The following is a 66,557-nucleotide window of genomic DNA, read 5'->3' as shown; positions in this document are numbered from 1 at the left end:
TGATCTCACTGTTTGGTTGATGGAATCGAGCCCTGTGTCAGGCTCTGCACTGACAGCGTGGAACCTGCTTGGGATTCTCTCTCTCCCTCTCCCTGCCTCTCCCCTCTCTCAAATAAACTTAAAAAAAAAAAAAAGCAAAGAATTGAATGCTGTACAATTTCTTCTGATAAAAACATTTGGACTAAGTATTCTGATATATCATGTTTTGCTATCATTATTATTTTTGAATTCTCCAGTTTTACGTGGTATTCTTTTGTTCCAGGACTTGTTTAATCATGTGTTCTTAATTTCCCCCCTTTTCCCCCCTGTATCTCCACTTTTCTTTGTCCCAACTCTGCTGTCCTGTTCAGTATGCGTTTTATTCCTAGCTCCTTCTTCTCTGTACAGGTGTTTGTTCTGGCAAGGAGAGTTTGTTGATTATTTTCAGATATCATAGATCCCATGCCATCCCATCCTCATCAGACCTTCCTTTGGGCTCCTTATGCTTACTCAGTGATTGGTTTCTATCGATTGATCTTCCCCATTTTGGTTGCTAAAGTCTCAGATTAGTTGACTGAGCTTTCTAGTATGTATTTGAGATATCTGGATTCTCTGATTTTTAGCACCCAGTTTCTTCCTCCTATTTCCTAGATAATAACACCATCTGATGATTTTAGTTATCAGTGTTTCCCAATCCATAGGTTTTGGGTACATTTGGGTTGCAAGTAAGTGCTTTTGTTTTGGCTTAGGCACCTGTGGGTTTTTGGCTTTGCAATTTTAATTGCTATGCCTGTTTGTAAGGAAGATTCAGGAAGACTCAAAAACTACCGTAGCGCTGCCATCTTCCCAGAATCCAACATATATTTATTGAACATCTAATTGTGGCAGGCACTCTTCTAGGTATGGTGTTTGGAATGCATCAGTGAACAAACAGCTCTGTGTTTGCACCACTTAAATTCCAGTTTTTGCATCTTGAATATTTTTTAAAGGCTTCTTTATTCTGCCTACATTATCCTACTTCAGGCAGTCATCGTCTCTAATTGGAACAGTTACAAGATCTTCTTTATAAGTTTTTCTACTTCCCATCGTTCTCCCTCTGCATTCCACACTCCCAAATTCCTGCCAGAGTGGTCTCTCTCAAATCCAAATTACTCTCCTGCCTACAATCACTTAATAGCTATTCATTGTCTCTACACCCCCAGCAAAACATACAAAATTTACCAGCCTTCTATGTTAGTCCCTACCTTTGTAATTTTCCACTATACTCTTTCTGGAATGCTCTGTCCCCATACTCTGCTGGCAAACTCCTATTTCCTAGGCAAATTTAGTCCTTCCTTATCTTCCTGTTCCACAATATTTACCATAGTTAGCATATTGTTTGTTTATATGTCCGTTTCTGTCTTAGGCTTTAAGTTTTTTTTCTTTTATTTTTTTTCTATTATTTTAACTTTTTATATATATATATAATTTACATCCAAATAAGTTAGCATATAGTGCAACTATTTCAGGAGTAGATTCCTTAGTGCCCCTTACCCATTTAGCCCATCCCCCCTTCCACAACCCCTCCAGTAACCCTCAGTTTGTTCTCCATATTTATGAGTCTCTTCTGTTTTGTCCCCCTCCCTGTTTTTATATTATTTTTGTTACCCTTCCCTTATGTTCATCTGTTTTCTCTCTTAAAGTCCTCATCTGAGTGAAGTCATATGATATTTGTCTTTCTCTGACTGACTAATTCCACTTAGCATAATACCCTCCAATTCCATCTGCATAGTTGCAAATGGCAAGATTTCATTCTTTTCGATTGTCGAGTAATGCTCCATTGTATATATATACCACCCATTCATCCATCTATGGACATTTGGCTCTTTCCATACTTTGGCTATTATTGATAATCCTGCTATAAACATTGGGGTGCATGAGTCCCTTCAAAACAGCACACCTGTATCCCGTTGATAAATACCTAGTAGTGCGATTGCTGGGTTGTAGGGTAGTTCTATTTTTGGTTTTCTGAGGAAACTCGGTACTGGTTTCCAGAGTGGCTGCACCAGCTTGCATCCCCACCAACAATGCAAAAGAGATCCTCTTTCTCCGCATCCTCGCCAACATCTGTTGTTGCCTGAGTTGTTCATGTTAGCCATTCTGACGGGTGTAAGGTGGTATCTCATTGTAGTTTTGACTTGTATTTCCCTGATGATGAGTGATGTTGAGCATTTTTTTGTGTTGGTTGGCCATCTGGATGTCTTTGGAGAAGTGTTTATTCATGTCTTTTGCCCATTTCTTCACTGGATTGTTTGTTTTTTGGGTGTTGAGTTTGAGAAGTTCTTTATAGATTTTGGACACTATCCCTTTATCTGATATATCATTTGCAAATATCTTCTCCCATTCTGTCGGTTGCCTTTTAGTTTTGCAGATGGTTTCCTTCACTGTGCAGAAGCTTTTTATTTTGATGGGGTCCCAGTAGTTTATTTTTGCTTTTGTTTCCCTTGCCTCTGGAGACGTGTTAAGAAGTTGCTGCAGCTAAGATCAAAGAGGTTTTTGCCTGCTTTCTCCTCGAGGATTTTGATGGCTTCCTATCTTACATTGAGGTCTTTCATCCATTTTGAGTTTATTTTTGTGTATGGTGTAAGAAAGTGGTCCAGGTTCATTCTTCTGCATGTCGCTGTTCAGTTTTTCCAGCACCACTTGCTGAAGAGACTGTCTTTATTCCATTGGATATTCTTTCCTGCTTTGTCAAAGATTAGTTGGCCATACGTTTGTGGGTCCATTTCTGGGTTCTCTATTCTGTTCCATTGATCTGAGTGTCTGTTCTTGTGCCATTACCATACCATCTGGATGATTACAGCTTTGTAGGATAGCTTGAAGTCTGGGATTGTGATGCCTAATGCTTTGGTTTTCTTTTTCAAGATTGCTTTGGCTATTTGGGGCCTTTTCTCCTTCCATATAAATTTTAGGATTATTTGTTCTAGCTCTTTGAAGAATGCTGGTGTTGCTTTAATAGGGATTGCATTGACTATGTAGATTGCCTTGGGTAGTATCGACATTTTAACAATATTTGTTCTTCCTATACAGGAGCGGGGAATTTTTTTCCATTTTTTTGCGTCTTCTTCAATTTATTTCATAAGCTTTCTATAGTTTTCAGTGTATAGATTTTTCACCTCTTTGGTTAGATTTATTCCTAGGTATTTTATGGTTTTTTTGTGCAACTGTAAATGGGGTCAATTCCTTGATTTCTCTTTCTGTTGCTTCATTGTTGGTGTATAGGAATGCAACCGATTTCTGTGTGTTGATTTTATATCCTGCAACTTTGCTGAATTCATGAATCAATTCTAGCAGTTTTTTGGTGGAATCTTTTGGGTTTTCCATATAGAATATCATGTCAACTGCGAAGAGTGAAAGTTTGACCTCCTCCTGGCCGATTTGGATGCCTTTTTATTTCTTTGTGTTGTCTGATTGCAGAGGCTAAGACTTCCAATACTATGTTGAATAACAGTGGTGAGAATGGATATCCCTGTCTTGTTCCTGATCTTAGGGGGAAAGCTGTCAGTTTTTCCCCATTAAGGGTGATATTAGCATTGGGTCGTTCATATATGGCGTTTGTGATCTTGAGGTATGCTCCTTCTATCCCTACTTTCTTGAGGGTTTTTATCAAGAAAGGATGCTGTATTTTTGTCAAATGCTTTCTCTGCATCTATTGAGAGGATCATATGGTTCTTGTCCTTTCTTTTATTGATGTGATGAATCACGTTAATTGTTTTTGCGGATATTGAACCAGCCCTGCATCCCAGGTATAAATCCCGCTTGGTTGTGGTGAATAAATTTTTTTAATGTATTTTTGGATCCGGTTGGCTAATATCTTGTTGAGGATTTTTGCATCCATGTTTATCAGGGAAATTGGTCTATAGTTCTGCTTTTTAGTGGGGTCTCTGTCTGGTTTTGTAATCAAGGTAATGCCGGCTTCATAGAAAGGCTTTGGAAGATTTCCTTCCATTTCTATTTTTTGGAACAGCTTCAAGAGAATAGGTGTTAACTCTTCCTTAAATGTTTGGAAGATTTCCCCTGGAAAGCCATCTGGCTCTGGACTCTTGTTTTTTGGGAAACTTTTGATTACTAATTCTATTTCTTTACTGGTTATGGGCCTGTTCAAATTTTCTATTTCTTCTTGTTCAGTTTTGATAGTTTATGTTTCTAGGAATTTGTCCATTTCTTCCAGATTGCCCATTTTATTGGCATATAATTGCTCATAATATTCTCTTATTATTGTTTTTATTTCTTCTGTGTTGGTTGTGATCTCTCCTCTTTCATTCTTGATTTTATGTATCTGGGTCCTTTCCTTTTTCTTTTTGATCAAATTGGCTAGTGATTTATCAATTTTGTTAATTCTTTCAAAGAACCATCTTTTGGTTTCATTGATCTACAGTTTTTTGGTTTCGATAGCATTAATTTCTGCTCTAATCTTTATTATTTCCTGTCTTCTGCTCGTTTTGGGTTTTATTTGCTGTTCTTTTTCCAGCTCTTTAAGGCATGAGGTTAGGATGTGTATCTGAGATCTTTCTTCCTTCTGTAGGAAGGCCTGGATTGCTATATACGTTCCTCTTATGACCTCCTTTGTTGTATCCCAGAGGTTTTGGGTTATGGTGTGATCATTTTCATTGGCTTTCATATACTTTTTAATTTCCTCTTTAACTTCTTGGTTAGCCCATTCATTCTTTAGTAGGATGTTCTTCAGTCTCCAAGTATTTGTTACCTTTCCAATTTTTTTCTTGTGGTTGATTTTGAGTTTCATAGCGTTGTGGTCTGAAAATATGCACGGTATGATCTCAATCTTTTTGTACTTACTTAGGGCTGATTTGTGTCCCAGTATAGGGTCTATTTTGGAGAACGTTCCATGTGCACTGGAGAAGAATGTATATTCTGCTGCTTTAGGAAGAAATGTTCTGAATATATCTCTGTTAAGTACATCTGGCCCAGTGTGTCATTCAAAGCCGTTGTTTCCTTGTTGTTTTTTTGATGAGATGATTTTTCTATTGCTGTGAGTGGGGTGTTGAAGTCCCCTACGATTATGGTATTACGACTGATGAGTTTCTTTATGTTTGTGATTCATTGATTTATATATTTGTGTCCTTTCACATTTGGCATATAAATGGTTACAACTGTTAGGTCTTCTTGGTGGATAGACCCCTTGATTATGATATAATGCCCTTCTGCATCTCTTGATACAGTCTTTATTTTAACGTCTAGATTGTCTGATATAAGTATGGCTACTCCAGCTTTCTTTTGTTGACCATTAGCATGATAGATGGTTCTCCATCCCCTTACTTTCAATCTGAAGGTGTCTTTAGGTGTAAAGTGGGTCTCTTGTAAACAGCATATAGATGGATCTTGTTTTCTTATCCATTCTGTTACCCCATGTCTTTTAAAAAAATTTTTTTTTCTTGACGTTTTATTTATCTTTGAGACAGGGAGAGACAGAGCATGAACAGGGGAGGGTCAGAGAGAGGGAGACACAGAATCTGAAACAGGCTCCAGGCTCTGAGCTGTCAGCACAGAGTCCAATGCAGGGCTCGAGCTCACGGACTGCAAGATCATGACCTGAGCTGAAGTCAGCCGCTCAACTGACTGAGCCACCCAGGCGCCCCGCCCCATGTCTTTTAATTGGAGCATTGAGCCCATTGACATTTAGAGTGAGTACTGAAAAATATGAATTTATTGCCATTATGATGCCTGTAGAGTTGGAGTTTCTGGTTGTGTTCTCTGGTCCTTTCTAATCTTTGTTGCTTTTGTTATGTGTGTATGTACGTATGTATGTATTTATTTATATTTTCATCTTTTCTCCCCTCAGAGAGACCCCCTTAAAATTTCTTGCAGGGCTGGTTTAGTGGTCACAAACTCCTTTAATTTTTGTTTGTCTGGGAAACTTTTTATCTCTCCTTCTATTTTGAATGACAGCCTTGCTGGATAAAGAATTCTTGGCTGCATATTTTTCTGATTTGGCACATTAAATATATCCTGCCACTCCTTTCTGGCCTGCCAAGTTTCTGTGAATAGGTCTGCTGCATACCTGATCTGTCTTCTTTTGTAGGTTAAGGACTTTTTTTTCCTTGCTGCTTTCATGATTCTCTCCTTGCCTGAGTATTTTGTGAGTTTGACTATGATATGCCTTGTTCATGGTCGGTTTTTGTTGAATCTAATGGGAGTCCTTCTATGCTTCCTGAATTTTGATGTCCGTGTCTTTCCCCAGATTAGGAAAATTTTCTGCTATGATTTGCTCACATAACCCTTCCCTATTTCTCTCTCTTCCTCTTCTGGGACCCCCTGTGATTCTGACGTTATTCCTTTTTAATGAGTCACTGATTTCTCTAATTCTTAAATCATGCTCTTTTGTCTTAATCTCCCTCTTTTTTTCTGCTTCATTATTCTCCATAAGTTTGTCCTCTGTATCGCTGATTGTCTGTTCTGCCTCATCTATCCTTGTTGCTGTGGCATCCATCCATGATTGCAGCTCAGTTATAGCATTTTTAATTTCATCCTGACTAGTTTTTACTTCTTTTATCTCCACAGAAAGGGATTCTAGTCTATTTTTGACTCCAGCTAGTATTCTTATTGTCATGATTCTAAATTCTGGTTCAGACATCTTGCTTGTATCTGTGTTGGTTAAATCCCTGGCTGTCGTTTCTTCGTGCTCTTTCTTTTGGGGTGAATTCCTTCGTTTCATCATTTTGAAGGGAGAAAAGGAATTAATGGGGTAGAAAAATTAAAATTATAAAACTTAAAATTAAAAACATTTGAAAATTAAAAAATTTAAAACACACACACAAAAAATTGAATAAATGATGCTGGTTCCTAGGTGTGTTTTGGTTCTGGGTGTTGAAAGTGGTTTGATTGATTAGAGGAAAAAGGGGAAAAAAAAGAAAAGGAAATCGTTTGAGAATTTGAAAAAAATGAATACACTGATGTAGACTAAAATGAAATGATGGAAGTAAAATAGAATTTGAAGAAAATTACACAAAAGTAAAGAATATAGTAAAAAAATTAAAGAAAATATTTTTAATAAAAATTAAAAATAAAAATGAATTTTTCTCTTTCTGTATTTAAGAAAAAGAAAAGAAACAAAAAAAGAAAAACAAAAAAGAAACAAAAAAGAGACAAAATAGGGAAAATCATTTGAAATTTTGAAAAAGTGAATACACTGTAGTAGACTAAAATAAAATGATGGAAGTAAAATAGAATTTGAAAAAATATACGTAAAAGTAAAAAATATAGTAAAAAAAATGAAGGAAATTTTTTTAATAAAAATTGAAATAAAACTGAAATCTTTCCTTTTCTGTATTCAAGAAAAAGAAGTGAAAAAGAGATAAAAAAGAAAATTGAATAGATGGACCTGCTAACTGATTGAAATATGGCTGAAATTACTTCATTTTCCCCTGGAAGTCTGAGTATGAAACGCTTTATAGTCCATAAACAAAGCAGGTGGTGAGACCTGTGTGCTTCAAGAGCAAGGTTGGCCCAGTTGGGCAGGGCTCGTGTAATGGCTCCGTTCTCCACTAGATGGCGCTGCTAGCCTACTGGGTTGGATTGTTGCAGAGCCTGTAGGTGCGTATGCGCATGCGCGGGAGAGGTTTCCATGGAGTCACCCAGCTACCCAATCTCTAGTATGGGAACTGTTCTCTATGATCAGCAATCATGCACCCGTCCTCTGTCTTCAGCTTTTGTTCACTCCCGCTTCTTCACTGTCCATGACCAAGCCCCAGGCAGTACCTCTCTCTCGAACTTTGTCTCAGATGTGGCTATTTTCCCGGCCCCTTACTTCTGAAGGACTGCGGCTTTGGCCCGCTCCGCCCCTCTGCGGGAGGGTCTCACCGAGCAATGGCCAAATGAGCAATGGCTGAATGTCGGCTGCACCCAGGAACGCTTGCCGGACCCTGCTTCTGCCAGTGCCCCGAGACTGCGGCCAGTTGCCAGCCCGCCCCAGAAAAAGTTCGCGGGATAGTATAGCGGCAGCTTTTCACGGATTACGGAAAATCACAACACACATCTAACACCGAGCCTCACCCTTAACGACCCTGTTCCAGCACCAGCGGATGTGGCCATTTTCTGGGGTCTGCTGGGACCAGGTGGCTTCAACAGTCTCTACCAAATGTCCTTAGAGCAGTGGAACCGCTTTTCCCTGTGTGGCCTGAGAACCTCCCGGACCCCACTCTGCTCCTGGGGATTCGCCCTTCCCACCAGAGCATCGCCAGGTATCGAGCTGCATAGTTGCAGACTTTGCGCTCCCCTTGTTTACAGTCTTAATGGAATTTAAGCCCTCTCCTTTCTCCTTTCTCCTTTCTCCCTTTTTAGTTTAGTCCCTGCGGCTGTTTCCAATTTTCCACTTTCTCTGCAGCTGCTTTTGGCGGGGGGGTGCTTTTCCCATCTTCTCCCCCTCCAGTCCTCTCTCTGCTCGCAAAAACACCTCCCTTACCGCTCCCCAAGTTCAGCTTTCTGCACCGCATACCTGCTGAATTCTGTGGTTCAGGTTGTGCAGATTGTTGTGTTAATCCTCCAGTCAGTTTTCTAGGTGTGTCAAATGGTTTAGTGTTGGTCTGGCTGTATTTCATGGACGCGAGACACACAGAAAACTTCCATCCTGTTCCGCCATCTTGGCTCCCCCTGGCTTTGTTTTTTAAGGCTAAAATGAATAGTTCCTCCTTTCCTAGATTTGTCCCTTGAGCCCAACACCAAATGGGCACTTACTGTATGTTGGGTGAAGGAGAGGAGGGAGCAGTCTCTTCCAGTGGTGGGGCCACAAACGAGAATCAAAGAGAATGATAAATGGAGACTGGACAAAAAGGGAAGCACAAAAGGACTTTAAAAAGTGGCATTGCATAATTTGTGTTTGGAGGAGACCATACTGTCACTGAGGTAGGGGCTGATTTAGAGAGAGAAGAACCAGGGTCGAGGGTGGAACTGGGGGGGCCTCTGATAGTTTGTGTACCACTTTATTGTGGTGGCAGGACAGAAGGTTTGCTGAAGACAGATCAAAGTTCAGTGAAGCAATCCTACTGAAAACCATCCAAAAAAATTAGAGCCAAATGTTATGAAAATGTTATGTCAGTTTGAATTGACGATAGAAGTACACATTTTAAAACTTTTACAGTCGAACACCAATTTATATACACACACAAAAATATCTTGCAGAAAGAATTCATTATTTTATTTGCTTTAAATAAATATAGGGGTAAGTCACCAAATGACATATTCTGTTTTCTGTGTTATTAAAGTTTGTGACATTGTAATAAGAAATATCTATTTCATCTTTATCTCCTCCCTGTTTCTAAACACAGGACTCCTTGGGATGGCTGGGTGGCTCAGTTGGTTAAGCTTCTGACTCTTGATTTCGGCTTAGGTCATGGTCTTGCTGTTCGTGAGATCAAGCCCCATGTCGGGCTCTGTGCTCTCAGCATGGAGCCTGTTTGGGATTCTCTCTCTCCATCTCTCTCCGCCCCTCCTCCACCTGTGCTTACAGGCTCGCTCTCTCTCTCTCTCTCTCTCTCAGAATAGATAAATAAACATTTAAAAAAAAAGAACTAAAACTCTTGGAATTTCCTGAGTGATGAGAGGACAAAGGTGTCTTTTTTACTTTAATGAGGTGACTTTTATTTATTTATTTTATTTATTTATTTTTTAATTTTTTAACGTTTATTCATTTTTGAGAGACAGAGAGAGAAAGCATGAGTGGGGAAGGGGCAGAGGGAGGGAGACACAGAATCCGAAGAAGGCTTCAGGCTCTGAGCTGTCAGCACAGGGCTCCGACGTGGGGCTTGAACTCACGAATTGTGAGATCATGCCCTGAGCCGAAGTCAGATGCTCAACTGATTGAGACACCCAGGCGCCCCTATGAGGTGACTTTTAAATCACACCTAAGGAGGGAGGCTGGTGCCAGTGGAGCCAACCATTGATTGGAGGGTTGGAACTTTCAGTCCCACATCTGAGCTCCAAACTCCAGGGAGGGTAAAAGGACAGGAAGCTGAAAAGAATTGCCAAATGGCCAATGATTTAATCAATCATGCCTATGTAATGAAACCTCCATAAAAGCTCAAAAGGACAGGGTTGGTGAACATGAGGACATAAAGGGCGAGTGACGCCATGGGAGAGGACTTGGGGGCTCCATCCTTCACCTTCACCCACCTTGCTCTATTCCATTTGACTGTTCCTGAGTTATACCTTTTATAATAAACTGGTAATTTAGTAAGGAAAATATTTCTCTGAGTTTGCATGCTGTTCTAGGAAATCAATAAAACCCAAATAGGAGATTGTAGGAAACTTGGATCTATAGCCAGTTGGTCATAAACACAGGTGACAATCTAGACTTGCAATTATCCTCTAAAGTGGGGGACAGTCTTGTAGGACTGAGCCCTTAACCTGTGGAATTTGATGCTGTCTCCTAGTAGATAGTGGCGGAGATGAGTTGAATTTTAAGACACCCAGCTGGTTTCATGAGAACTGCTTGGCGGTGTGCAAAAAAAAAAAATAAAATAAAATACAAACAAAAACCCACATTGTAAATGGGCGCAGAATTCTTAAAGGGGAAAAGTCACTTACCTGCTTACCCCTAAGTAAGTTTCTCTTTTTGCTGTCCTCACTAATGACTCTTAAAAGCTCTAGAGGGCAGCAGAGAATGCTATTTAGAATCTAAGTCTGATAAAGAATTGGGAGGGACACTGTACGGTACCTCTTGGAAGTACAGTTCACCACCTTGGCTCCCGACTGTCACTTCTTATGTGCAACCTTGAATGCCTCCCTTCCACTCATCCATCCTCCCCTAGGTTCAAAGGAATGTCATCAAAATAACTATTTCTATCTCATTATAACCGTTTGTGTAGCATGAAACGTATTCACACACATCTTGTTTCAAAATTTCACCCATGTATTTCCTACCAATTCTGTAGGAAGCTGTTTAAATTTATTAAAACAGGCAATTGTGACAGAAGCTATAATTTTGTACAGAAGAATTATAGACAAACTAAGCTGTATTTGTCTCATGTTAAAACCTATTAAATACAAATAAGCAAGTACTATTTATTTACCAGGAGAAAATTAGAAAACCTCTTCTATTGTATTAAAAGTGTATTTAAATGATACCTCCTTGCTACTTCTACTATATTGGAGAGAGGAAATAGTGTAGGGTAGATTTTAAAAACCAAACGAAAGCAAAAAACACTGGACAGAAAGTGAAGAATCTGAATCCAGTTCTCATGAGTTTAGCCCTGTGGTTTTAACACATCATTTAACTTCTTAGGATTTAGTTTCCTAATCTTTAAAAAAGGAGTTGAAAAAGATACCTAAAGTTAATGCTTACTCTAAAATTCCATCATTTCTTCAGTAAAAATTCCAGTGGAGTGATGCTATGACTTTGGTGTGGCCCTTTTGGAAATACTTAGATAATCTGTACTAAATGTACTCTCTTAACAGTTAATGAACATTGAGTAGATCAACTGATCCATTTTAAAGTAACTTCTAAGAAATGAACAAATCCAAGGCAAAGAGTTGATGAGGACTTTTGGCTGCAAGCTAAAATCAGAATGCCTAGATCCTGATTAGTGTATGAAAGTATTAATGTATGTGTTTCTATTAAAAATTGACCTTATATTATTTACCTAATTATGATACCTAAGTTTAAATTCTTTAATAAAGTTTTTTTTTAATTTTGATTCTCTAAAATAAGGGGAGAAAATGTACCTCTATTTTAAGCAGTAATCATTTTGAATAGAAAATTGCATCTTAAAATTAAAGACAGCAAGTGTCAATATTACCTGTAAGGTTTTTAAAATTAGTACTAGGGGCACCTGGGTGGCTCAGTTTGTTAAGCGTCTGGCTCTTGATTTCAGCTCATGTCATGATCCCAGGGTCGTGGGGTCGAGCCCCACATAAGTCTCTGCACTGAGCATGGAGCCTGCTTGGGATTCTCTGTCTCCCTCTGTCCCTCTCCCCTGCTTACACTCTCTCTCTATATATAAAATAAGATAAGATAAGGTAAGATAAGATAAAATAAAATAAAAATGTTTAAAATTGTTACTAGTTAAATTTATTGCCCATTTTGTATTAACTTATGAAACATTTCCCTTAAAAAAAAAAGAACTTCATTACTGAAACTTGGAAACAATCTGTGTCCATCAATGGATGAATGGATAAAGAAAATTGATACATACATACAAATGGAATGTTATTCAGCCCTCAAAGAAGAGTAATCCTGGGGCACCTGGGTGGCTCAGTCCTTAAAACGTCCAACTTTGAATCAGGTCATGATCTCACAGTTCATGAGTTCACGCCCTGCATCGGGCCCTGAGCTAACAGTGCAGAGCATGCTTGGGATTCTCTCTTTCTCTGCCTCTTCCCCACTTGTGCTCTCTCTTTCAGAATAAATAAATAAACTTAAAAAGACAGAGAGACAGAGAGAAATCTATTTGTGACAACATGGATAGATTTTGAGGACATTAAGGGCATTATGATAAGTGAAATAAGCCAGACACAGAAAGGCAAATAATGCATGATCCAACTTATGTATAGAATCTACTAAAGTTGAAGTCATAGAAACAGGGAATAAATAAGTGATTACAAGAGATAGGGTTTGGAGGAAATGGAGGGATGTTGGTCAAAGGTACAAACTTAAGAGGAATGAGTTCTGGAGACCTAATATACAGCATGACTACTGTTAAGAATAATAATGTGTTGTATACTTAAAATTTGCCAAGATCTTAAGGGCTGTCACACACATATGCACACACATACACACAAAAGGTAAATATTAGAAGTGATAGATATGTTAAGTAGCTTGTGGCAATCTTTTCATAATGTATACATATATACATACATCAAAACATCATCCTGTACGCCTCAAATACATGCAATTTTAATTTAACATTTGTACCTCAGTAAAGCTAGAGAAAATGGTTTTGTCAACTTAAAAAAATAAATTTAAAAAGTTTATAAATACTTTCCCTTTTGTGGTTTTGTGCACCATATGAATAAGTTTCAACATAATTTATATATATTCACGAATATAAAACAATCATAAAATTCTAGGCAACCACAACACGAAAATCTGGCAGTTTAGTTTAAATGTATTAGGACAAATAACAGAATCAAAGGGATTTGGCTCATCTCTGTGTAAAAATCATTACAGTGTAAGGCACAGGCTGAGCCAGCTTCTGGGCAATTGGCACTCAGTGGGAAGGGTCACAGTGTTTCCCGGGGAGTAAGGAGTTTGCATCCTGGAATCTGGGACAAGGTGATGTCAGGGCTGAAGAAAATATCAGTCTCAGGAAGTAGGTAGAAACCAAATTTAGATTCTGTCAGGAAAGCCTCGTATCTTAGAGATAGGGGCCGGGAACCTAGAGATTGCGAGGCAGGAAAGATCTGGGAGTTAAACGTGTCTCGGGGTCCAAAGCATTTTAAAAGCAGGGTGCCAATGTGTATGTGCAATGATGGTTTTGAAACATGTGTGTTTAATGATTTTACATTCTCAATTTTAAATATAGAGCAGGATATAAAATAATAAGGTGGTTATAATTCCTTGATGCATTAGTAGAACTATTTCTGCATCCAAAGCACCATATCTTTTAAGCTTGTTTAGAAAATTGCAAGGGTGGTCTTTGTCCACATGGCCAAAAAGAAATATAACATCAGATGTAAATTTGAGTCACATTAAAATAGGGAGATTTTAAATGAAAAAATGTCTGGTAGCCACACTTCAAAAAGAAGAAAGAAACAGGGTGCAACAATTTTAATAATATGTTTTATGTAACCAAATATATACAAAATATTATCATCTCAATATGTAATCCATATACAATATTATTAATGAAGCATTTTATATTCTTTATATCTTCCTGAAATTTTGAAATCCAGTGTGTATTTTATACTCGCAGTACATCTCAATTCAGACTAGTGTTAAAATTTTATATGTTAAATATTTTAAGAGTCTATTTGAGCAGCACCTGGGTGGCTCAGGCTGTTGGGCATCTGACTCTTGATTTCAGTTCAGGTCATGATCTCGCAGTTTGTGAGTTCAAGATGGTGCAGAGCCTGCTTGGGATTCTCTCCCTCTCCTCTCTCTACTCCTCCCTGTCTCTCAAAATAAATAAACAAACTTAAAAAAAATTTTTTTAAAGAGTTTATTTGAACAAAAATCCATTCCAAGTGGGCAGTACTATACTGGGAGTGGTTAGGAGCACTCCACTGACTGGGATATCAGGGAGAGACTTTTCTAGAAAAAAGGTGGAAACAAAGTAAGGAAAATTTTGAATGGCTAATAGTTTAAAGTATAGATGGCTGTTTGTGATTGGTTGTCCTTGGGTTTCAATTTCATAACCCTGAGGCATTTTCAGGCTTAGATTTTAGGTTGCTTATGTAGACTTACATGGCCTTAGAGCCACATCAGTCTAATGACCTCCTCATTTGGTTAATTTAACACCAGCCCTGCGTGCCTTGGTGGCTCAGTCGGTTGAGCATCTGACTTTGGTCAGGTCATGATCTTACAGTTTGTGAGTTGAGTCCCACTTCGGGCTCTGTGCTGACTGCTCAGAGCCTGGACCCTGCTCCCGATGTTTGTCTCCTTCTCTTTCTGCTACCCCCTCCCCCCCACCAAATAAACATTAAAAAAAATTTTAAAACAAACAAATAAAAAACACCAGCCACTTTTCAAATGCTCGATGGTCACTCAAAGCTGATGGCAATTATCAGACAGTTCAGGTCTAGCTACACAGGATACTGACTGCATCTTCTATAAAAAGTGAATAGTCATATGAAATATTTGATTGTTTTGTTTCTTCCTTGCCAGCACGTTGAATCGTACCTTGTTATTTATAAAAACAAAACAGGGGGCTCCTGGATGGCTCAGTCATTTAAGCATCTGACTCTTGATTTTGGCTAAGAATACGATTTCATGGTTGGTGAGTCTGAGCCCCACGTAGGGGGGAAACTAAAAGTGGGGAACCTACTTGGGATTCTCTCTCTCCTTCTCTCTCTGCCCTGTCCCTGCTCTCCCTCTCTCAAACTAAATAAATAATATAAAAAATGTAAAAATATAAGAACAAAACAAGAAAAGTAGCCGAGTAGTTGAAAGTGAAAGTAGTCATGTGATAAAGAAAAAAGTATATGTATGCTTATACTTCCTATTTTAATTTATAATATGCAGTTTTGAATAGAGCCTTTTCTTTTAAACTTAAACACTCTGTGTACTACAACATAATAGAAATGGTGATAAGAAGAGTAATGAAGCAAAATGAGTTCTATCTGAGAGATTCTTAGAAAAATATTTAAGGAAAGAGAAATTGGACCTTTTCATAAGTTGCTAACATTAGCAACTTAATGTTAAAATATTATAAAGATTATAAGGAACCTTGCATTTCCACTTGACAATTCTTTTGCAAGTTTTGCGAAAGAAGCAATTATAAAGTACTAAGCAGCACCTATTATCTTTTGACAAAGACTATAAAAATCTAGTTTATCATTCAGTTACCACCCACATTCCATTTCTCCTCTTCATTTGTATTCTTGTTAAATGCTGCTCTTTCCCTGTCAACGGAGCCTATTTTTAACACCTGACAGGAGTATTATTAAAGTACTAACTGAAAATGAATAATGCAAAAGATAACTACTAGCAGTTTTGCACACCTGTGGACACATGAGCAATTTTTACTTCACTTGTGCTCAATAAAATCCCCTGAAAGGTAGGAGTTCTTCAGATTTCAGTGGGAGAAAATGTGCCTATCATACGGAGCTCATGCTCTCCTCTTTCGTGCTAAAAAGGTGTTCCTGATTTATAAACTTTTGGGGATTTAAAACTGTTTATATATAGCTCATGGCATTTGTTAACATGTAAATCCCTTTTAAAAGTTCTTTTAAAAATAGCGTTAAAACTGTAATAAAAGTTACAAAATTCTTTCAGCATACGTTTCTTTAAATGTTGTACTGCACTGTAACAGTTATTTGAACTTGGCATGAAAAAGTTGAACAAAGAGGTGATCAGAATCCCTGCAAGCCCCTCAAACTCACAAAAAAATCTACACTACCAATGGCATTTGGGGAGCAATACTACAGTCACTGGGTACCTCATGTGCCCAACACCGTTTTGAACATTTTCATGTGTTTAATCCTTAGAGCAACCCATTGGTAAATACTCTTATTATTACCTCCTTTTATTTTATTTTATTTTATTTTATTTTTATTTTAACTTTAATTTAATTTAATTTAATTTAATTTAATTTAATTTAATTTTATTTTATTTTATTTTATACGTTCAAACTGTATCCAGCTTTATTAAAGATACTTTTCATAAACAATCATGGTATTTCAGGCAGGACATAGGGAGACAACCGCTAACAGTATACAACAACTTTTGGGTTGCCTATGTGGCTTAGTCGGTTAAGCATCTGATTCTTGATTTCGGCTCAGGTTATGATCTCACAGTTTCTTGAGTTCGAGCCCCACATGGGCTCTATGCTGACAGCATGGAGCCTGCTTGAGATTCTTTCTCTGCAACTCTCTCACTTACATTCTCTCTGTCTGTCTCAAAATAAATAAGCTTACACACACACACACACACACACACACACACACACACAAACAGTACACAACAACTTTCAAATTCCCTTCTTCAATGGACTACCAAAATCAGAAAGCCTCTATGTAACCCACTGAAGTCTTCATTTGATGTTCTGAACATCAAAGTGAAGGTTGACATTTCACATGTAACATGTTGTTTAACCACTTTTCACAAGTGGGTCCTGACTTTCAGGAAGTGAAATGAAAATGGCAGAATTACCAAGATCCACAAGCTAAAAAAGAAATGGTTTTAAGAGATGCCATCTCCGTGGTGACACTGCAAAGTCCAGATTGCCTGGTGTGCTGGGGACCACTTCCTGGGCTCAGGTCCCAACAGGTCTTTGGGTTTAAGGGAGTCAAGTCTATGGTGAAGGCAGAAAGGGAAAAGAAGTCATAAAAAATTGAGGAGGAAAGCTGGTAAACGCAAGTAAAAAGGACCAGCCAGATGTCTGAGGCTGGACACTCCCCTTGCATGCTTTTGGCTTCTGCCATCTTGCTTGCCTCTTACATCAGCCAGCAGCCAGGAACCGGAAGCTTGATTATACTAGTCCTGCCCAACCCGGAAGCAAATATAATAACAGATCTGTAAAACCCGAGCCAGAGGCTAGGCCTTTGAAGGTAACTCTGCCGGCCAGCAGCGGTGCGAAATAAACAGTCTTTTCTGATTTCCTGAGTGTGTGCTTCTTGTCCCTTCCTGGGCACCAAGTATTTGCTGTAACAAAATGAATTTCAGTTTTTCCACACCACCAGTGTTTGTGCCAAGGTGTCTAATGTGTGTCAACATCAAGGAATCCCCCATTCCTGGGAACCAAGAGGAAGTTTCTCAAAACTATAAGGCAAAGGCGTTTCACCCCTGTATCAATCCAGCTTCGGAAATATTCTATTAGTGACATGGGCCCTTTCCCCCAACAAAATGAAGCTTTCTGTAGACTACCAGTATAGTTCAAAAAAAAAAAAAAAAAAAGAGAGAGAGAAAGGAAGGAAGGAAGGAAGGAAGGAAGGAAGGAAGGAAGGAAGGAAGGAAGGAAGGAAGAAGGAAAAAGAAAATCCTGCATTTTTATAAAACTTGGTGAAAAATAGTATTTCACCAGGAGTAAACAGTTGTCAAAAATGCACACACGTCACTTGGCGTCTCCAGGACCCTCACCTCCCTGTGCCTGGTATGTTTGGGCATCTCTGTTTTCCGCAGGGTTGTTCCTATCCTCACCAGTATTTGCTTTTCCCTTTTCCTCTTTGGGTACCTTCTCTCCTTTCTTCACAGGGGTCTTTTGAGGGTTGGGCTCTGGCTTTGGAGGCACAGAGAGCCTGCAGACCTTTTCTGTGGCTCATCCTTCACCTTGGCTTTCCTTCTGCTAGCATCCCCTTCAACGATTCTCTTAGGTATGGTGGTCGCGACAGGGGGATGTAGGTGCTGGTTGCGGGGACGCAGTGGCCCTCGGTTTTACCGATCCGGGGTTGTTCTTGCCTCTTCTTCACACAGCTCCACCTCCATTTTACTTAAAAGGAAATGGAGCACATAAAGTTTGGGTAATCTGCCAAAAGTCAAACAGAGAGTGAGTGGGAGAGCTAATAATTATACATGGCAACTAGGTGCCAGAATCTTCGCTTCTAAGCAGAATGTTCTGATGCCTAACATATTATAGGCAAGCAAAGCAGTTGGCAAGGGGTGAGCTTCTGATGAGAGTTTTAACATTAGATTATTATCTGTCAGGTGATAAAGTTCTAGTTGGACAAGTGTGCAAGGAGTGTGGGGGAGATATGACAGGTGGTTTTAGCCCTATACCTTATGACTAATACTGAAAGGCAGGATTTGGAGGGCTGGGGCACAGGCAGGTGACAAAAGCAGGTCCAGAGAAAGAACATGTGATAAAACTCAGTGTAGGTCACAAAGCAACAATCATAAGGATAGAACAAGAGGATCATATATGTAGTAGGAGAGATGTCGTGATAGCAATCAGGCCTTCTAAGTATGAAAGGCTTATGCTCTGCCTGAAAACCAGATTTGCCTCAAGTTTTCAGGTTGTGGGACTGTTTAATTCCAATAGTATGCTTTGATGGGCCATAAGAGTAAGGATAGAAAGTCATTTACTGTACCTTTCCATTAAGGCATTTTCTAAGAGTGCGGACTCCTTGGATGTGGAGGGAACCCTCTGAACGTGGCCAACCTCACTCTCATGCTCCTCACCTTTATCGACTAGCAACTTCATTTTATTTGTAGCAGTTGTTGACTAAAAGAACTTTTACTGACTTTCTTTCTCAAGTCTTCTAACAAGGTCTGCCAGAAATACAGGAGACCCTGGTTTCCCATCCTAGTTTAGGTCTGTGCTTCCATTGTACCTGGGCATAATCCACTGCCATTCTTCTGTCTGATAAAATTTTGATGGCTTGTTCTCTTATCAAATAGACTATGAAACAATGCATGTCCAAGACTGCATCTCCATCCACTCAAATCCCCGGCAGCCAGGCTAGAGCTTTGCCAGACGGCAAGAATTCAGGATTGTCGATGTCCTTCTTCCAGGGGCGCCTGGGTGGCTCAGTCGGTTAAACATCTGACTCTTGGTTTGGGTTCAGGTCATGATCTCTCATTCATGGGATCGAGCCCCACGTTGGACTCTGCTTGGGATTCTCTCTCTCCCCTCTCTCTCTGCCCCTCCCCCCACCTCCCTCTCTCAAAATGAATAAACTTTAAAAATAAATGACGTCCTTCCAAATACTAGAGAATCTACTGGGGAGGAAGAATGATATTTGCGCAGTTTCTAAAGCATCTGTGTTTTCCACTTAGCAGTTTGTTCTTTGTGCTGACTGTGGAGTTATTTATTGAAACAGCCTTCTCTTCACATACACATGCACATGGATGGTTAGTACCAAGCTGCAGTTTGAACAAAGCTTCACTGAAGATATGAGGGAAGAGATCAGATGGGAATAGTTGCAAAAACAAAACAAAACAAAAAAAAACAACCAGAAAAAAATGTAACATTAAAGTTCATTATTATTCTCAGGTGTCTGAATTTCACTGATTATACTCAATCACAGCAATCCAGCATTAGTCAAAAGACCACTCAGAATCTCTGCCATCTTGTCTCTTTGCCAACTTCTGGTGTCACCAATTCTCTGTTGACCACCTGGAGGAATTGTCTATTTCCTTTTAATCTCAGTGGAGGGCGGGGGGAGGGGCTGGGGGAGTAGGGAGGATGACAATTTATTATTATTTTAAGGGAAAAATTTTAAATTGTTAGCAATTATCCTTGCTATCAGATAAAATATTGTTGACATATATGAACAGATCTCATCATTCATTCAAGGGTATATGCATATTTTCTTCTAAATGGTGCCATCAAAAGAAGACTTGATTAGCAAAAGATATATATGATGGATTTATTTTCATATAGCTCCAATATATATACTCAATTTGACTACTGCAGTAAAATGCTATTATTAGAGCATAAGTATTTTATAATCCATTTTATTCATTTAAATTAACCTAGATTTCCCCATATATACCTTCCACTCTCCCCACTGGCACAAGTGTGTGTGACTGTGTGTATATGTGAGTACATGTATCTTAGAGAATTTAGAAGATGATATTAGCCAGATTTAAAACAGTAATTATATGTACCTAAAGAAAACTGACTCACACTTAGATATAAAAATTTGGTTTTTAAAATCTTGAAACTTTAACTGGATATTCCTTGACTTTTTATTTTTCCTTAAACAGAACCAAAACCAGTAACAGCCTTATTTGTTTACTTGTTTCTGTAACTCCCTAATAATATACACATTTTGCTTTTTCATACGGTTGTAAGAGAAAAAAGTGGAAAAAGATGCCAACATGTCTCGATCTGTGGGCTTGAAATAAGAGAAATGCCAGGCAGGTCCTGAGCTCACTGCTGTCAAGGTGCTGGCTTTCAGTGTTAAAATTCATCCTTGAAGCTCAAGGAAGATCTCACAACGCTCACTGCTTAGCTCTTGCAATGGTGCTGATTCAAAGGTTTACTCAACTTTTGTTGCTATATTTTCCCTTTCGTTTTTAAAGGAATTTTAAATTAGATAAAATTTGTATTGCATCGTAAACCTATATTTAACAAAAAGGCAAAGTCTTAACAAGTTTCTAAAACTTTCAAAAATATGAGATCCCAACAATTTTGCTAAATAATTAGCACTTCAATCAGTATTTTGTATATATAAAATATTTTATTGTCTTCAACCTTTTCTTTGTGTCAAAAGAAGAAAAATTATTCTGACCTTCATTCTAGAACTAAAGCATCTATTAAGTTATTTCGGAAATTTAATTACCCAATATTTTTCTCAAAATTTTTAAATGTCATGACCTGGTTTTGCCCATTTACTTTTCTTTTTTCCCCTGGTAATTTTTTTCAGATGTTTGCCATAGGCAGCAACTACTTTAAGTGAAAAGAAAACAAATCTTTCTCCTGGTTCTCACTCAGTAATTTGGGAATTACACATTATTTATATGGGATTGTATATCTTTGTCTACATTTTAATGACTGAATTCAAATAGATTTTTCAATTACTATCTACTGCATTATTTTAATCACTCAAAAATCATCAAATTGTTAAAAATCATTTCTAAAATGTTGCTCCTTATTAAAGCACAAGTTAAGCTAAATAACAACAAAAGTATCAACACTTTAACATCACTAACATCAAATAATATTTCCATAATGGAAAAGTACCATTCTCCAGGCATAAATTATTTATGTGGCCAAACTTGACTGAAAACAAATATCGTCATGACACTGAAATATGAAATCTTTATTTGTTATTCCACTGTGAGGCATGATCTATTGGGGGTCACCAACAGAAGTGTCCACAAAATAACATTTCTTTACTAATAGACTACCAAAATATCCCCAACTCCCAACGTTGTAATGTATGTATATTTCTCTTCATGTTTTTATGTGTGAATTCTTCCCTTGGGAGATTATACACATGAACAGACACACACTTGTATGTATGTATGTATATATATATAGAGAGAGAGAGATAGATATACACACACACTTTTGGAAGAAATACTTATATATTTTTTGAGATTTTTATATATGATATATGTGATACGATATATACATAATATGAATACATAACATACTGCATAATATTAAATATATATTATATGTAATATGTATTTATGTTTTCAATAGTAAAATTTCTGGGTCCTAATTAATGTGTAAATTTAATCTGCCTACTACTTGGATAGAATCTGTCAACATTACTATTGGCATTGCATGGAGATTCCCATATTCTGTTGGTATCATACAGCCTATTTTTCCTTTTGATCTGCAACCACAATCTAACCACTCCGTTCAAGAAACGATAGTGTCTCTTCCTCAATTTGCTGCAGGGCAAAGATCAATTACCTTAGAGAAGAATTTAAGGATTCCTATAATCTAATCACTTCCTTTATTCAAAAGGATTTCTAGTTCAACTTGATGTCCTTTCCACTCTCTCTAAACTAATCTCCTTGATGTTTTGCAAACACACTGTACAAATCTGCAGCTGTAAGGTTTTGTTTCAAGCTTCTATGCTGAAGACCTTGCCTTCTCTCTGTTTATCCAAGTTCTACCAATCTGATCTGCAGGATTCAACTCTGTTTAGATATCTCCAAAACTGTGAATAGTTATTTCTCTTCACCTTTTCTGAACTTTTTTTTCAATAAACTTTCTGAAACTTAACCGTGTATTAGTATAGATGTATATATACCATATTATTAATATATATATGTACATATAATCATGTATTAGTTTTCTTTTCTCTCTGTCTCTTAAAACAAGAATGATTTAGTGGATTTTGTTGTAGGAAAGCTCCCTTTAGGCTCAGGAAGTTAAAGGGGCTAGCTTGAAGGAGATTTTAATTTACTTTTAACAGAGACAGAAATTTTGCCAGTGCCTTAGAGAGATGTGCTAATTTATTGAGGACCTCCAAATGGTCACTGACAGAGTTCATATTTAATTGAATGGTACACTGTGTTTTGGTAACATGAAAATTTTAAATTCATTTAATACTCAATCTCCATGAGTATGACATCAGGGGGGGATTTTGGCTTAACTTCTGAAAATACAGCCTCATCCTGGGATCATTGTCTACTCAAGTTTCATTTACCTTTCAATCCATAATTAAAACTCTAAATCTTTTATTGTAACGTACAACTGCAGTGGAGAGATGAAAAATCGTCTTTCCGTACCATATCTCAGTTAATATTATCATGTTATTTATCAAACCGTCCCCAAAAGATTTCTTTCTATATAAAAATGCATCCCCTGCTACAAAAACAGTTACCAGAGGCCACTGCTCACTAAACTTCAGGTTCCATCTGGGATAAGAGGAGCAAAATTCTAGAAGCAAATTTCCAACAACATAGGTTTTCAGGTATCACTTTGAAGCTCTGACCATTTTCCTCTCCAACAATCTGACATCTACCTCCTGAGCAATTGGATGTACCATGGGGAAGGTTCTTTGTTGATTCATGGCATTTTGGAGAGGAAATAGCACTGATATATATATATGTGCTCTTACCAGAAACATGTCATATTTTAAACTGTACAGGGTTTCCACAAATGTATTCCTCTAGCCTGAGTCTTCTCTGTATGAATATGATAAACATGGCTTGAAAAGCAAAACCCAAAAGATGATTCCTACTTGCTCATTTTGCAGGCAGTTTACCAAGGGCTGCCAGTTAATATCTTTTCTTCAAATACCTCAAATAGCTTTATTGGGTCAACTTTATAGTTTGGCTTCAGGTCATTTTTCTGTCTCAGAGGAAAAGCACATCAGCATGAATCATGACCCATGACCATACCTGAAAGAATTAAGAGTACTAGGTCTCTTGTTCTGAGCCCCTCTCTATGGAACAGAATGACAGTATTCTTTCCCAAGGTTATTTGTCATTTATGTGCTCCTTTTCCATATTCCACAGCTTCTGCCTATCTGTTTTTCACCTGGAGACTTGATCTCTCTAGGCTATAGTTTCATATGCAGCCATGCCATCAACCCCTCACAGGCAAGTAGCAGAAATCTTAGTGTTCCTTTTGTCCATTCCCAATAAAGTGTGCTGTTAGAAAGGGAAAGATTAGAGGACTATCACTACACAGGCAGTGGGCCAGGACTTCCAGTTACTCCCAGGTGAGCCACATAGTGTGGAATCTTCATTCAGTCTATTTTTCCCCTTAGAAATATTTATACTTTCAGAGAAATTGGTATTATGGCATTGATTATTTGCATGGTGGCTCTTCCCTCTTCCAGAACATACAAGTGCAGTCCTCGACCTGGTACAGCTAGACACAGTAGAATAAGAAAGATATTTTTGAGGTGAGAAAGTCAGATAGTATGTGCTTGCATCATCCTCCAACATTCATTCTCATCCCCATATACTTTACAAAGAATGCTTTGCAAAGGTGCTCCTCCGCTATCCCTTATATTCAGATAAAATCTGAATTTACCCATGAGTCGGATCAGCCTTTCATACCTCTATCACACTCTTTCCATTTTTAATAAAGGTTTTTGATTCCAGTTTGATGATGGTAGGAGATATATTAAGTCCATATGATGTTAAGCTTCTTAGCTCATTTTGCTACATTAGCAGCAATGACATGTCTCCTTGATCTGTGAAATGCAGTTGGTAGAATCAAATAGAAACACAATCTGTTGTTCCAAATCTTTGAGGGGATTGACTTCAGTCAAAGGGTAATAAAGCCCAAAGTAGTAATCATGCCTATTCCAGTCAGAACCTATTTGAAGTCACATGGGGTCACTGGTAAGAGTTCCCCTAACCTATCTGCTAGCTATTGTCCTTGAGAATCTTACCCAAAGCCTTGTAATCTTTTCCTCTTGGCATTCTGGGAAGTGTTTTATACAGGAGAAAAGAATGTCACTTTTATACCCATCATTGAATAGTTTAAACATCTCTGCATTCTTATATTTCATATACCAAGTAGCCAGCTTCAGGGGCCAGAACAAGCCTCAGACTTTGCATTCCAAATTCCTTTTGAATCAGCCACTAGGCTTTTCCCAGATAGACATCTACATGACCCATTTAGATTTTTCTTCAGAATTCTTACAGAGATTTCTAAAATTTCATTCTCCATAGAGAGATACTCCTAATTGTCCTAACTGAAGGCTCATTTGATTGGACACACAGCAAGGCTATTGACAAATTCCAGTTGTCTATGAATATCCAAATGTTATTCTGGTGGTGGGAGTCCCATGCTTCAGTATCCCCAAGTATAATGTCTTCTATTATGTCCATTGTGTGGACTTACTGTGCCTTCTTCAACCAAAGATTTATTCACAGGGTGAATGAGGGCTCATTTCTAAACTGACTTACATCTTTCAGTGAAGAATTTTCCATCAGTACACCAAGAAGCTTGTTTTGCTTAAACAGAGAGGAAATGATGATTTTTGGGCCATTCAGTAATAGGAGCGCTCCATTTTGGGGATTTTGTCATGGCCCTAAATGCACAACTACAACCTGTTCTTGGATGCAATATATTCCCACCCTTCCCTTCCTTCAGAGCTGCCATTGAACATGCTTCTGTAAAGACCATTTCCATTTTATCATACAGTCCTTCCGAATTGTTCTGTCTTTACTGGATGGCGTCTCTGACGTTGCAGCTAAATTGGGGCTTAGAATTATTTGATGTGGTTCTATCTCCACTAAAGCCTGGTAACAGATCAATGATTGACTCCTATGAGGATCATCTGTAGTTGCTGCATTCAGTGACTTGCAACCCTAAACTTCCACTATTTTATGCTGAGATGCAATATTAGGCTTCTGTCAGGGAGACGATAATCTTCACACATCTATTTGACAATATTTTCAAAATTATCTGTGCTTTTTTTAAAGTTAAAATATTGACTGTGGATGAAAATTGGGTAATTCTAAAGGTTCTCACTTATGACAAAATGGAGCAAAAGGTTAAATTGACTTACTTAAGCTACAAGCCATTAATGGCAAAGCCCTCTATTTTATGGTAAGTGCATTCCATTCCTATCAGGTATAGGCAATGCCACAACAAAATGTTTTTGTTTTTCTTTTTTGCTCTCCAATGTGCAATTTCTTATTAATGCTTATGTCATCCACTGCAGCACCAATGCAACCTCCAAGTTGTTCTTTCAACTTCTGGATATTGCCTTACATAGCTTCAAGTTCCTATGTGACCTTGTCCCCTTTCAATAGGAGGGCTATGTAAAGGGCCCAAACATTTATTGATATCCACTATTATTGGCCTCAGGGTTGTATCACTGGAGGGTTTGCTGGTTATCATGTCACAAGCCTAGAGTTCTTTGCACCCACAATATTTCAAATGCTTCAGAACTATTCCATTTTTCTGTAGGTGCACAGACTCTGTATTTCCATCTTCATCAATTCCCAAAGAGGTAACATTTAAAATTCTGCAATTGTATGTTTAATTATATTTACATTTAAAACATTTGGGATTGTGTATTTAAAATTCTCTGATTTTTGTTTGGATGCTGAACATGGCAACCAACCAAAATTAATATTCATCCTGAATAGTCTCCTCCATTCCACGATGTTTACCATTCCATTATTTGTCTCTTGATCATTTAAGCAAAGAAATGAAGAAAGCAAGGATTCATTTGCAATTGATGGTACTTTTCAGCCAAGTGGTCCAACTGTCCTCTGGCCTGTTACTGTATAATACTGAGATGGTACATTTGTAATAAAGTCCTAAATAAGTAGCCTCATGGGGCACCTGGGTGGCTCAGTCACTTAAGCGTCCCACTTTGGCTCAGGTCATGGTCTCACGTTTTGGGATTTCAAGTCCCACATTGACTCTGCTGTCAGTGCGGAGTCCATCAGATCCTCTGTCCCCCTCTGTCTGCCCCTCCCTTCACTTGCTCTCTCTTTCTCTCTCAAAACTAAATGAACATTAAAACAAAATAGCCTCCATAGTACACTATGTTTCCAAGTTCCCAAAAGAACTTTGAGCAGAAATGAGGCCCATTTTGTTTGCATGTTTGTTTCATATATCAGTCTCGATTTTACCTTGTTTGTGTTTCATTTTCCTTTCTCTTTCCTCATCAGTAATTTAACTTTTACAAAAGTGATTAACAGACACAGCAGCCTCCTCTTTTCTATCATTTCCCCTTTCATTCATCTTCTTTATTTCAATCAATTTTGCCATTTTTCCAGAGGTCAAAGCTATATCAGGCAAAGTCTATGGATGAGATTGGTCTCTGCTTAATCTGTTTTAGAGCTTTTGCTACTTTTAACCAAGGGTAAGATGACAACCCTTAGGCATCAAAATCTCATGAAATCCATAATACCTATTGTTTTCCCAAAGTAATTCTGACCTATTGATTTAGGGGTCCAAAAGCTACCCCTTATACTGCTTGTGTTGCTCAATTCTCTTTACTGACTCTATGGTCTAGGGTCTCGGAGCTTAAGTCTCAATTACAGGAAGTGAGGCTTACATTCTGACAAGTTCTGTTCTTAATCAGTTGCTTCTTTTATTACAACAATCCTTATGTAATTTCTTTTAAACAGTATATATTTGTAATGTTTAAAGCATAGGAATATCGGAAGATAAGTTAGTGAAGGTCATGTGAAATACTTAAAATTTGTTGTAATTCAGGATTCCTCAAGTCCAAAACATAGGAGTTATCTCAATTATATTTTGTGACTTTCTCATTTTATGTTAGGCATAGGATAATGTTTGTGGAGTTTTTCCTGATGGATTCAAATCAGTTAAATATTTTTTCAATGTGTTGAAAAAAGAGTAAGAATAGTATCTCCTTGGTTTCACTTAACAAATTTGAATAAGTAGAGGAGAAAAGAATTGCAATACAAGAAGTAAGAAGCTGTCCTGCAGTAAGCCTGAGATTCAGCCACACTAATATTAGCACAACAAATGATTTTTCACAACGGTCACAAAACAAAAACAAAACCAAAAATAAACAAAAAAAAAACTCATGGCTTTGCAGCCAAATATTTTATGCTAGATTTTGGTCCACAGGGCAGAGAAATGAGTTACTTTTCACTCTGCAGTATCATCAGTCTTATATTTTCTGTTTATTGGTTTATTTACCTTATTTATTTCTTATTTCTTATTTTATTTCTTGTTTCTTTATTACCTTATATGTTTCTCCACTTCTCATTCTCCTTTCCACTACAGGCAATCTTTCTGATGTGTTTTTATGTAAATATTTAATGTGATATTTTTGTTTACTTTTTAAATATGTGTTCTCTTAAATTTTTTTTTTTCAACGTTTATTTATTTTTGGGACAGAGAGAGACAGAGCATGAACGGGGGAGGGGCAGAGAGAGAGGGAGACACAGAATCGGAAACAGGCTCCAGGCTCCGAGCCATCAGCCCAGAGCCTGACGCGGGGCTCGAACTCACGGACCGCGAGATCGTGACCTGGCTGAAGTCGGACGCTCAACCGACTGCGCCACCCAGGCGCCCCTAAATATGTGTTCTCTTAAAGACATAACATACTTGCTCTGTGTGCATGTGTATTCAATTTACATAAACTATTGCATTATAGAGTTTTGGAGTCTTATATATATATGTTATATATATGTTATATAAATTATAATATATATGTTACATGTATATGTATGTGTGTGTATATATATATATATATATATATATATATATGTATGTTAAGTTTATTTATTTTGAGAGAAAGAGAGAGACACTGGGGGAAGGCAGAGAGGGAGGGAGAGAGAGAATCCCAGAATCGCCATGCTGTCAGTGTGCAGCCCGACGTAGGGTTGGATCTCACAAACCTTGAGATCACAACCAGAGCCAAAATCAAGTCAGATGTATAACCAACTGAGCCACCCAGGTACCCCAGGAGTGTCTTATATTTTAAACTTTTCTTTACTTAACACTTTATTTTTTAAATTTATCAATATATCAGCATTTGAGGGGAATCACATTTAATCCATAGGGTCCCTCTGCTGCTTAGTCTTGCATGGCATGTACCCACACCATTGCCGTAGGTCTCCCCAATGATAGCTATAAGGATGAAGCAGCTTCTAGCCTGTCACATCTCTGGGAGAGAATTTCTCTGAAGTATTTGTCATGATAGGGATGGCCAGGTCATGAGATAAACATATTCCTCATTCGACTGAGTCCTAATTGCACTGGCCTTATCTCCACAACACTAAGCACTTGCTTATAAATAAACTTGAAAACAACACCTTAAAACTTTTCAGATGTTATTCTCATGTGGCTGGAAAGGAAATGAGACCTGGCAACACTAGAATGAGTTTGGGGTTAGAATTCTATGACTTGTTGATTATTTCTTAAATGTTTTTGGCAAGACTTCTGAATAATTCACCATTGATTGAATATTCTGAGAGGCTGAAAGCAGGTTGATTGATTAAATAAGCACATGGAGATATGTGGAGAAACTGACAAAACACTATGTACTCCCAATATACCAATATACCAATAAAGTTAAATAAATTTAACTTTATTTTTTTTTTAATTTTTTTTTCAACGTTTTTATTTATTTTTGGGACAGAGAGAGACAGAGCATGAACGGGGGAGGGGCAGAGAGAGAGGGAGACACAGAATTGGAAACAGGCTCCAGGCTCCGAGCCATCAGCCCAGAGCCTGACGCGGGGCTCGAACTCATGGACCGCGAGATCGTGACCTGGCTGAAGTCGGACGCTCAACCGACTGCGCCACCCAGGCGCCCCAACTTTATTTTTATTTTTTTTTTTTTCTTTCCACGTTTTTATTTATTTTTGGGACAGAGAGAGACAGAGCATGAACGGGAGAGGGTCAGAGAGAGAGGGAGACACAGAATCGGAAACAGGCTCCAGGCTCTGAGCCATCAGCCCAGAGCCTGACGCGGGGCTCGAACTCACGGACCGCGAGATCGTGACCTGGCTGAAGTCGGACGCTTAACCGACTGCGCCACCCAGGCGCCCCCCAACTTTATTTTTAAATAGATTTAAATATCCACCTGTATAGGAAATACATAGAGATTCCTGCTCCTACAAAAGTTATACAGTTATACAGTATAACTTTCCAGACAAAGTAAAATAAAATTACGTTGAATTTCAGTGAAAATAAATATTTTCAGAAATTTTGTAAAGCACAGATTGCACATATTATTTCCAGAATAAAAAAGTATCTTTTCTCCTCACATACAGTTCATTTACCAGGTCCAGTTTGCATTTTTAGATAGGACATAAGAACATAAAGGACATAGAATGTCCTTTTACATTATACATTCATTCATTAAAAAAAAATTATGAAATGCCTACTACACCATCTCTACTGTTGTAGGTGCTGGAATTCGATGTTGAAAAAAAAATAGTACCTGCCTGCTCTCTCTCTCTCTTTTTTCTCTCTCTCTCTCCCTGTATGTGTATGCATGTATGTGTATGTGTATGTGTGTGTGTGTGTGTGTGTGTGTGTATACACATAAGTATAGACAAAGATAAAGATGTATAAAGAGATAGATACCTATAGTGGCTTTTATTGAATTCCCAAAATATAAGATAAAATTACATAACAGTGAATTAGTCATGAAGAAATTTGTAGGTATTATGAAGAGAAAAGCAAAAGCTTTTGTCCTATGTGAACATTAGTGTTCTTCTATGTGATTTCTCTTCTTCAGATGATGCTGAGGTGGAGGAGACCCCTGGGTCATTTGAGGTATCTTCAGCAAGAACAAAATGCACATCCAGTAGAAATTGGTGAATATATATTCAATAATTTCTATAATTGTAATCATGCTGGCCCCACAAAATAGGTCCAGTTGGCCACCAACATCTGATGTAATAAAGCCAATAATGAAATCAAATAAATAATGTGTCTTTTATAAAAGGCACATCAAACATTACTAGAATTTAAATTATTTGAAGCTAATAGATTAACCATAGTTGATACTATATGAAAATGAATTAGTTGTATTATGTTAAGATTGGTATAAATAAAGTAATAGAAATTAATGACATCTTAAAATAATATTTATGTAAATCATCTCAAAAAGGTGAGAGTTACAGAGAAAGAATTAACCAACTGATGACTTGAGAGAGAGAGAGAGAGAGAGAGAGAGAGAGAGAAAGCAATTATAAAATCTGTTTCCAAAAATATAACTCAAAGATTTTGGAAGATAATAAATTGAGGCAAATCAATAAAACATCCTAGACAATTACAAATTCATTTCCATGTGCTAAATGAACAGAAATGTAACATTCAGGTGACTAATTGAATGATGATGTTTTCCAGAAACAATTTGTGAAGCAATTTGTGAATTCTAGCGTCCAAACTATTTCTTTTTAAGAACTTGTAATATTTCATCTAACTAAAATATGTTAACACAGTATTGCCTTCTCTTTAAGAAATTTTTAAAATCTATATTTGTCTTTATTGATTGTGCTTAGTTGTAGTAAAATGTGACACAAAATTTGCCATATTAATAGATTTTAAGCATGCAGTTCTGTGGCACTACATACATTCCCACTGTAGTGCAGCCATCACCAACGTCCGTCTCCAGAACTTTTTTATCCCCCCAACTGAAACCCTGTACCCATTTAAAAATCTCTCCAGTCTCCCATTCCCCCCAGCCCCTGGCAACCACCATCCAACTTTTTGTCTCTGAATTTGACTACTGTAGCATTGACTTCTTTTTTTTAAATTATTTTTTAAAATGTTTATTAAAATTGTTTATGTTTATGTTTATTATTTTAATAATAATAATGAGTGAGGGAGGAGTAGAGGGAGAAGAAGACACAGAATCTGAAGCAGGTTCCAGGCTCTGAGCTGTCAGCACAGAGTCTTATGCGGGGCTCAAACCCATGAACTGCGAGATCATGACCTGAGCTGAAGTCAGTCTCTTAACTGACTGAGCCACTCAGGTGCCCCTGTAGCACTGACTTCTTAAATAGATTACATTAATAATCTTTTTCTCATTGCCTTGGACCATTCTTAGAATCATGCTATTTTTTGTACAGTTTGGTAGTGAAATATAAGTTGCCTCTAGACCTTTGAGAAATTTGTATATTTCCTCCCCATTTAGGGTCTTAGCTGCCCATGTGTGATTGCTGTTATTTTGCCTGATTGATACTCTCTACTGTCTCCTACATCACTTCCTGTAAATATGCAATAAGATCTACAAAATCAGCAATTAAATTTGTTAAGGACATGAACAGACAATGCTTGTAACTTAAAGATTGAATTTTACTTGAGTGCTGATTCATGGCGGCACATGTACCCCAATGTTTATAGCAGCACTATCAACAATAGCCAAATTATGGAAGGAGCTCAAATGTCCATCACCTCATGAATGGATAAAGAAGAAGTGGTACATATATACAATGGAATACTACTTGGCAATGAAAAAGAATGAAATCTTGCTATTTGCAACAAGGTGGACGGAACTGGAGGGTATTACACTAAGTGAAATAAGTCAGTCAGCAAAAGACAGATATACGTTTTCACTCATAGGTGAAAGTTGAGAAATGTCACAGAAGATCATGGGGGAAGGGAAAGAAAAAAATATACACTTACAAACAGGGAAGCCAGCCATAAGAGACTTTAAATACAGAGAACAAACTAAGGATGGAAGAGAGTGGCGTGGCAGGGGGATGGGCAGGACAATCGGTGGTGGGCACTGAGGAAGGCACTTGTTGGGATGAGCACTGGTGTTTTGAGTGAGTGGTGAATCACAGGAATCTACTTCCGAAGCCAAGAGTGCACCATGTACACTGTATGTTAGCTAACTTGACAATAAATTATATAATAGATAAATAAATAAATAATAAATTGGAAGTACAAAAAGATTAAATTCTACTCACTCAGTCTCTTCTTTTCGCTCCAGTCTGAGTGGAGTTCTGTGTGGATGTCTGAGATGCTTATCTACTCAGAAGCAGGATTGCTGAAACACTCTATAATAGTCAGTTGCTTGGCAGGGAGGAGTGCCCGGTGTCTGAAATTAAAGCAAGATGCTGAGTTCGAATATGAATGTCAGCCTTTTTTGGTGAAACCCGGTGTGAGGCTTACTGGATGTGTGTCTAGGGAGAGAGAAAGTGTCAGATTTAAATGACAGACGAAGACTAGCACTATCACTTCTCCGCTGAGAAGCTAAAACCTTAAGTACAAAAGGAAAAAAAAAAAAAAAAACAACCTGAGAGAAAATGTCTTAAAAATTGAAGAACAAGTAAATTAACACTTACCAAGTAACTCAGACACACTCACTGCCTTTTGCTGCTGAGTTATCTTATAGTATAAGTCACTGTAGTTTATTTCAATGTTCACAAGATTCTCCCTGGGGATAAAAACAGAGTTAATCTGGCTCAAGATTGTCAGCATTACTTTTAATGCTTATTTGATGAAATTAATATTCATTTTTAATTCAGTTGTCACTTAATGTTGAATTAAACACAGCACTGTAATCACAATAGCTTGTTACATTTGGAGGGTACTCTTGCCATGTTGGTATTTAAGGAGAAGAATTGTTCCCCAGATCCAATAATTTTTCTATGGCTTATTCCTGAGAAAACTGGAAAAAGACATTAAATGTCAATATCTATTGAGTAGATTGGAATATTTACAAACAGTTAAGTATGTGTCTGATCTGAATTCAAATCTTGTCTTTTGTTACTTGTGTGATCCTGGAGAAACCATGTGGGTTTCTGGAACCTTGGTTTCCTCATCTGTAGCGGGGATTTTAGAGTCAGGATTGGATTGGATTGGATTGGATTGGATTTAATTTTTTTAATGTTTATTTTTATTTTTTAGAGAGAGAGAGAGAGAGAGAGAGAGAGTGAGTGGGGGAGGAGCAGAAGAAAGGGAGACACAGAATCCAAAGCAAGCTGCAGGCTCTGAGCCGTCAGCACAGAGCCTCACATGGGGCTTGAACTCACGGATTGCGAGATCATGACCTCAGCCAAAGTCAGACACTGAATTGACTGAGCCACCAGGCACCCCTAGAGTTGGGATTTTAAAGCTATGTGAGGAGAAATTAAATAATGTATGTAAAGAATTGGCATAGAATCTGGTATATACTGGGTGTTCAATAAATGGCAGTCATTTATATCATTAATATATTAGGGCAGACTGTTTTCCTAGTGTCTTCTAGAAATCTTTACTTGAGACCAAAGTGAATAAAAATTATTTTAAAATATCTCTTCAGATAGCCTTGGATGCCCTCACACTCTGTCCCCACCCCAGCTCAGACCTTACTTTGAACTTGAATAACATATCCAGTTGTCTTATGGTATTTTTCTTTGAATGTTCAATAGGTATTTCAAATTGAACATATTCCAAGTCAAACTCTTCACATTTCCTCCATTTATAAGGTATTAACAATACACAGCCAAATCCATCGGTAAATATTTGCTTTACCTTCAAAATATGTACAGAATCCATCTCACCTGGATTTTTCCAATAGCTTTCTGACTGGTCTTTCCACTTCCAACTTTAATGTATTTCACTGCAATATCTACATATCCTATTTTCTTCACACAATGATCAAAATAATACTTCTGCAACTAACAAATCATATCACTCTTTTGCTCAAAACTTCCTAGATACTCCCCAGTATACTCTAAGTAAAACTCCATGGCCCTACCTCTGTCACCCACCCACTTTGAACTTTCTCAATTCATGCCCTACCATCCTTGGTCATTGCTTATACTGCTTCCTGCCACACCAACCTCCATTGTGCTCTATCCGTACATGAGGCATGCTGTTGGCTTAGAATCTTCCTCTGCATTTGATTTTCCCTCCTGCTGGAATGTTCTTCCACCATTTATCACTGAGGCTAATTCTTATATCTCCTTTAGATCAGTAGTTTTCAGAGTGTGGTCATAGACACTTAGGGGTCCCTGATATCTTTTTGGGGGGTTCATGAAGTCAAAATTATTTTCATAATAAACAAACATATCATATCATGTGATATTTTCACTGTGATTGTTATTTCAAGAAAGCTAGCAAACTGGCAAACTATGGTTATTCAGACTATGATATTTGATGGACATTGTCACAGAAATGAACACAATGACTTGTTGCTTCAATAGCTGATAAGATTTGTAGTTAATGATAAATTTCAAGGGGCACCTGTGTGGCTCAGTTAAGCATCCAACTTCGGCTCAGGTCATGTTTCACAGCTTGTGGGTTTGAGCCCCATGTCAGGCCCTGTGCTGACAGCTTGGAGCTTGCTTCAGATTCTGTGACTCCCTCTCTCTTGGCCCCTCCCCCATGCACCTTCTGTCTCTCTCAAAGATAAATAAACATTAAAAAAAATTAATAGAAAATAATAATATAAATTTTGAGCCTAGGTTTTAATGTGACAGTTAGAATTTTGGAGAATTTGTGTCTGCTATGATGAGCTTGACAACTCCCCAATTTTTAAAGACTTTTCTGATAAATAATGATATTAAAATGAAATATTATTATATAATAAAATGGATCAATATTTGGAAGATCTGCACAACTCAGAGAATTTTTTCTTTTTTTTATGCTTATTTATTTTGAGAGAGAGAGAGAGAGATAGAGCATGAGCGGGAAAGGGACAGAGAAAGAGGAAGAGACAGCATCCCAAGTAGGCCCTGTGCTGTCAGCATGGTGCCCAATGAGGGGCTTGATCCCACGAACTGTGAGATCATGACCTGAGCTGAAATCAAGACTCTGATGCTTCACTAACTGAGCCACCCAGGCGCCCCTAGAATTTTTCTAATGACCAAGAAATAACGTTCAAAATCATTCATGGATGAAAGATCCATTGAAAGTACAAGACCAAGAGATATTAATATATTTAAGTACAAAAACTTCATTGAGATGTTTTGATATATCACTGCTTTCAAATGTCAGCTTTCCAGTGCCATCCTTGCCTCTTCCTATCCCATAAGAGATAAACTGATAGGAAAGCCCACGCACTTTCTCCTTTGGTACCTGGGAAAGTTCAAACCCTTGGGATTTCTAAGCCAAGTCTTAATTCATAACCACATTGCAAGGCAAAGGTGGCTGCCTCCCCTTGTTCTCTCAAGCCAACAGAAGATCTTCTTGGGAGACCCCAGGGACTTCCCAGAAAGTCTCATTATATGACTATGAATTTTTTCATACTCCCTTGATGCAAGTGTGGCATCATGGGTCCCAACATCCAAATCAGATTTTGAGTAGAGAGTTAATTCCACTCCCCATGGGGCAACCACAAGATGCGTATTATAATGAACATGTAAGAAACTTCACTTGTTGAGCTCTGATGTGTTATCAAAGAAAAGTGTCACATATCCACAAAAGCTATTAAAATATGCCTGTCTTTCCCAACTACATATCTGTTTGACCTAAGGTTTTCTTCACAGTCTTCAACCAAAGCAACATGAACCAACAGATTAAATGAAAAAATGAGAATCTAGCTGGCTTCTATTAAGCCAGACACTGAAGAAATTTACAATATTCTAAAACAATACTACTCTTCTTCCTAAATTTTATGTTTCTGAAAATAGTTATTGTTTATAAAAATCTTTTATCTAATGTTGCCATAGAGTAATTTATTATTACTGTTTCAAATGAATTAATAAATAACATTTTTCTAGTTTAAATTTTCAATATGACAAATATTGATACAACTCACACAAATTGGACTCTTCAGTAACTTCTAAGAATGCAAAGGGACCTTGAGATCAAAAAGTTCGAGAACCACTGCTTTAGATCTTTGCTCAACTGCCACCTTCTCAGGAAGATCTTACTTTATTGCAATCCTCAACCCTAAGAACAACTCTTCCTGACTCTGGCTTCCTCGGGCCCTTTTTCTGCTTCCTTTCTCTCCACAGCACTTAGCACCATCTGATATGACTATATATATTTATTGTTCATCTTCACCCCAGTGGGAATAAGTGCAACAAGTCAGGGTTTTTGTCTTTTGTTCAGTGAGGTAAACTTAATGCCTAGAACACCTCAAATCCTGACACAGAGTAGGTGCTCAGTACATATTTGTAAAATGAAGAAATAAGGGAACAAATTGAAGATGAAACCAATAAGCTGAGGAGGAAACCAACCACCTGACGATTTTTCAGATGGCAACAATAAGAATGAATCCTATTAGCAATGTTTCTTGGAATTATGTGGTGTTTTCTCATATATCTAAGGAACATGGCTGTAAATCACTCTCCTAATTGTTCACAGAAATCAATATTCCTAAGTACACTTACTTCAAAATATATCAATAATATGTTTACTTAATTTCCACTGGTTTAACCCAGGGTGACAGGAGAATGTATTTTATTTAAGTTGATAATCAGGAGGTACTGCCATATTTACAAATAATAAAACAGCTGCCAAAGTGAAGGAAATAATAAAGTCTTGGAAGTCCAATAATTTTAGCAATACTGCAATATTCTTGCTCTCCATTGTGCTCCTAATTTGCATGTACACTGATAATATTGTTTAATTTCCTAAGCACAAGCCTCATAACTGTTTCCAGTCATTATCCATCGGTGTTTTTGAGAGAAGATAAATTCATCCCTTACAAAATAGTGTGACATTTATTCTGCTTCTCACAGGCATGTGCCTTGCCTAGTAATTTGGCTCTCATTGAATCTATGCTTTTTGAAGATAATGAAATTGTTTGGGATTTAAGTCCAAGAATATTTGTTTGTGTCAGGGGAGGCACAATTATAACATATTTGGATTTTAATAACAGTAAGGAGATCAACATAAAAATCGAGAGTATACTGCGTTCACAAAACACTAAATAAGGACTTCCAGTTGCTTGAGTACGAGTGCTGTATTAAGGGGAATGAATTAGTTTTGCATAAAACAAACAATTTCATACAGTTTTTGCTTGAAAAATTGTCAAATTAAAACAGAACAATTCACAAAGTTCATTTGTTTTGCTAACGGAACTGGCCTGGATTCAGCCAAAATTTATCTTTATATTCACTTGCAAACTGCCTACCTTAGTCAAGCTAAGCTTCCTATCATCTTTCTAATGGGGTTTGGCAGCTGCCACATGAGGCCCTGGATTGGTCATAGTCTGAGGTTGGCTTGTGTGCACGGAAGAAACACAGACAAGTCTTCATGTATGTTGGAAGTTGCTTTGTTTCCAATCTTACCGCGGCTAAGATTTCACATCTGCTCTCCTGGCATTTGTGTTTTCTGATTTATTACTCTTTGATTTCTGGTACCTGTGCCCAAGCCAGTTTCCTAATTATATGTGTGGTTTCTAACCACCAGCTCCATCTATGATTTGGACACCCTGCATTCCGCTGCCTCAGTTCAGCGACTCGCCCTATTCCTCGCAGTAATGGCCTCAACTCTTCACAACCATGTGAGGTCCTCACATATCCATTGTGTGATAAGATTAATTGGAAAGAAATTTATAATAATCTAAGTTTTAGGGAAAAAAAAAACCTCTCAATGTTCTCTAGGATCATCTTCGTTATACATGGGTTCTTTCCTGATTCACAGATATGTCTCCAAAATCATGCCTACATTCTTTGCATATTAAATAATGATGAAACTCGGGATATCTCTAGCAGCCAAAAGTCACACAAAGTACTCTTCTTGGTCATATTTTAGTATAACAGAAATAATACCATACATAAATCACTTTCACATATTAAAATGGAATACAAAGAGACATCTGTACTGGATACAAAACCATTAACAGAGATCATTGCAAATTTTCTAGCCTTTTCTTCTTCTTATCTGCTAAGTATTTGAAATCATACCTTATGAACCCTGTCTTGATGAAAGTACTTTCTCTTCCTGATTTAAAAATGTTTTAAATGTTTCTATTTAATTTCTGAGAGATAGAGAGAGAGAGAGAGAGCGTGAGCAGGGCAGGGGCAGAGAGGGAGAGAGACACAGAATCCGAAGCAGGCTCCAGGCTCTGAGCTGTCACCATAAAGCCTGATGTGGGGCTCAAGCCCACAAACTGTGAGATCATGACCTGAGCCGAAGTCAGACCCTTAATCGACCCAGCCAGCCAGTTGCCCCGCTTTCTGATTTTTAAAGATCACTTTATTGTTTGGGTATTTACGTGGGGAGAGTATTTTATTTTTTTCATTAAAATAAATACCAGGATAACACTGGATTCAAAACACGCTTTTACCGTTAGATACCCGGCTGTGCAAAAGTAAATCAGCTTTTAATTAGTTAATATATTTTAATTATATTAAATGAAATTGCAAACACCAGTGTATTATGTTGCTGTTTCAGGTGCTCAACTTAAAAATATAAACACGAAACAAAGAGAAATGTTAAGGCTGCTCCCTGATTTTAAAAGAGTTCTCTATGAAGTTTGACTTGCAATTTCTAATGGTGTAGCAGAAAGAGACCTAATTTAATCCTCAGTTAATGAAACTTGGAAGTATATATCTTTATGGAAAAATACAAGGAATCTGTGGTCATAAGTCTTGGGCATAAGTTCTTTCTGTGCCACTGACTACCTTTATAGGACATTTACATGAGATACAGTGTGCTTCAGTTTCCTTACCTGTAAAATGAGAAAAATAATTTGTGTTCCATCAACCTTACAGTTATTAAAACAAACTATGTGATATGCAGGTAAGGAGTTTTCACACTTTAATTTTTTTAACGTTTATTTATTTTTGAGACAGAGACAGACAGAGTGAGCAGGGAAGGGGCAGAAAGAGCAGGAGACACAGAATCTAAAGCAGGATCCAGGCTCTGAGCTGTCAGCACGGAGCCTGATGCAGGGCTTGAACTCACAAATCGTGAGATCATGACCTGAGTTGAAGTCAGACACCCAGCTGACCGAGCCACCCAGGTGTCCTGGAGGTTTTCATACTTTAAAGCATCAACTAATATTAGTCAGTACTATTATTTTCTCCAGTTGGGTCAACAAGGGTGAGATCATGAGCAAATTACTCAAGCAGGCCTCATTTTAGTTTTCACACAATTAAAGGATTCAAGGGCATGACCTTATGCACTTTTAAAATTCTAGGTTTTCATTGTTAATTGAGTGACATAAGTCTTTGCCTCCTTTGATTGATCAGAATTTTGTTTTCTCGGCCTTTAAGAGTTTTGAGTAAACAAAATATTCGTGCTGATTTCAAGGAATTTACAAGACTAAAAAAGATTACCTGATATATTCCTGACTTTGATTTAACTTCTTGGAAAGATATTTCAAAGCTTTTTGACTTGGAAAAATAGAATAAGAAATAGTAGCAGGGTATTCTGTTTCTTCACAAGGAACAGGGCAGCTAGAATTATGTTTTCCCATTGTACATGATTCCTTAACTTTAATGTAGTCTGAAATGAAAATCAGGACAGGATATTGAGAAAAGGGGATCATTTCACAGTTGGGAGGAAAGAGCTTTTTAAAATTTTATCATTTGATTTTCAATGCTAAAAACGTGGTTAACAACTTCTATCATCACTGTCTTAACAAATGGTGTTTATATTTTATATTTTAACATAAATACAGCGAAGGAGACAGAATATGAAACATAGGAATTATTATCTTTTAAATTCATTGAGTCACTGGCTTCTGACCTTTGTGAGAAATGAGAAGTTTTTTCTAGAAATTCTTTGGGTTTATCTCCATAAAATAGTACGCATTTGGACAGGAGAAAGATGGAAAGTTGTTTGTGTGACCTTATATCACTTTGAGAGGAACTTTGAAATATAATCCTGAAAGCCAATGACTCAGGTTTAAAGCAAACTTATCCTGCGGTTTATCTCAAGTTCTAACAGCGTAAAATACACGGCTGGGTGTTCAGATTATCTTGTAGCTGTGGACCTAGTGACTTCTGACTCAACCACCGAGGTTCTCCGTCCTCTGTCTTGTCTTGACTTCTGTAGAGCAATCAGGCTATCGATGCAAATGTATCCTTGAAAAATCCCCTGCAGGAGGTGGTATTTGTCTCCAGCTTTCCTTTGGACCACATCCTGGTACCCAATCTCTCTGCTCCTCACTCTGGGTAAATATTCCTTTCTTGTTCTTCCCTATAGTTTTGCTACTGAAACTCTTTGTTCTTGTGAATGCTTTGTTTACCAAGACTCCCTGATTAATGGCAAACTTTGGGTTTCTTCTCCAGAATCTAAGTATGATACTTCTTCAGGGCATGACTTTTGCTTGCTTTCTCTAGTTCTTGATTCTGGTAATAAACACCATCCTTTCCTTCAACTCACACAAACACATCCACTCACACACACATGCTGTCATAAGCACACATTTTTCTGTGTAACCCATTATCACTCCACACTCCCTGAAGGACTGCATGCATGATTTATTTCCCCAAACTTTCTCTCCAGCCTCCATCAGGGATAGGAAATCATAAGAAATTTGCCAACGTAACTCCTAACTCCACTGGTCAATAATCTGACTTCTGCATATTCAGCTTGAAAGATATTAAAAAATACATCAGGTTCCTTCTACCCCTATCCATTCCATGAAATATTTTACAACAATGGAAAAGAAACTTCTCATTCTATTCCTGGTGTCCTGGAGATATTTCCACAATGGGACAATGGGATAGAACAGCAAGTTTTATAGAATATTATTCTATTTTAATTTTAAAAAGCAATGATTTACCATCACAAATACAAACCTATTTATGTGGAAAAAATAAAAGTAGAATATACTAGAGTATTAACATTGGTTCAGAGTTAAGATAAATAATATGAAAGTAAAAAAAAAATATTGCTTAAAAAGAAGTTGTACCCAGTAAAGGTGGCGTGTATGGTATTGGTCTCATTTGCATAAAAAATTTATATAAGCATTTACGTATAATGCGGTGTATAACAAAATGAATAAATGAGAGGATGGTCACCTAAATAATGATAATAATTCTCAGAGTGATGCAACTTGTACTGATCTCCGCAAGACTTTTCTCTGTTCTGTAATGTTGGAACTAGTCACAACAAGCATGCTTTATTTATTTAATAAGAAAAAAAAAAGCAAGGCTATTTTGATTATACAAAACTATAAAATTTAAAAAACACAAAATTTGGAAATAAAAATCACGCAGTGCCTGGGTGGCTTCCTCAGTCAAGCATCTGTCTCTTGATCTCAATTCAGGTCAGGATCTCACAATTCATGAGATAGAGCCCCACATTGGGCTCTGCACTGACAGCACAGAGCCTGCTTGGGATTCTCTGTCTCTCTCCTTACCTCTCCCCTGCTCATACTCCCTCTGTCTCTCAAAATAAATACACTTTTTTTTTAAAAGAAAACAAATAAGAATCAAAGCTTTCTGCTGTGACTTTGTCACTGAATATCTGCTTTTCATAAGAATTTTTTAATGTCTATTTATTTTTGAGAAAGAGAGAGCGAGAGAGCATGCAAGTGGAGGGAGGGCAGAGAGAGGGAGACAGAGAATCTGAAGCAGGCTCCAGGCCCTGAGCTGTCAGCACAGAGCCTGACATGGGGATTGAACCCACACACCGTGAGATCATGACCTGAGCTTAAGTCTGACACTTAACCCACTGAGCCACCCAGGTGCCCAGGTCAATGAATATCTTTAATTCAGGTGCATCTTGAATTCAGAGGGTTTTGTTTTGTTTTACTGTCTATGTCTATATAAGCTACTGTTCCTAATTTTAAAAACATTGAAAAAGTTCCTCTTTACAGTCTCTATTCTGTTTCATCTCAGGACTAGCCATACTATCGTTTAATGTCTTGTATCACTCTGAGCAATTGTCATATAAATTGTGAGAATAAAGAAATAAATTAAACCACTTACCAAGTGTAGGTGAAACACAGTTGTAAAACTTTTGTAGGTAACACTCTATCCCATTTCCTTAAAAATAATAAATCTAAACATAAAGACTTTACATTTCATGAAATAAGTGACCTAATGACAAAAATATATTTTATCCATCCATCTTGTTGTTTGCAAAACAGCGAGAACAACAACAAACTATGAAACCATGCTAATACTTAAGGTACATATGCATTGGAAGGAAAAATAGAAATGTTTTTGTTAATTTCCATGTTTCTTTTCCTCCATCTATATCAGGCAAAATCATTTAAGTGGAGATAATGTCTTAAAACATAACTTTGAAATTTAAAATTATTCTCACACTTATCATCTCATTTGTCCCTACACTAATCCTGTGATGTGGGAATCATCATTGTTATAAATAAGAAACTAAGGTTCAGAAAGTGGTTTGTCCAAGCAGTTGCAGGGGAGCTAGGCTTGGCTCATTTTGCTCACCTTCTGTCCTGTTCCTTCTATCCATTGATTGATTGCTTGATTTTTTTTTATGGTATTGGAAGATGCATAGCATACAGTATACTTTCTTTAAAAAAAAAAAAAAAAAGTTTTTATCTAAGTTCCAGTTAGTTAACCTGCAATGTAATATTAGTTTCCGGTGTACAATTTAATGACTGACCACTTCCATATTTACATATGATTTAAACTTACCTATGATTACAATACTTACATGTGATTTAAACATACATATACACACTGGCACACCTGGCATGTTGCCTTTCTAGCGGTAGTATGGGGCGGGTAAGGACCAATATTGTTAATCATTGGCTGTGGACCTTGCGAGAAATTGTAAAATCAATATGTAGCAGAGCTGGGATTAATTCCAGGCTGATTCTAAATCTTTAGTCATTGCACCTTAACATAGCTAATTGTCTACTGCCGTAACCCCATGCGGTCTCTGGGGTTAGCCTCAATGTTTAGTCAAGGATCTTGAAAATAACCAAAAGGGATTGTCCACTTATAATTTGCAGATACATTTGGCTAACTATGAGGAAGTGCTCTTGGTAAAGGAAATGAAAGGAATACAAAAATATAATCTACTTTCAGCATTAAATTGATAAAGAAGCCTGTCTTTCCCAAAGTATGCTGGGCTTCTTCAAATGCTGTTTTTCTCATTGCAAAGAGCAATGACGTTTTGGAAACAATCCATATCTGAAAAACTGATTTTGGGGATTGGCTCTGCAAGTTGTTAGTAGAGGTACTTTCGCTGCTTCATTTAATGTCTCTATATTTTTAACGTCCTCGTCTATGTTCTCACATAGATGGATATGTGAGGATCAAACCAAATCAGATACCATTTTGGAAGCACATGGGATATGCAAAAGTTTGCACAAATGCCATGCTTTGTATTTTATATTTCACTTTGTCTAACTCCTAGTTACATATTTGTAATTAAATTACAAAATTACATATTTGTAATCCAGTTTCTGACTTGTAAGAAGTAACACATTTTTAAATTATAAACATTATGGTTCATCCATCAGTTCAGATATTTTTTTTTTCCAGAAACTTTGGAAAGATAATTAGGAATGATGGATCAGATCCAGCATTAGCAGTTTTTTTTTTTTTTAATTTTTTTTTTAATGTTTATTTATTTTTGAGAGAGAGAGAGAGAGACAGAGCATGAGTGGGGGAAGGGCAGAGAGAGAGGGGGACACAGAATCCAAAGCAGGCTCCAGGCTCCGAGCTGTCAGCACAGAGTCCAACGTGGGGCTCGAACTCACAGACCGTGAGATCATGTCCTGAGCCAAAGTCGGAGGCTCAACCGACTGAGCCACCCAGGCGCCCCAGCATTAGCAGTTTTACAGAATGGCAGTTTTTGAGGGGCCAGAGGCCAATGATCAGAATGCTTGAAAGAAGGAAGTGATGATTCTCAAAATTCCTAAGAAGTTTGCCAAGTGGAAACCATTGTTAATAAGAGCAGAGTTAGCATTAGTATGTCCAGTGTGTGTGTGTGCGTGTGTGTATGTGCGCTCACGCGCGCTTGAAATGGGCCATAGCAGCAAATTTAAAGGGCCAAACTGGTATTGCCTTTAATGCACTCTACACTTCTTTATAAATTTGCCGGAGAAGGGAGATGAGGCAAATCTGAATAAAAATAACCAGTGTTTATATAGAGTGTATTCTGTGTCAGGTGGGTTTCAAGCTACTTACATGCTCCTTTCATCCTTATGACAATCCCATGAGCTAGGATACTATTATTATTCTTCCCAGCTTATAGGAGGTACAGAGAGGTTTAGTTGAAGGTCACATAGAGGAGAAATTGTGTAGCTGAAATGAACAGCCTGGGTCAGAGTCTAGCTCTTATCCACCCTGCCCTACTGCATCCTTCGGGGCTTGCTTCCAATATCCATGACTTTGGAAATGTTCCAAATTCTATGCAAAGGGAGCCTCGGTTGTTTTTCTAACCACAAAGAAAAGAATTCCCCAATGATGAAATATTTGGGGTTGATTAAGATTTATATAGATGATCTAATTTTGCTTTCAAACTGAGAAAACTGTGATGATTGGTTTTAGATATTTAAGAGCACCAGACTTACATGCTCAAAAGAAGAATTGGGGCCTCGTTCAATTTTCTTTTCTTTTCCAGAAATCTCCACTATGACTCCGGGATTTAAAATCTGTCAGTGGAGGTTGTATTTCTTAAATGGATGACTTTCTGGCATAGAATTTCGTAAGAATGGAAAACAATTTTCTGATACGTTCATTTCCTGTGACTCAAATTAAGTAGGAAAAATTAAATAAGGGAAATTTGTCATTCTTTATTTACCAGGAAGCAGAAAAGGTAAACATCCACATTGCTCTTGTATATGCTGAGCCATGCATTCCTTCAAGCAACCAGAAGTGCTGTAGGCACTAAAATTCTGCAGCTTGACGTTAGGGTTGCATTCTCCCCAGGGGTATTCTTGATGGACTGTCTTGAGATAAAATAAATACCTGGCTCAGGAAGTTTATCTGAGTCAATCCATACATCTCCATTCCAAGAAGAGAAGCTAATATACATTTTTACTTTTTTTCTCAGATCTCTTTGATTCTTTTTTTTTAAATTGACTACATTTGCCTATTTTGCCTGCTCTATTAACATGAAAATCCCTGAAGGTAGATATAACAGGGGTCCTTTCACACATATCCCAAATGCTCTGTACCTGTAGTGAATTAATAAAATCAGACAGACTGCTCTAAAAATTAACTCATATAAGAAAAATAGTATCATTTATGGAAATAATGTTAGCATATAAATCAGTCCACCCACAAAATAGGAACCAAAAAAAATCCACACAAAAAAAATCCTTTATTGAGTACTTATTTTATGCCAGGCAGTGGGTAAGTGCTTTCTTTATGTCATTTCACGTAAACCTCATAATAACCATGAAAACACAATATTATCTTTATCAGAGAAAGGAGATGGAATTTCAGGAAGTTAATTAAGGAAATTGCAGAGCAAGAGGCTGGCCAATGGAAATCAGCCCGACATGTCTGACTCCAAAATTTCTCCTCTTCCCACTTATTTTTCTTCTTTCCAGAACATCTCATTGAGAAAACGCACAGTTCAGCAACTTAGGAGTCTCTTCATATTTACTGATCCTTTCCATCTCTAATGGAATTTAAAATTACGTTGATTTTACCAGGTTTCCCAGCTTTCACTTATGTTGTACATGTGAATTCATTGTTTTTGCTAGATAGTTACCTCCTAGTAATGGGAAAGAATCCGAAATGAAACTATGGAATTTCCAGAGGTCTTCTAAGAGCATGGCAGAAAAAGGTTTCTAGTGGAAGTATTATTTATGTGTATATACATTTATTACCTTACCTGATTCCCTCAGACTCTACACCTTGTGAATATTATTTACCTTGACTTGGCGGATTGTTACCTGTGCATGCATTCCCACAGGTGATAACAAGCCTAAACCATCAATCTGGGGCACCTTCTGTGGTGAATGGATAACAAAGATGATGCCAGCATAAACAAAACCAAGGGTTTGTTCATAAGTGAATTCCTCCTGAAACAAACAACAATTTCCCCAAGTTACAAATTGATATCAATTCTACAAAAGTTTAAGAATTAGTTATACTATCTCATGATAGCATTTGACTTACTTAAAATCAAACATTTCATATCACTGTTCAATTTTTATATAAAAACTGAAAATTAAACACCTCTAAGACATACTTTTCATGGTTGAATCACATGTCAAGGTGTCAAGAGTTTCCATAGATTACTTTTCACCTTAGATGAATGCCACAGTACGTATTGTGACTGTTAATCATCTGATTTCCTGGAGGCCCTCTCTTCACCTTGTTGCCTTTTAGTTGCTTCTTCCTTGGCTGTTCTCTTCGCTTCATTGGTTTTAGAAAATCATTTGGCTCCTTTCGTCTCTTTGCAATTAAAATCTCTGGCCTTCTTTAAAATTAAAATTCATTTCCTCCTAAAAGTGAAGACTTACACTATTTCTTTAACATCATGCTCTTCTATAAATCCTATGCCAGATGAAAAAAACGAAGAAACTTCTGGTGATTTTGTTATTAAAGATCTTCCTTGACGTACAATGAGATTACATCCTGATAAAGCCATTGTAAGGTGAAAATACCATAAATCAAAAATGTATTTAATACTCCTAACTTACTGAGCATCATAGTTTAGCCTCGCCTACCTTAAACATGCTTAGAGCACTCACTTTAGTCCACAGCTGGGCAAAATAATCTAACTCAAAGCTCTTTTTAATAATAAAATGTTGAGTATCTCATGTAGTTGACAGAATATGGAACTGAACATGAGAAACAGAATGGTTGTGTGGGTGCAGAATGGTTGTAAGCATATCAGTTATTTATGCTGGTGATTGCGTAGCTGTCTGGGAGCTACTGCCACCCAGCATCACGAGACACTGTCACACCACATATCATTTGCCCAAGAACAGGTCCAAATTCAAACTTTGAAGTGTGACTTTGACTGAATGTGTATCACTTTGCACCATTGTAAAGCTGAAAAATTACAAGTGGAGACATTGTGAAGTCAGAGACTGTAGTTGTAATTTCAGGTTATAAGGAGAAAGAATGGGCTTGGGGATACGATGATTTTTCCTGTGAATAGGTCGATTGTATATGTAATTACATTTAATGAACGTGCTTAATATTCCATTTGTAACTCAGGACCCTATTTCTCCTGGGTCTGTTAGGACTCTAAGAAATACTCGGTTGGCTAGTCTGGACAAGTATTTAAGAGCCATTCACTTATGGAATATTGCATTGCATCTGCAGGCTTCAATTGCATCCTAAAAATATTTGGGAAATTCTAGCTTGTATAATCCACAATGTAATATTGGAACTGACCATATGGCCAGTATTGAAATCACCTAGAAATATTTTTTTTTAATTTTTTTATTGTTTATTATTTTTGAAAGAGAGAGACAGAGAGCAAGCAGGGAAGGGGCAGAGAGAGAGGGAGACACAAAATCAGAAGCAGGCTCCAGGCTCTGAGCTGTCAGCACAGAGCCCAACATGGGGCTCAAACTCACAGACCGCGAGATCATGACCTGAGCGGTAGTCAGCCGCCCAACAGACTGAACCACCCACGCTCCCCTGAAATCACCTGGAAATATTAATCAAATATATGTACAAGCAAATACAGTATATGATCAAATATATTTTGTGCAAAGAAAATGCATTATACTGTGCAGTACTGTGTTGAGCAAAAAGTATCTTGAATGAGATACAAGAGGAAGTTATGAAATATACCTTAAGAAAAATTCTTTGAAAGTAGCCAATGGCCGCATTCACTTGGATTGGAAGATAGGATAATTCAATGGGATTTGGGGAAACTAGATGTATTTCTCAACTTTGCCATTAATTGTGTGATTTCGGATACTTATCAGCATTTCAGAATCCTCATTTATAAAACCACTATAATGAAGTAGATTATCTCTAAATGTGTAATACTAGAAACAGCTGTGTAAGATAAAACTTAAGAATTAACCTTGGGTGGGAGCTACACTAGGTACGCTTGAAGCTGACGTCTGTTGAATTTCTTAGGTGTCTGGACATCTGCCTCTCAAGCTTAAACACTTAGACTTCTTGGATCAATTACCAATTTACAGAAGCTAGGCTTAGGCAAAATCAATTTATACAAAATTCTTTCCATAGCAAGTATTTTTAAAATAATCCTTCAGACTATAGGTTCCATGGTTTGTTAAATATGTGTGCATGGCTTCTTTCCAAAACATATTGCCTTCTTTACATAAAAATCTTTCTAAAAATATTCTTAAAATACATAAAGTCATCTTAAATTAACTACACACATTGTGATTTAGAAACCTCTGGTTTCCTTATTTTGTGGCATAAACGTTTCTGGAGTCACAAAACTGACAGTCAGTAGTATAGCTAAAAATGTCCAGGTTAGCCTCTAAATTATGAATTTTTAATATTAGAGGTCAATATTTGCACACATGGGACTCCAGTCTACATAATCAAAAATGGAAACAATATACAATTCATGGGCACAATATGACGGGGCAAAATGTTTTGATCAAGTCTTTTGATCATTCTTTTTTGTCTTGAGCCCTGGCTAGGTTTAGGAAAATTCAGTACCTGATTCAAATTGAAGAGCAAGCTTAATCCTCTTCCAGAGACACTCACTTTGTTCCTTGCTCGGATATTTTCGCCATAATTAAAAGTAAAACAATTTCCATATTCAGTGAAGACATGTGCAAAGTCCTCCAATATGAAAATGAACCAAATAGGGGCGCCTGGGTGGCTCAATCGGTTAAGTGTCCGACTGTGGCTCAGGTCATGATATCACGATCCGTGAGTTCGAAGGTCATGATATCACGATCCGTGAGTTCGAACCCCGCGTCAGGCTCTGTGCTGACAGCTCAGAGCTTGGGGCCCGTTTCAAATTCTGTGTCTCCCTCTCTTTCTGCCCCTCCCCTGTTCATGCTCTGTCTCTCTGTCTCAAAAATAAATAAACGTTAAAAAAAAAATTAAAAAAAAAAAAGAAAATGAACCAAAGAAAATACAATCAGCTGGGTAGTTTGGTCACTTTTGAAGTTTAAATTGCTCAAACTTTTTTTTTTTTTTTTTTTTTAAATCAGATGTCTAAATGAGAATGCATAAAGATCAGAAAGAATAGATAATGTGGTGACTCTGGTTTGTGCTCAATAATAGTTTTTATTTTTTTGTATGTGATTATCTAGGTGGGACATTTTAATATGTAAATAAGCAAGAAGAACTAATCAGTCTTCCATGGAATTATTAAGAGGATACTGGAGTATTAATCTATGATAATGAGAGGCTAGAGTTGCCAGGAGTCATCATGGCTCTGGGAGGGAGAACTCACACGGGAAAAAGCCAACGTGAGTCATGAGACAGAAAGAGAGGACCTAACACATGTTTACTATAAAATTTCTTGGTGAAAAGTTTAAATATGTTGGTTAGTAAATAACAAGCAACAGAGAAGAACTTCTTCTCTAAATTAAGAGTACAGCAGGGCATTATCTCTGTCAGATGTCTGTCAGGCATTTTTTTTTTTCCTGTTTTCTGTGTGCTAAAGAAGGCTACCAAAAGGATACAGAATTGTGTCCCCAAATCATGAATTTGTGAAATTAACTTGGAATCACCTGACAACACATGCTACAGAATTGCTGATACAAGAAACAGGATGTCAAATTGCCTTTGCTAGTAGTTTTCAGGTATATCTGAAACTTTATCTTAAGTGTAGATTAATCCTATAAAGGATAAAAACAGGATATTATGAGTGATCAGAGAAATATACATAATTTTCACAGTCAAATGCTGGTGCCTACTCATTTTCTATAGCCCCCAAGCCAAAAAAACTAAATGTTGGCTCCTTAATGATAATAAAAATGCTACCTTGGAATAAGTTACTGAAGAATGGGAAAAATTAAAATATCCCCTGGGGTGACAATTGTTTTTGTTTTGGAAAGATTATCCTTCAATAAAGGTAATCGAAGATTTCTGTTTTCTACCTTTTCTTATCTAAACTACTTAAGAAAAGAAATACGTCTCGTGTGTATTCCACACCCCTGATGTCATAATGCTCAACTAACTAAACACAATCTTTGAGCAAGTTTCAATTGATTCCCCACGAAAGTAAACTTTATCTCAGTGTGAAGCAGTACTGTGCTATAGTTTTATTATATTGATGATATTGGAAGAAATATCAAACCATTACCTGTGGGCCACATGGCTTTCCAAAAAAGTCACATTCCAACAAAGTGCTATTGTTGAGATAAAGACCATTTTTTTTTTACAAACTCTGTAATGCTGAAGTTTTGATAACTTGCAAAAAAATCAATAGCATCTTTAAAGCCAGTATAATTGGACCTGATTTCCTGAAGATAGAGGACGTTGGATACAATATTCCATAAGAGAAAAAATAATACTAAATTTGGCTGCAGCATCTGTTTGGAACCTATTAGTAGAAATAAAGGCAATATTTAGAAGAGCAAAAACTTTCTATTATCTAGAAGACACATTATCTAGGGGCCAAATATCTGGCCCCTATCAACTTCTCAGGCATATCTGCTATGCTCTCCTTCATTCATAACACATTCAAGCAAAATTGAATCCCTAAGAAGTCTTTGTCACATCCTGCAATTTACCTTGTACTTGTACATACAGTTTCATTTACCTAGAATACTTCCCAGACATTGATCTGGATACGTCCTAACGGATCTTCGAGACGCAACATGAAGAGAATAGGAACGCGAGGTCACTAGAATATAGACTTAGGGGCCAGATTTCCTGAGTTCAAAGCCCAGCTTTGTCATTGTTGTGGCTTTATACCGTGCCCATGTGGTTATGTTGGAACTATTTTCCAACATCTTCTTCCTTGGATTTATCTGGTTACAATCTGAGGTCATCGTAGGGTCGGAGCTTTGGTCTGGTACACACATTGTTGTAGATCTCCTGACTCAACTTGTTGGTGTGGGACAGCAGCCAGGAGCTCCCTGGCCTCCTTAAGCTTCTTCAGATCTTGGGTCAAGAAAGAGTACAACCTGGAGAAGGTGCCAGCTTATCCCGTAGGTCTCCTACACTACAAAGATCAGGGCTTGTGAAAAAGAGAGACACGCATTTCTAGTCTGTGTTTGTTTCCTTCACTTCAGATCTATTTTCCTTTCTGACTGCTGATGTTGCTGACTTCAAGCCCAGCACCAGAAACAGAGGCAAGAGACTTACAAAGACTGCTTAACCAGCCCCTATGTGTAGTGGACTTAATCCCCAGAATAAATCCCTTATTCTGTGTCACTCACAGGGCTTCTTTTTCTCTGATTGAGCCCTGATTGTTACAGCCACTTAATGGGATAACTTAGCCAATTTCTTCCTCTCACTGTGACTCAGTTTCTTCACTTGTAAAATTGGTGTATGTTAAAAAAAAAAAAAAAAACTGTCTCAAAACGCTATTTTGATGATTAAGTTATTTTTCCTAAAAAATTTAGAAGAGTGCCTAGAATACATTGAGAGGTAGGTAAATATGCATTAAATAAACGAATGCCTCATTTATGGTCAAAGTGCTTTCCTGGCAACTAAAGCAGAAGTTAGCTATTCGCCCTAACTACAATAAGGATTTTGTAACTCCCTTATTCTGCTGAGCAACTTCTACCCTGCCTTATGTATGGTTGTTTAAATGTATACTCTATATTCTTTTCAAAATGTGATCGGTATTTCATACTTTGGATATTATAAATCTTGAAACTGAACAAACATGCTCCATTCAAATTTACTGCCAGAAAGCATAGAATAAAATGTGTATCCACCCTTGGTAAGTAAGTACACAGAGCTATGTGGTGCATGGTTTGTGTGTATGTAACCACACTCTTGGACTTCCTTTATGTCCCAGATTTTATATTATATTTTATCTTCACTTTCAATTATATTTTATATCCTTTTGCTATCTCATATAAGCCACGGGAAACCCTTTCTCGGTCAGGGTAGAACACACACAAAACCAAACACAGAAAATAGAAAACAAACCCAAGCCAATATACATCCTTTCAGAGATGAGAAACTGCTTTAATGGCCAGGTCCTAAGATAGTGTCTTACTTACCCAGCTTTGACCCTTGCAGGGCCTGTCTTAAATCCACCAGCCCAGGTTCTAGAATCCTATACATAGCCTCCTATGACTTCCTCTTCTCTTAAAAACACAGCTAACTCATGGTGGTATTCTACTAATGTATTAGAGCCAACAACCTTGCTTTTCTTGGTCAAAAGTGTTTGTAGTGATCTTTGAGGAGTTAGCCATCTACATTTGCAGAGGATTTGGGGGAGAGTCATGGTGTTAGCCCTAACTGAGGGATGGACCTTCCACTTCCTTCAGCCTTCTGTCTCTCTGAATGATGACAGCATACCAGGGATCAGCTCCAAAGCCCTGCGATTTTGGGTCAAGAATCATTACTACTTCATATAATGTTCACCGGATTCTTTTCAAAAGGATTGTGCAGAGAAATGAAGGAATTACCACACGTGTAGGAGGTATGAATACAATAGATAAAATGAGCACAAGGGAAGGCGTTTTAAAATAATCTTTTAAAATGTTTTGTATTACATAATAGTAGTTGAGACCATGAGGGTGATTTAAGCAGATGAACTAAACTTAATGAATAAAGTCTAACAATATTTGGAACAAAGGAAGTAAAAAAAACCTGTGAGACATATTGTTCAGCATAAAACCGAAGGGCCTTGCTGAGTTTATTTTCAACTTTAATTCAAATTTTAAAACCTTCCTGTGTCTAATCTTTCAGAAACCTTGCTTAGTTTGAGTGTGCTTACTCTTTTATTTAACATACACTGGTAAGAGGCTAGCAAAAGAAAACATAATAAAAATACACTGATTTGTTTAAACAAGTTAATAAGTGATAGCCAGTCAACGAATCTGTCCTTCTTGTGTGGATTAATGCCCTCTCACTACACATCCCCAGGTTATGTAACCCAAATGTATATGCTTCATCTGATGTCCAAGTTGATGCTTGACTCAGCCCTTCACTGAATCCCACCAAAACGGATTTAAGTCCACCATGCATTAACAAGAAATGAGTCTTTTCCAGATCGTTTTATGGAGAGGAAAAAGGGGGAAGAATGTCTGCTGGTTGGATCTCCTAGGAGCCAATTTTAATATCTTATCAGATCTCTCACTAAAATAAAATCTTTGACACGTGTTCATTTTATATTTGTATAAGAGTCATGCTTTCATCTTTTATTTAAAATCCCTTAACATGTCTTTGTTTTTTAAGCATTTATTTATTTTTGAGAGGCAGAGAGAAAGCATGAGTGAGGGAGGGGCAGAAAGAGAGGGAGGCACAGAATCCGAAGCAGGCTCCAGGCTCCGAGCTGTCAACACAGAGCCCGACGCGGGGCTCAAACTCACAAACCGCAAGATCATGACCTGAGCCAAAGCCGGTCACTTAACCAACTGAGCCACCCAGGCACTCCATATTATATTCTAATTATTGTAATAGATACAATGATTTTCTCTTTTTTGCTACTAATTTTTAAAAAATTTTATGTGGTAGGAACCCTTAATATGAGATCTATTCTCTTAACAAATTCGAGTATACAATATTGTGTTGTTGATTATAGGTACAATGTGGCACAGCAGATCTCTAAAACTTATTTATCTTGTATAACTGAAACTTTATGCATATATTTTTTAATGTTTTTATTTATATTTGAGACAGAGAGAGACAGAGCATGAGCATGGGAGGGGCAGAGAGAGAGGGAGACACAGAATCTCAAGCAGGGTCCAGGCTCCGAGCTGTCAGCACAGAGCCCAATGCAGGACTCCAACTCACGGACTGTGAGATCATGACCTGAGCTGAAGTCGGATGCTTAACCTACTGAGCCACCCAGGGGCCCCTGAAGCTTTGTGCATATTGATTGCTAACTCCCCAATTCCACTTCCTGTCCCCTCAGTCCTTAGCAGCCACCATTCCACTCTTTGATTCAATGAATTGGACTATTTGAGAGACATCGTATAAGTGGATTCATGTAGTACTTGCCTTTCTGCGACTGGCTTATTTCGTTTAGCATAGTGTCCTCAAGGTTTATATTATAAGGTTTCATATTGCAGAATCTCCTTCTTTTTTAAGGCTGGATAATTTTTCAGTGTATGCACATATCACATTTTCTTTATCCATTTTTCTATCAATGGGCATGTAGATTGTTTCAGATCTTAGGTATTATGAATACTGTTGCAATCAGTATGGGAGTGTCAGTATCTCTTTGAGATCTGTTTTAAATTCTTTTGGATACATACTTAGAAGAGAAACTGCCAGGTCATATGGTAAATCTATTTTTAATTTTTTGAGACACCTCTACACTGTTTTCCTAGCCAATGTTCCCTTATGCATTCCCACCAACAGTGTACAAAGATTCCAATCTATTCAGATCCTCACCAACACTAGCTGTCTTTGTTTTTTTGTTTGTTTTGTTTTTTGATAATAGACATCCTGACAGGTGTGAGGTGTATCTAATTGTGTTTATTTGCATTTCTCTGATGGTTAATGATGTTGACCATTTTTTTTCCATATAACTATTCTCCATTCGTATGTCTTCCTTGAAGAAATGTCTACTCAAATCCTTAGTACATTTTTTAACTGGGTTAAGTTTTGTGGGGTTTTTTTTGGGGGGGGGAGTTGTTTATATTTTGGAGATTTACCTCTCAATGGTTACTTTTTAAAAAAAAATAATTTTTTACCAGTTATGGCTATTTCTCTGAAGAGAGGATCTGTGAAATTCCTCACACTGCCATTGTCAAAATAGTATATACATTTTATTTTAAGAACAGATATCTTCAATCAGCCTTTGCTTATGTTAGAACACAGACCATTTAACATAGTACGAGGCAATAGTATTAAAAATCTCTGGGGGATGGGGTTGATTTGCTTTTACTCTTTGGGACCTTGATGCACACCTTGACACATATCTAACAGTCACACAAGTGTGCTATAATATCTAATATATGTTGAACACCTGTCCAAGGAAAACCCCAGGAATGAGACAAAATGGTGTATGTGTCACCTCATCTGATGCAACAGGAAATGGGTAGACAACGCCATATCATTTTACACATACAGAAGTTGAAGCTAAGATTAAGTGACTTGTCCATGATCAAGTAGTGGATCAGTGGGGGATCTTAAGGAAATCGTCCTCCCCGTCTCTAGGGTAAATCCAGCATGTGCTCTTCCAGGCCATCCATTGGCAATTACAGGGCTTTTCTGGAAGGTGTCATGGGGCACAGCCACCCTCCTACAGGGGACCTGATACAGTCATTGAATTGCAGTTTTCTGGAGGGAGTTGTAGCTAAGAACTCAAGAACAGCAGAGTATTAAGCCAAGTGTAAAGCTCTTCTGAGCTTCGGGCCCCGTGTGATGGCACAGGTCAGGCATCCATGATGCTGGCCCTGCCTTGGTTACCTTAAAGGTTTCGTTATGTATACATCAGAACATTTCCTGTCTCCATACTACTTTCGCACAGTGGCTCCCTCTTCAGGTTCTTCTTCACCTCCATCTAGGAACTGCCTGGGCATCCTTGATACTCAGACTTCCATGACACTCCAGACCAAGACTGTCCCCTGTCCCCTGTGCTTTCAGAGCCCCTGCACATACCTTTATGGTACTGCACAATTATCATACACACTGCATGGCGACTGTTTATGTTTCTCTTTTTCTTCCTAATCAACAAACTTTTTAAGTGCAAGGATCCAGACTTTTGTCCAACCACAGGATTTGGTGTGATGCCTAGTAAATAATTGTGGAAAGAAAGAAGAAAGGAAAGAAAGAAAAATTAAAGAAGAAATCAAATAAGCTCCTTTGCCTTCCTAAATTTGGGTTTTTAGGTATACTTTTAGAACTTCAAAGGTTTTATATACATTAAATATCACATAGTAAAACCCAACTTACGTTATACAAGCAAGGTTACCCTAGCAAAGTGATAGAAACCTATCACTACTAAAAGAGTAATTGTTACCTGTTTAAATGACAAAACGTCACAGACGGGAACTCGATCTTTTCCACATACTGAACCTCGATGGACATCGTGGTGGACCATGTGAAGTAGCTGACCAAGCAACTGTAGACCTGCCACACCACGAGTGACACTGAGCCCGGGACCACCACCAACCAGATCAGCTTGCGAATTTTGCTCTGGCTGCGAACAAGGTTGTGTACTCCGTGGAAAGAAGTGGAGATGGCAAAGTCATGGTCGACTTCTTCCGGTCATTGGCAGATGGCAGCGGTTTCTTTGAGAGGCATAGCTTTATCTTTTCCAAGAGTCCTTAAGTTGAGCAAAATAATGAAACAAACACAAGTAATGAGTTAGAAAACCTTAATGCAATCTGTGAGAAACACAACCCAAAGAAAAGTTGGAACAGGTTACCCTTTTCACCTTTTTCAAAATCCATCTTGAGTTACATGGTTTCTTTAGAAACTAAGTAGACGTGTTGATTCCATGGGTCGAATTGAATGGGATGCTTACAACTCATAATCTTTAAAAGAATTAGCTCTCAGTTTTGAAATACAATTTCCCCCCCCTATGAAACACAAAGTCTCTTAGATGTCTTGAGCAAAATCAGGCTGATTCTTCTGAGAGTTATAAGTGGGTTAAAAAGCAATCTTTAATCTTTGACTTTTAATTGATCTTCAATTAATCATAGTCCTACAGTAACGTGTGTGTGGCTGAACGTAACCTCTGCAGCATCACAGGCGTCGGAACACAACTATTTTACTTCAGTTGGTTAATCTAATCAGAATGTTTAAAATCGTGTTATCAGTTAAGCAATCTATTTTCAACCTCTTCAGAAAGTGAGTTTTTTCAATACTGTCAGTAATAAATCAATTCGTGTTTATTTATATTGATTGATAAGGGCTGGTGAATGTGGCCCTAAATTTTTCCTGGCAATATATAACATATTCTGAATCTTATGTTGGAAACAAAAAAAAAATTGTTTTTATTTTTCTGTAGAAGACATTCAGAATTTCTTCGCTGAAGGAAGTCTGAAATACAGCTCAGAGGATGAGATGGCCTTTGACATGGAAATAGCATTCGCCTGGTCAGGCCTGGCCTCTTATAACCTGTGCTACTGTTCAGAAACTGTGCCAAGTTTCTTAATCTTTCTAGTAAGAGGTTCCTCTTCCATCAGATGGGAGAACAGTATTTGCTTCATGAGTTTGTTGTATTAAATAAGACAATACCTGGGGATAAATTGGCACATCACCTGAACCATGCATGAAAAGTACTCAATTAGTATTACCTATTTTTATTATTCTGCTAATTTAGTAGTGATGTGGAAAATGGTGAAATATTCGGGGATTTTTAAACATTGTCTAAAATTCTCATTTAAGAAATGAGTTCTTAATGGCCTCACAAATGCTTATAATTAAGTGAATTGACTTATATTTTTTGCTTCAATTCAAGAAGTATCGTTTGTTTCAACTGGTCAGCATTTGTTTCTAAAAGGTTTCAAGTGTGGCTTACCATTAAATCATTACTTAATACATCATAGGTCCCAATCAATTAGCTGAGCTTACATCATGATATATAAAAGGCACTTATAAACATTTTCTAAGGGACTCCATTTCATTTGTAAAGTCTTAGGACACAATTACAAATTATATTATGATTATTTTACAGACTAGACACTAAGCAGGAAATTATGTATTAATCTGAGTAGCCTAACTTTAGACAAAAATTTTACAATTGTCCCACGTATCGTTGCTTTTAATATTGAGTTAGGCAATGTATATATAAAGTAACTGGCCCAGTCCCAGGGCAAAATTATAAATACAAGAAAAACCATTGTGGGGCACCTGGGTGGCTCAGTTGGTTCAGCGTCCAACATCAGCTCAGGTCATGATCTCACAGTTCGTGGGTTCAAGCCCCACCTCGGGCTGTGTGCTGACAGCTCAGAGCCTGGAGCCTGCTTCGGATTCTGTGTTTCCCTCTCTCTCTGCTCCTCCCCCACTCGTTTTCTCTGTCTCTGTCTCTCTCACAAAAATAAGCATTAAACAAAAAAATTCTTTCTCTTTCTCCATCTGCACACCTCTCCCCACTTGTGATCTCTCTCTCTGCATCTGTCTCTAAAAAAAAAAAAAAAAAAAAAAAAAAAAGCTATTGTTATTTTTATTTCCTAGCAAAATAAATTAACAATGCTCTTTTGTGTGTATTACTTAGCCATCAGTTTACAAACACAAAGAATGAACTCTTACTGAAGGACAACTCAGTCTCTGGGCATCTGGCACCCTTCCTACTCCAGGGCCCAAAGCTGTTAGAAGGGGAAGAGTGATCTAGTAATGAGTAACTGGCCAACCAAAGTATTGCCAGTTGCAAGCATACCCTGAAAAATCAAAGTTTTCAGGTGTATCTGTCAACTTGTTTAATATAGACCCATTCCTTGACAATTACTGCGGTTTTACTGGAATATTCTTAGTCATTTGCGAAGACTTTAAAAGAGTTTTGGAAATAATTATTATTGCTCATGAATAGTGAAGAAACAAGGTGAAATATTCCTATGAGGAAGGTTAAAATTGGCTTAATAAATGACACACCAGCCTGAAAGACAAAGCAAACGTCTTTCCTGACTGAAGTAAACCCTACAGAACTATGGCAAGTGGCCCTTGCATTGAATACTGATCTTTAGAGAAGCATTTTAAGGAACATCAAACAAGTTTTACTGTATTTAAAAACAAAACAAAACAAAACAAAAACTTAGAGGCGCATGACACATGGAAACAACAACAACAAAAACCCAAACAAGATAAAACCAAAAAATAGATCCTAGCATACAGTGATATTTCACGACTATTTTTGTTTGACTCCTTCATAGAAATTACTTCATTCCTACATAACAGAAACTCCATTACTTATATCCAAGTCATATCGGAAATCAAATTTCCCAAATGAAAAACATAATCTCCCTTTCCCTTGGCTAATTTCTAGCCTGTGGGAATGAAAATGGTAACTGGAGGAGTTCACTCCTTACCTTTCTCAGCATAGGCTTTTGGTTTCTCAATCTGCCTCATTCTCAATTTCAGCCTGTGGCGTCCTTGAGGTATATCCAATTTTCATTCATAACCGTGTTCATTTTGTGGCCTTTATATAAAATGCACCAATTGAGGTTGTAAAACGTGGGGGGCAGTATAAATGTTTGTGTTGCTATGTTTTGCCTCATAAAACACATAATCTGCAAACCCAAAATGCTGGCAGAACCAGCTATGAGTATTTATGGACTGACGAGAGGCCATCAGAGAGGGAAACAAAATACATAATTGGGAAATCTTTTTCTCTGAATGAAAGAGACAATCCCTACAGATATCTTTGGGTTTAGAATCACCCCTGACCCGCCTCGTTGACACTTGGGCGGTGTACCTGGAAGAGAATCTCTTTAGCTTTCGTTTCTACCTCTCTCTTTCTACCACTTTGAATCAAAACGTGGTTGAAATGAAATTTGGGGGGTAGAGAGGCCTTTTCCTGGCTGAAGTGACTTTCTTAGTAAGAGATGTAAACTGTTTTAAACAGAAATAGTAATCAATGAAAGTAACAAAATAAAACATTAGAAAATTTCTCCTCAAGAAGTAATGATTGCTGGAAACATACAAATTCAATAGAGCACACAGGCCAGTTATTTGTCCATATTAACATTTTTGAGAAATTATTATATTAAATAAGAAGTGAGAAAATACATTGTTGTGTATAAATGGCACCACCTATTGACACAACTGAAGAACTGCATGTATCACTACTCCGAGCCTTTTAGAATTTTTTAACACTGACCATTAACATGGTTAGATATATTTTACATACAGTTTCTTGGAAACTCAGTACTGTAAGCTGAAACTAGTGTTATATGGAGGCAAAGTAAGAAGTTTTAAGGGATGTAAATGAAAATCCTGGATACTTCCCCAACAATCAAAGATTTCAGGAAGAGGGTCAGTCTCATGGTGGATAAACTTCTCCATGAAAGATCTCTTCTTTGGGGTTAAATGACAACTTCAGTTTTTAAAATTTAGGTATTCCTGAGAGGAATAACAGCTACTTACCTATTCACCTTGCCTTCCTGACCTTCCTCCCTTTCTTCTCACCTTCTCTCCACAGCAGCTGTTGGAGCCCTTTGGTTAGCAAGGTCAAAGATTACAGTGTTAAATAGGCCTAATTATTTATATCCTATATTTCCTATCCTATATAATCTTATTATTTATATTCTATAAGTAAAGTAATTATTAGTTATCCAATGTTTGAACTTCTTTTTTTTTAAATGTTTATTTATTTTTGAGAGAGAGAGAGAGAGAGAGAGAGAGAGAGAAGGGGAGGGGCAGAGAGAGAGGGAAACAGAGAATCCGAAGCAGGTTCCAGGCTCTGAGCTGTCAGCACAGAGCCCCTCGGGGCTCCAGCTCACAAACTGTGAGATCATGACCTGAGCTATAGTCCGATGCTTAACAAGCCACTGAGGCGCCCCACTGTTTGAACTTCTAAAGGCAGAGTCATTACTTGGTTCAAGTTGAGAACAGACTGGTAAGAAGTGGGGCTAATCCAGAAAGAACAGGTCAGGCAGGCAACAATAATAAAGAAGGTGGGTGGGGAGAGGGGTTCCTATGAGTGTGTGTGGTGAGAGGAGGGGAACAGGTGGTGAGGGAAGCAAAATCAAGAGGAAGACAGTCTTCCAAAGCTATATTTTATCTGCCTTATAATTTAACCAAGGCTCAAAAATAACTAGCAATTTTCCTAACGTTTCTTAATATCTTCACTTCCATGTCACTTCCTCTTTCTTGGAGCCCACACTTTAAATAATTGTTTTTAATGTTTATTTTATTTTTTTTAAATTTTTTTTTCAATGTTTATTTATTTTTGGGACAGAGAGAGACAGAGCATGAACGGGGGAGGGGCAGAGAGAGAGGGAGACACAGAATCGGAAACAGGCTCCAGGCTCTGAGCCATCAGCCCAGAGCCCCACGCGGGGCTCGAACCCACGGACCGCGAGATCGTGACCTGGCTGAAGTCGGACGCTTAACCGACTGCGCCACCCAGGCGCCCCTAATGTTTATTTTTGAGAGAGTGAGAGAGAGAGAGAGAGAGAGAGGGAGCGAGTGGAGGAGGGACAGAGAAAGAGGAAGTCACAGGCTCAAACCCATGTGAGATCATGACCTGAGCCAAAGTTGGACGCTTAACCGACTGAGCCACTCAGGTGCTCTGAGCCCACAGTTTTAGTTATTTCCCCACATTGCCTTCGGGTGTTAGAGAGGGAGAGAGACAGGGAGAAAGAATGAAACAGAAAGGAAGGAGAGCAGGCAAGATCTCTCCATTTCTTGCCTGTCTTATACTTAATAAACAAGAAAAGAAAGAAAATCATCTTCTTATTTTTATTTGCTCAAACTTGTCCCTCTCTTCTGGGACATTTAAATATGATGAAAGTATCTGTTCCTGCTTGCACTGATGTAATACCTCCTCATCTCTCTCCCTCTTGTTTTAAATTTTTTTTAACGTTTACTTATTTTTTGAGAGACAGAGAGAGACAGAGCATGAGCAGGAGAGGGGCAGAGAGAGAGAGGGAGTCACAGAATCCGAAGCAGGCTCCAAGCTCTGAGCTGTCAGCACAGAGCCCGACGCGGGGCTCGAACTCACTAGCAGTGAGATCATGACCTAAGCAGAAGTCAGATGCTTAACCAACGTAGCCACCCAGGTGCCCCTCTCCCTCTTGAAGATAAACTTCTCAATGCTGATTTCTTCTCTCCTTCTCTCTTCAGGTGAAAAATACTTAACCATCTCCCCCACTCGATTAGCAACTTTTAGTAAACTTAAATTCCATCCTTTCTGTCTGGCGAGAAAATCTCCCTCTCATTTGCCTTGTTCTTCCCTGTTTGATTGAAATCAAAGCCCAGTGTCTTTTCCACAGTTATCCCTTATATCTTCTTCCTGATCTGAATTTCCTTAACTCTTTGAGGGATCTCCTTAAACATCAGTACAGAAATTTCCACTTTCCTTTCTCCTACTTTCCAGGCTTTTTGTACTTGTTTTGCATAGCAAGTGCATTTGCTAAAAGATAAGATTTTTCAGACCCCGTCCAACACCACCCCACAACATGCACACACACAAAACTGGATGATTACATGGCAAAGCAAATGCAGTGAGGATCTAGAGAGTTCTGAACTGTCATTGTACAAGTAGCAGCAACAGCAGAAAGCTACTCATTATTATTGATAAACTCAAAAGATAAAATAAAAGAGAATGAATAGGAAAGAAACAAAACCTTTCATCTGACCTCAAATTTGAATTCAGAACATAAACAACATTAAGAATTGTATGCAGTGTCCAGAGAAGTATATTCTGGCCCAGTCAATTAAATAGACAAGTATTTCCTATTTATTCTATTTTTCAGAAAATCTTATGTGTTTTTCATAAAAATGTCGATCCTATTGAATTGGCAGATATCTAAAGTTATTTTAACAAGTCATCTTTGGCTACTTCTTTTAAATTTAGCTTCCAATTAACACTCCGTGTTTTATATTTTGTTTAGGACAATGCATAACCATTAATGGTGATGCATTTTTTTTTTTAATTTAGACAGATTTGGAAATGCAAAGGAAGACAAGGTAAAGAATAGGTTTTCTTTTACTGGAAATAGATTTTTTCCTTAATAATTTTGGAAAGAAAAACCAAAGAGAATTTAACAACTTAGGATGTTTTCAATAAATACTTTGATAGTGTCTTGCTTTGGTTTGTAATAATACAAAAAGCAGGACTGAAACTGGTATTTTCTGTTATATCCTGTACGTAAGCATTGTTGGTTAGTGGTTTTGCATTCATTGCAATATAATCTTTTTTTAAAACACTAAGTGGGAGGCTGGGTGGCTCAGTTGGTTAAGCATCTGACTCTTGATCTCAGCTCAGGTCACGATCTCACACTTTGTGAGTTCAAAGCCAGCGTCACACTTTGCACTGGCAGCATAGAGTCTGCTTGGGATTCTGTCTGTCTCTCTTGCTTTCAAAATAAATAAAGAAGCTTAAAAAAAAAACACTAAGTGGAAGAAATTAGCCACTGTTATCATATCTATTCAACACAAATTCGTTCATCTAAATGATAGCATTTAGTGTAGAACGGGACCTTATGATAGACCTCACTGGGTCCAGCCCAATTGTCATCCTCCATCCTCATCTGTGGAAAAAAGGAGGAAGCTCAGACATGAGGTAAAAGCTCAGATGTTCCACGAAATCAGGGCTCTTTGCCTGTTTTGTTGGCTGATCCATCCAACTCTAGAAAAATGTCTGGCAGGTGGGAGCAGGTAGTGAATATTTGTGAATGAATAAAAAGTTTGTCCTAGCCTTGTACTTTCCTCATGACACACACTAATATGAGAAAATTATTGTAATTTTTCCAACCTCTTATTATAATTTTTTAATGTTTATTTTATTTTTGAGAGAGAGAGAGAGAGAGAGAGAGAGAGAGAGAGAGAGACAGAACATGAGTGGAGGAGGGGCAGAGAGAGAGGGAGACACAGGATCTGAAGCAGGCTCCAGGCTCGGAACTGTCAGCACAGTGGAGCTTGAACTCAAGAGGTGGAGCTTGAACTCAAGAACTGTGAGATCATGACTTGAGCTAAAGTCAAACGCTTAATCAACTGAGCCATCCGGGTTCCCCTCTAACCTCTTATTTTTAAATTTTTTTTTTTTCAACGTTTATTTATTTTTTTTGGGACAGAGAGAGACAGAGCATGAACGGGGGAGGGGCAGAGAGAGAGGGAGACACAGAATCGGAAACAGGCTCCAGGCTCTGAGCCATCAGCCCAGAGCCCGACGCGGGGCCCGAACTCACGGACCGCGAGATCGCGACCTGGCTGAAGTCGGACGCCCAACCGACTGCGCCACCCAGGCGCCCCTAACCTCTTATTTTTAAAAGTACAAACTTAACAGTGATGCCTGGGTGGCTCAGTCAGTTAAGCATCTGACTCTTGGTTTCAGGTCATGATCTCACAATTCTGAGTTCAAGTCCTGCATCAGTCTCTGTGCTGACAGTGTGGAGCCTGATTGGGATTCTCTCTCTTCTTCTCTCTCTGCTCCTCACCCACTCACACTGTCTTTGTGTCTCTCAAAATAAATAAATAAACTTAAAAAAATTAAAAAAAAATTAAAAGTACAAAGTTATAGTAAAGTGGAAAAAATTGTGCAATGAATACCTAACTATGCTTTACTATAATTCACTATTAACTTTTTCCCACATTTGTTTCATCTTTTTTTTTTTTAAATTTAACATTTATTTATTTTTGAGAGACAGAGAGAGACATAGCATGAGTAGGGAGGAGCAGAGAGAGAGGGAGACACAGAATCTGAAGCAGGCTCCAGGCTCTGAGCTGTCAGCAGAGCCCAACACGGGGCTTGAACTCACAGAGGGCAAGATCATGACCTGAGCTGAAGTAGGACGCTCAACCGACTGAGCCACCCAGGCACCCCACATTTGCTTTATCTTTGCTTCTAAATGCAATACATCATCCTCTTCTTTATTAAAAAAAAAAAAAAAAAGGACATCCTCCTGCAAAAATACAATATAAAAAATCTTACTCAGGAAGCTTTACTCCGATACAGCACCATTACTTATTAGGCATTCCACACTCAGAATTTCCAACTTCCTCCCCAAACAGAAAGGTATTTTATTTATAATGTTTTATTTCCCCAATCCACCATCCTATCATGGATTGTGTTCAGTTGTCATGTCTATTTAGTTGCCTTTAATCCAGAACAGTTTCCTAGCCATCAACTTATTTTTGTCTTCTTGTTACATTTCTATTTTTGAATAATTGATACACATCATATGTTTTGCAGAATGCCTCTCAATTCTTGATTGTATAGTTTCTTCTTGATGATTAGGCTCCAGTCAACTATTTAAGGTCACTGGAGTACCACAAAGTTACGTATGTTCTTCACAAGGCATCGCGTCCAGAGGCCTATACATCTCAGTCTCTCCTGTTATTGGCGGCCGTACATTTGATCTCTTGGTTAAAGTGCTGCCTGTCAGATGTGTCCTTTGTAAATGTACTTGTTCCCTTTAATAAGTAATAAGTAACACTGGGAGCGATTCTTTGAGATTAAAATATCTTGTTCCCAACTTTTCATGCAAGGATTTTAGCATAGATCAACGAATCTTGTCTGAATTCATTATTGCTCTGATGTTTCCAAAATCATGATATTCTCCTTCTGTCATCATTTCTGCTTTGTTGTTGTTGTTGTTGTTGTTGTTGTTGGCATTCTTCCGGAAACAAGAGCATTAATTTCTGGTTTCTCTGATTTTGTTTTTAAACTAATGGATTATTCTATATATTAAAACATAGTCCTATGGTTACTCATTTAAGGGATTCTTCAAAGTAGCACCTTTTCTGCAAGGACTGAAGTCAGTTTTCTGTGCTTACTGCTGTCTCATTTTCCATAATTATCCATTAAAAGATTGTAAGTCAAATATGTGTTAGAAGAAAAACACTGCTAATTTTGAAAAGACAGACTTATTATGCATTAGACTCAGATTAATCAATTTAAAGCACCAAAACAATTAGCTGTAGGAGAAGAGGTGGGGTTCATGGTAGTGTCAGTTGTCAGTTATTTTGGATAGTTGTGAAAAATGGTAAGGCAACATATAGACATATATCTACATCTTATATAAAAGAAACCAAGAGATTATATTCTTGTCTTGATATACTTGTCTCCATGAAGAAGGTGAAGGATTTTTCTTTTAAATAACTCAATAATTTTTTATACTATATTTATTTTATGTTTTTCCAGCAAATATACTAGAAACCAAAGTTCTTGGATCAAAACAAAAGTGAATAGCATGCTGTGTATTTCTTTATTCTATGTCTTGTTATCTGAGTGTATCTAATAAGATGTTGATCTTGGTATCCAAGCAATTCTTCTGATTCATGCTTTCATGTATTGATTTAATGGGATGTTCATCCCTAGATGAATGTAGGAAGTGACTGCTTTATAATTTACGTAGGAACATACACAAGAAAATGTTACGTATCTGTGACATAGTCATTAACAATCATAATAAATGTATCATGAATATAGTCTAATTATTTGTTTAAAAAGCCCATCCTGGGGCAACTGTATGGCTCAGTAAGTTAAGCGTCCGAGTCTTAGTTTTGGCTCAAGTCATGATCCCACAGTTTCGTGAGTTTGAACCTCACATTGGGCTCTGAGCTGACAGTGCGGAAATTGCTTGGGATTTTCTCTCTCCCTCTCTTTCTGCCCCTCTCCCTCTCACACATACTCCCTCTCTCTCAAAATAAATAAATAAACTTAAAAAAAAAAAGCCCA

The 66,557-nt window shown here is 37.7% G+C and overlaps 2 protein-coding genes across 2 annotated transcripts; both read right to left on the bottom strand.

Moving 5' to 3' along the window:
- Positions 1 to 17,681: 17,681 nt before the first annotated feature.
- On the bottom strand, positions 17,682 to 18,767 carry LOC115512986 (non-histone chromosomal protein HMG-17-like). Its single transcript, XM_030314474.1, is given in 4 exon segments — positions 17,682 to 17,869; positions 17,872 to 17,971; positions 18,026 to 18,092; positions 18,655 to 18,767. Coding segments are annotated over 4 exon segments (468 nt in total).
- An 11,380-nt stretch (positions 18,768 to 30,147) lies between these two features.
- Positions 30,148 to 59,281, bottom strand: ASIC5 (acid sensing ion channel subunit family member 5). Its single transcript, XM_030314473.1, is given in 13 exon segments — positions 30,148 to 30,335; positions 32,741 to 32,832; positions 39,617 to 39,785; positions 42,221 to 42,277; positions 45,024 to 45,171; positions 46,105 to 46,254; positions 48,836 to 48,961; positions 50,439 to 50,504; positions 50,506 to 50,640; positions 50,642 to 50,678; positions 56,232 to 56,469; positions 56,472 to 56,537; positions 59,242 to 59,281. Coding segments are annotated over 13 exon segments (1,512 nt in total).
- Positions 59,282 to 66,557: the final 7,276 nt, after the last annotated feature.

The sequence above is a fragment of the Lynx canadensis genome, chromosome B1, assembly GCF_007474595.2.
Source record: "Lynx canadensis isolate LIC74 chromosome B1, mLynCan4.pri.v2, whole genome shotgun sequence".
In the NCBI taxonomy this organism is placed as follows: Eukaryota; Metazoa; Chordata; class Mammalia; order Carnivora; family Felidae; genus Lynx; species Lynx canadensis.
Note: the sequence above shows the minus strand (reverse complement) of the source record. Positions and strands in the feature narration are given on the sequence as shown.